Below are 67,581 nucleotides of genomic sequence, written 5' to 3'. Positions count from 1 at the left end.
GTGGCGAACGGTCACTGGGATGCTCAGCCCTTCTCCCTGCTTGTCTTCTGTCCCCAGCAGCTGTACGGGCTCTGGTCAATCATCTGGAGCTTCTTTCTCAGCCCAGCCAGAAATGGTGCCTGATTCGCCTGAGGGTTCCAGCTGGCGCAGTACAAGGGAGGCATTTTCTCCTTTCCCAGAGCTGCTGCTGTTGGGTCAGACTAACAGCTCTTTCCTTCTCGGAATGCATTTTGTCAAGCCTTTCCAGGTCTTTGCTGCTACCCACAGAACCCCTGATGTGATGCCCCTCCTGCTCCCAGCTGGAAGTAGAGCACAATGAGAGAAAGCAGCACCTCAGAGTCCGTAGGACTTGGGTTAGAAACCTGACGCCACCTCTCATGAGTGTTGTGACCTAGGGCAAGTCACTTCAGCCCTCTGATTCTGTTTCTTCGCTTGTAAAACAGCAACACCAACCTCATGGGACAGTTCTGAGCATTAAATGAGAGAAGTATGTAAAAGCTTGGAGTACCTGGTACATAGTAGGTCTTCAAGAAATGCTAGTGCCATTTGCTGTTATGGTTATTATTATTATTATTATTATTATTATTATTATTATTATGACTGAACTTGAGAGGGTGAGGTTTCCCACCTCCTACAGAGATACAACCATGAGCCAGACGGGTATGGTCCCAGCCTTCGTGGGGCTTCCCATCAAAGAAACGTACAATGTTAAAAAGCACATTTGGGAGGCCAGCAAGGCCGTGCTCAGGAAATGCTACGGACGCTGAAGTGTTGAGGCTGACTTACTCAGACAAGGGAAAGGGGGAGAAGCAGTGGGGCCAGAAGAAGCAGAAAGAATTGCTCTGATGGGCAGTACCCAATGAGACACCTTCCTCTGTATCTTCTCACCCAACCGCAGAACCTAAAAAGTATTCTAAACTACTCCTAAATGCTGTGATCCCCAGACTTGATCTGCAGACCTTCATCAGTCTCATACTACACAGCATCCCTGGGGGACCGCACCGATGCCTGTGGCTGCTCTTTTCCATGCTTTAGACCCATCCCCTGGCTCCTGGACATCTCATCCGGATGCCAAATCCAACATGTCCTCGAATCCAGTATGCCCGGAGCTATACTCCTCTCCCCTTTCCCCCCAGCCCACCTTTTAGCTACTTTAACATTTCTTTTCATGCTCTCTCACTCTCTCGCTCTCTCGTGGTTCGTGTCCTCAGATCCACCTTAGCCACTGCCTTGGTATAAGGTACTCCTCCCTCTCCTGCTTGTGTGGTTGCAGTTAACTACAAACTGGTCCCCAAACCTTTGACTACTATGTTATTCTAATGAAATTACCATTTGTGATCAAGTGAGATGCCCCCACCAGCCACCTGTCCCTAGTAGAGGGATTCATAGTAGTGGCTCTCAATCAAGCAGGCTGGGTTTGAGTCCTGTCACTCACTAGCAGTGTGACCTGGAGCAAGTCTGATCACGTCTCTGAGACTCACTTCCTCACCTGGAAGACAGAGGTAGTCACAGCACATCTGCAGTACACGGCTGCTGTTTTTGTTTGCTCCCAACATCCTCCCTCCTTCTCACTCTTCCTTTGGATGACCACCCTTCCTCAACTCTGCAGAACAGAGTTGCCAATGTAGAACTTGATCCGTGGTTAAAGGGGTGAGCATTGGTCCAAGCGGACCAGTCGGAACCTTCTCTTGGGAACTGGACTCTTGGGGAGAGTGACAGGGACTGGCAGTACCTGCTGCTGAGTCAGCAGCACAGTACCGTTTTGACAGGGTCCACACACAGCTGTGACAAGCTCTGGTCCAAAGCCTGGCCTGGCTAGTCACCTTTTTCTTCAATTCTGTGAACTATCCAGTGTCTTTCCAACTTGTTCTCTCTCTCTCTCTCTCCCTCCTTCTCTGTCTTCCAACCTCCTTTGTCCTTCTCTCCTTCTCTGCTTAAGTTAGGACCTGCTTCCGACCTTAAATCCTAAGATCTAAGGCAGCCTGGGTGGCTCAGCGGTTTAGCGCCGCCTTGGGCCCAGGGCGTGATCCTGGAGACCCCGGACTGAGTCCCGCATCGGGCTCCCTGCATGGAGCCTGCTTCTCCCTCTGCCTGTGTCTCTGCCTCTCTCTGTGTGTCTCTCATGCATAAATAAAATAAATAAAATCTTTTTTTAAAAATCCTAAGATCTATACCATACTGCTGCAGCCAGGATGAAATGGGCCATGCCCATCAAGCCCACCTCTGAGAATGTTAGCTTTAGGATGATGGATGACCACTCATCCCATCCCAGTTGTCCTGGAACCTAAGCCGGCTTGGAGGTGAGGCTCAGTGGGAGCTATTCAGTGGACCTTGAGCATCCAGTAGGCAGTGAGCCATCTGAGGGCAGAGACTGTATCTGGTTTGCTACCGCTGACCACCTCCAGGCCTGCACAGTGTCTGACGTTTAGCAGTAGGTCTTCAATAAACATCTGCTTACTGTTGATGTTCAGAGTCTACCGATATAAGCACCTGTCATTCTTGCAGAGGGGATGGTCCCTATAAAACCTGGCTGGCCTGTAATGATTAAAGGTGCCAGAAGCAGCCCTCCTACAAGAGCAGTCCTGGTCTCCAGCTCAGAATCAGTCTTTTTAGGAATTGCTCAGGCTTCAATGCTATGGCCCTGCATATCTGTTACTTCTGTCTCTTCCAGATCAGCTCAATCCTCCTACTTTGGGAAACTGCTTCTCTCCCAGTCCAATTATGTGATTCTACTGAACCCTCTGGTCAATGTACACTATGCCATAGTCCCAGGGGTGAGCAAGGGACCAAGGGGAGCCACGGAGCTGCCTTAGTTTCCCAGAGCTGAAATGCGAATTGGGGCTTGCTGTTTGCCATCCTCCCCAAACTTGGAGACAGTCTGTACAATAGAAAATGAGACAGAGGAGAAGGCCAGAAGGGAAAAGAAGATTTACCAACGTCCCTGAGTTCCTCCATCCAATCTGCTTCTGGGACCAACCCCTTCCAAGTGAAGGGTTGGCTCATTTCTTCATTTAACAAACTTTCACTGAGCTGCTAGTACATTAAATAACTAAGATATTGTCACTGTCCTTGAGAGAGTAATTGTGCCATGACAGGCATGTATGTGTGCATGTACACACACAGACATACACACATCCGCTCATAGTGGATCATGGAGGAGGCACAAAAGCAAGAGGGTACGCTATCACCTGGGCCAACGCAGGGTGGGGGCAGCTCCACACAGACTTCACGGAGGTGGTAATCCCCAGAGGAGTCTTGAATGCCCTGCTGGGAATAATCCTCAATGGGTCTACTCTTGAAAGTAAGAGGCTAAGCTTCCAAGGCTCATCGGTTGGAAATCCTGTGTGGACTTATATCTAAGGGGATGCCTTTGTTGTAGGAGCACACTGCTGAGCTGCAGGCGTTCACTCGGGAGGTGGCAAAGTGCTGGAAGGGAAGCACTGAATGCTGACGCCCTGAGCTGTCCCCCACCACAGATCTCCCATTGTGTCCTGTCATTTCCTCCGGAAGTTTCAGTGTTGGAATGCTGCCCTGACCTACCTCTTCAGGTTGATCAAATGGCTCAATTATCTATCTAGGATCCCAGATTGTCTTAAACTGAATGGATGTGGGATGGGATGGGGGTGGGGAGCATGCGTCTAGAAAAGAAAGTGCCAGAGGGAGTCCAGCCATCCACAAGCTGTTAGCTGGAGCCCGCTGCCCACAAAAGATCCCTTTGTTATTCCAGGAGGTGTTGTCACAAGAGCTTGGCCACAACTCATGAAGCACATCCAGGAACTGTTTTTGTTAAAGGGCTGGCAGGGAGCACTGTCTGGTGGCCTGGAACAGATTCTGATCTTGAGGAGACTGGGAGGGAATACCCGCCAGGCTCCCCGGCACCACCTGTCCCTGGAGCTGGCTGTCCTGTGAGCAGGGACCAAGAAGCATGGCGAGGACTCCACAGTGAGAGCCCCAGAGCTTCTCAGGGAAGGGATTCTGGGCTGTGATCAGCTCCACCTGAAAGTTTCTGAGGGCTCCTAGTTCCATCTTAAGCTTTATTGCAACAACCATCGCAGTTCTTCCTCGGTGATTTCCAACACATGGGCTCTCTGGTGCTTAGTCAAATGCACATTGACCTCAGCAGAGCATAAGAAATCTGAATAGTCTGGATAGGAAATTGATTTGAGTTGCCACTCTTCTAGTTAGAGTGACTGTATAGTTTATCTTTCAAACCTGAACACTCCAAGAGTCAAAGGATGTGCTATTAATAATTTTACTGGGACAGCTGTCATGAACAGGCAAGCCTAGAAGTTTGGGTGCCCTATTTATTCCCCCAAACAAAAGGTCAAGATAAAAGGCTGATGCCTTGAAGCAGATCGTTGGTGGAGATGGCCAGCAAGCCTGTCCAAATTCCCAGCGTGTCTCATGTCTCTCACTCCATGTGTCATAGCAGGATGTTCTGAATTCGTAATGGCACAGACTGCCTTAGTGACCTCCATCCAGACCTTGCTGAGGACTTCATAGCCAAGAACATAGTCTAGATGCGTTCCTATGTAACTATTCTTCCATTGTTCTTTACCACAAAAGGCTTTTAGGCACAGAATAGAAGGTAGGCTTGTGCATGTGCGATCTAGCAATACCAAGTGTGGGTGTGGGCACAGAGCAACAGAAACTTTGGCACATCACTAGTGCAGAAGCTACACACTGGATTTGAAGAGCACAATGTCCTCAGCCCAGTTACTCCACTCCTGGGGGTAAACCCTTGTGAGACTCTCCTGTGTGTGCAGAAAGAGAGCTGAACAAAAATCTTGATAGTGGTGTTGTCTATAATAGTAAAAAATTGAGGGCAACCTCAAGATCCATCACCAAAGTCACAGATTTTTAAAAAGGATGATAAAAACAAATAATACAGTTTATTTTTATATTTTTTTTTAAGATTTTATTTATTTATTTATTCATGAGAGACACAGAGAGAGAGGCAGAGACACAGGCAGAAGGAGAAGCAGGCTCCATGCAAGGAGCCCGACGCGGGACTCAATCCCAGGTCTCCAGAATCACACCCTGGGCTAAAGGCAGCGCTAAACCGCTGAGCCACCTGGGCTGCCCAATAATCCAGTTTAAAAACGGGTAGGAGATCTGAACAGACAGACATTTTTGGAAAGAAGACATACAGATGGCTGTTGGGTACATGAAAAGGTGCTCCACATCTCTAATCATCAAGAAAATGCAAATCAAAACCATGATGAGCTATTACCTTACACCTGGTAGAATGGCTAGGATCAAAAATATAAGAGGTAACAAGTATTGGCAAGGATGTGGAGTAAGGAGAATCATTGCATTTCCTTAAAAAGATTTTATTTACTTATTTGACAGAGAGAGTGAGCTTGAGCTGGGCGAGGATGGAGTAGGGAGAGAGGGAGAAGCAGGCTCCCCGCTGAGCAGGGAGCCCAACTCAGGACTCCATCTCAGGACCTTGGGATCATGACCTGAGCCAAAGGCAGATGCTTAACCAACTGAGCTACCCAGGTGCCCATCATTGTGTATTTTTGATGGGAATGTAAATTGGTGCAGCCACTATGGAAAACAGTATGGAGGTTCCTCAAAAACACTGAAAATGGGGGGCACCTGGGTGGCTCAGCGGTTGAGAATCTGCCTTTGGCTCAAGTCGTGATCCCAGGGTCCTAGGATCAAATACCACATCAGGCTCCCTATGGGGAGCCTGCTTCTCCCTCTGCCTATGTCTCTGCCTCTCTGTCTGTGTCTCTCATGAATAAATAAATAAAAATCTTATTTTTAAAAAACGCCGAAAATGGAACTATCATGTTATCCAACAAGTCGTATCATTCTGGATAATTACCCAAAGGAAAGGAAATCATGATTTCAAAAAGATATACCTGCACCACCTTCGTCACGCATCATTATTTACAATAACCAAGACAGGGAAGCAGCCTAAGTATCCATTGATGAATAAATGGATTTTAAAAATGTGGACATATATACAATGGAATATTATTCAGCCACAGAAAAGATGGAAATCCTGCCATTTGCAACAACATGGATGGTCCTTGAGGGCATTATGCTAAGTGAGATAAGTCAGACTAGAAAAGATGAATACTGCATGATCTCACTTCTACGTGGAATCTAAAAAACAAAACACAGAGAAAACAAACTAATAGATTCAGAGAACAGATTGGTAATTGCCAGAGGCTGGCGGTAGGGGGTTGGGATGGGTGAAATGGGTTAAGGTGGTCAAAAGGTACAAGTTTCAAAAGGTTATAAGATGGGATCCCTGGGTGGCACAGCGGTTTGGCGCCTGCCTTTGGCCCAGGGCGCGATCCTGGAGACCCGGGATCGAATCCCACGTCGGGCTCTCGGTGCATGGAGCCTGCTTCTCCCTCTGCCAGTGTCTCTGCCTCTCTCTCTCTCTCTCTCTCTCTCTCTCTCTCTCTCTCTGTGACTATCATAAATAAATTAAAAAAAAAAGATTTAAAAAAATAAAATAAATAAATAAAACCTTTAAAAAAAAAAAAAAGGTTATAAGATAAATAAGTCCTAAGGATGTCATTCATGTATAGCATCATGGCCATAGCTACTAAGACCAAATCATAGACTTGAAAATTTCTAAAAGAGTAGATCTTAAAAGATCTTATCACAGGGAAAGGAAATTGTAACTATGTGTGGTGAAGGACATTAGACTCCTTATAGTGATCATTTCACAGTATATATAAATATCAAATCATTGTGTTGAAACTAAACAACTGAAACTAATATGATACACCAATTATATCTCAATTTTAAAAAAATTTAAAAAGTGATTATAATGCATAAATTAGAGATATATGCATCAACGTGAATAAGCATTTTTGAGAAAACAATTTTGAGAAAAAAAACGCAAGTTGCAGGAGGATTTCTTTCCTGTGACACTGTCTATAAAAGGTCTAAACACTCAGTAGGGGACTAGGTGCTGTTTATGAATTCTCATATAGATGATAAACAAATATAAAGACATGTGAAAATGATAAACACCAACTCCAGGAGAGTGGCTGTAGCGGAGAGGTAAGGGAATCAGAAGGGGAATAGAGAGGCTTCCAGCATGTCATTTTTTTAAAGATTTTATCTATTTTATTTTAGAGAGAGAAGGAGTGCATGCGGGCGGGGCGGTGCTCAAGCAGGGGGAGGGGCAGAGGGAGAAGGAGAGGGAGGGAATCTCAAGCAGACTCAGGTGCTGAGCATGGAACCCTCCCCACCTGGAATCTCCTGAGACCTTGACCACACGGTTTCCTAGGTGATGCTGATACCCAGCCAGGTTAGAGGGCTCACTCACTCCAGGACATGTGGGCTCCGCCCTTCCCACTTACTCCACCAGTCCAAGCATCCTTGAGGTGCCATAACTGATAGCCAGCCCAGACCCCCAAGTCCATGAACTTCTTGACAGCTCAGTACATGCCCTTGATCCTTATGTCCCCAACACCCAGAACGGTCTCTGGCATGCTTTTGGAAGAGTACCCAGAACACTGCAAGCGAGGACTGAGAGCGAGAGGAGAGTTCCAGGGAGGCAGGCAGACTTGGCTTGCCCAACATTTGGCGTCAACCAACAGGAAGGGCTGCCCATCAAGTATTGAGAGCCTCCCTGGAAGAAGTGTCCCTGAAGAAGCAGAGGCATCTCTCTTCCAAAAGAGCTATTGCCTCTGTCTAGATTCTATTTATCTTACCACCACCAATAAATTGGGAATTTCCTCTTCACATTTCTTATTCCTGGAGATACAGAATCCCAGTGTAGGAAGGTAACAGGAGATCACCTACTCCAGCTTCCAGCCAGCCTGTACAGAAATGTCCCCAGCAGCGGCTCTGCACTCTCTATGGTGGGACCATCCCCCCAACTGGGCAGACAGCCCACACAGCTTTGACTATTGAAAATTCCTTCTTTCCTTGGGTCAAAGTTCATGCTCTGTTACCTCTACCAATTGGTCTTGTTCTGCCTTTTGGAGTGGCATCATTCTTTTGTTCCACACATAGGGTCCCATAGGCCACAGGAAGGAGTTTGGATTTTATTTCAAGTGAAATGGGGCACAAATAAAGTATCATTAAACAAGGCATGGCAACGTGGTCTGACTTACAATTTTAAAAGAACACTCTGGGTGCACCTGAGTGGCTCAGTTGGTTGAGCTTCTAACTCTTGATTTCAACTTGGGTCATGATCTCATTGTTGTGGGATGGAGCCCCACATCAGGCTCTGTGCTCAGCTGCAGTCTGCTTGTCCCTCTCCCTCTGCTCCTCCCCCAATCTCACCCTCCACCCCTCCCCCACATCTCCTTCACTTGCATGTGTTCTCTTGCTCTCTCTCATAAAAAATAAATAAATAAATAAATAAATAAATAAATAAAATCTTTTTAAAGATCTAATTTATTTTTCAGACACAGTGCATGCGTGTGAGCAGGGGGGAGGAAGGGCAGAGGGAAAGGGAAGGAGAATCTCAACAGACTCCCTGCTGAGCAGGAAGCCCAAAGAGAGGCTCAATCCCACGACTCCAAGATCATGACCTGAGTCAAAAACAAGAGTCCAGGGGATCCCTGGGTGACTCAGTGGTTTGGCCTGCCTTTGGCCTGGGGCATGATCCTGGGGTCCTAAGATCAAGTCCTGCATCGGGTTCCCTGCATGGAGCCTGCTTCTCCCTCTGCCTGAGTCTCTGCCTCTCTCTCTGTGTGTGTCTCTCATGAATAAATAAATAAAATCTTAAAAAAATAAAACAAACAAACAAGAGTCCAATGCTTAACTCACTGAGCCACCCAGGCACCCCTGAATAAATACGATCTTAAAAAAAATAAAATAATGAACATTCATGGAGTCCGGAGTCTAGATGAGTAAGAACAGAACCCAGAGGGTAGATTAATTGGGATAATTCAGACTGGAGATAATGTGGCTTGGGCAATGGCCTGACAGTAAGGATGGATTCGGGATGTGTTTTGCATCCAGAGCCAACAAGATTTGCTGGTGTATCAGATGTGGGTGTGCAAGCATTAGCTTAGTATAAGAGAATTGTGACCTTTATGTGTCATCTTGTTTTAGGGACCCTTTAAAAAAAATTAACAGAATCAGGGCAATTGTTGAGTCATTTCTGCCTGAGAATGGAAGAGAGGGTTGGGGAGGAATGGAAAGATTGGAGAGAAAGGGAAAAGTTGGGCTTTCCTCTACTTACCCTGCTTTCCTGGGCCACATGGGCTCAGATCTGGTCTACTAATATCAACCCTTCTCCCTGGCCACCCCAATCTCGCCCCTACACAGCTGGGTTCTTACCTGAGCCTCCCTCTCTGCAAGGCAGAGAGACCAACAGCAAAGGGGGCCAAGCCTCCTTTTTTGATTCGAGGGACAGACTTCTGAGCTTTACTGCTCTAGGCCTCTTAACTTCAAACCTTCAGAAGTTCAGAGATAATCCACTAGAGGGCACTGCAGCGCTGCCCAGAAAAGACTATCCCAGAAACTGTTTTTTGGCAATTAGCAGAGAAGTACTGCTGTCTGGAGCACAGGTTTAGCCAAAGCCCTGGGTTAAACACTAAGATATGAAGATCAGGGCACAGGTGTTGTCCACAGTCGAATTGAGGGAGCAAGGATGGGCTCAGAGCTGTGGAGGTGGGTGAGTGGTGGTACCAAGGTAGGGGCAGTCTTTTTCCTGCTTCTGGGGACTTAACTATATGACATACATACATACAACACATTGACAACACACAAACAACACACATACACATACGCACACACCGCACAAACCCCATGCACACACCCTGCTGTCCCGCAAGGGCTCCAGAGGAAGTAGGCTAGAATAGAACTCCAAGAATTATGGGGAGCAGACGAGTGGTGAGTTTACAACTCGAGAGCATAACCCCACAGCCCCCAGACAATCCACACATCATTAGAGTCACTGTAAAAAAAGCCTATTAAAATACACACATGTTAACCACATGTGACCCAAGGGTTACATGAAGTCACTGACACCCACTAACACATTAGCACAAATTTACTGAGCGCTGGGGGTGTGTGTGGGGGTAATCTTTTGTCACAGGGTCACAGCGGAGAAGAATGATAACCAGCCTTTAAGGATTCCTGACTATGTGCTGACACCATTCCAGAGGCTTGTGTGCTTTCTTTTCTTAATGCTCGCAGCACCACAGCTCACAGTGCTGTGAGCACCAATATAGCCCCAGTTTACAGAGGGGGGGCCAAGCCTCAGAGAAGCAAGGTGGCCCACCCAGGATCACATAGCTATGTAAGCAGAGGAGCTGTGATTAAATACTGCCCCAAAGGAACTCACAATTAGTTGGGAGATAGGTACAGAAGAAGATCCAAAACAACACAGGAGGGGCTAGCAAAGAGCAACCTCCTTTTCTTTCTGCCTGTCTCTCTAAGAACTTACCATGTTTAATTTGAGGAGCTTCGCCTGAGACAGAAGTGGCTCTGCGTTACCTGAGACATTAGCAGCTCTGTCACCTGAGCCATATGACAGGCTAACGTGGTGCCAAAGGGTTCAGTGGCAGGGAAAGAGGCCTTGTGGGGTTAGTGGCAAGCTCCCATGGGACACTCACAATGAGACCCCTTTGTTCTCCAGCAAGGTCCTGCCATCTGCAGCAGAGAACTATTCATCAACCAGCAAAACAAAACAAACTTCCATGGGACACCAAGAGACCATACAGCTGGAGCTGCCCATCCTGAGCTGGGTCTGGTTAGGATGGAAGGCTGGGCAGGCACGGCATCAGTCCCTTGTACAATGGAGATGGTACCTCCAGGACTGAGCATGAGCAGGAACAGAAAGTACAGGTCAGCTGTGTCTCTCCAACCCCCCACCCCCGACTGTTGTCCCAATGTGCCTCCTTCAGTTCACACCTACAGCAATAGGGATTCCTGTCCAACCAGCTGAAGGAGGGAAAAAAAGCCAGAGCTGAGGTTACGGATGGGCCAGCTTCCTATGCAACTGTAAATGATGGTAAGGAGTGGCCTTGAAAAACATGGGTGAAAACCCTCCAGTAAAAATACAGAGTTATGGATAATGCGGCTAATCATTTCCTTTGTGTGGATAGAGAAGTGTCCTGAAGTTAAATGTGTACAATGTGTGGGCAGTGGCTGATGGCATGGCTGGTCAAGGGCCTGAAAGGAAAAAAGATTAGAAGATTAGGATGGGGAGGATCAGGGTAGGGGATGTGGGTAGCCCTAAAGGAGTAGGCCAAAGTGTGGAGATCTCTGTGTCACATGTTAATACCCACCGGAGAGCATCTACTATAGAAAAGGCACAGAACAACTAAGTACACGAAATGACCTAGCCAGCGGACATTGGTCAGCCTCTGTCATTAGACACCCCAGTGCTGGCACGGTGAGCAGTGGCCACAATGCAAAGATGGGGGTTACACATGGACCCAGTGGCCTGATTCTCCCTACCCAAGCCTCATGCAGGTACACCTAGGTACTTCTTCCCCTGAACTCCAACCTTCCAGGATGTCAGGGAAATTAGAGAGGCTCGTGAGAGTCACCACCAGGGGGCACTGGTTGAACAGTTACATCCTTGGGTGGCAAATGACCCACGAAATGTGGAGAGACTCCCTTGTGGGGAGGACAGGTGTTTTTCTTTTCCTAGTTACAGAGAGTGGAGCCAGAGAAACTCCAGCAATTAGAAAGATAGGAAGAGAGAATCAGCCTCTACCCAGGACGGGGCAAGGGAACAAGGCTCCTCAAATACCTAACTCCTTGGAATTTGAGGAGCTTGACTAGTGCTGAATCTGGGTAAAGGGAGAGGTCTGTCTTTCTTTCCTTCCTTCCTTTCCTTCCCTCCCTTTCCTTTCTCCCTCTCTCCCTCCTTTCTTCTTTCTTTCTTCCCCCTTTTTTTTGTGGTTTAAGAATACATTGTATTGGGGCACCTGGGTGGCTCAGTGAAGCAGCCTGCCTTTGGCTCAGGTCATGATCCCAGGGTCCTGGGATCAAGCCCCGCGTGGGGCTTCTAGTTCAGCAGGAAGCCTGCTTCTCCCTCTCCCTCTGCCACTCCCCCTGCTTGTGCATGCTCTCTCTCATTCCCTCTCTCAAATAAATAAATAAAATCTTTTCTTTTTAAAGAATACATTGCATTATATTAGGATTTTAAGGTTTTCAAAGTACCCCCAGGTAGAATTTTTAGTTTAGCCTAGCCTCAAAACAATCTCGAAAAGTAGGTATTGTCATCCTCATCTCACTGAGAGGCTCAGAGATCTTCGTTGACTTGTTCAAGGTGACACAGCTGGCCAGAGGCTGGACCTGAACCCAGGACCTTTCCAGCTTGAATGACTTGGCTTCAGACTCAATCTCAGCACACCTGGACCTGTGGCCTTATGCCAGAACCTCAGGTGTTCTTTGTGACTTAGTTTCTATCCAACGGAGGGAGAATGAGGAGGGCTTAGTCACCACTGTTCCATCTCTCAACAGGTACCTACACTCGTACAGCCAGTGGTGTGCTGGAACCAGAGCCCTCCAGGCCTCCCCCCACACACACCCCAGATCCCTTTGATAATGTTCACAACACATCACCGCGTGCAGGCAGGGCAGACATGGAGATCTTGACCTTTACATCCGGGGGGCCTCAGCACTGCCCAACAGCCCGACTATAATCCTCCAGACCCAGTGACCTTCAGCTCAGGCTGCACCATAGCATCTCCCGGGCAGCTTTTTTTTTTTTTTTCTTTTTTTAAGATTTGTATTTATTTCTTCATGAGAGACGCAGAGAGAGGCAGAGACATAGGCAGGGGGAGAAGCAGGCTCCATGCAGAGAGCCCAATGTGGGACTTGACCCAGGCATTCCAGAATCACACCCTGGGTTGAAGGCAAATGCCCAACCGCTGAGCCACCCAGGCGTCCCAAAGCCACTTGGTTTAAAGGGCCCTGGGATCCCTGGGTGGCGCAGTGGTTTGGTGCCTGCCTTTGGCCCAGGGCACGATCCTGGAGACCCGGAATCAAATCCCACGTCAGGCTCCCAGTGTATGGAGCCTGCTTCTCCCTCTGCCTATGTCTCTGCCTCTCTCTCTCTCTCTCTGTGTGTGTGACTATCATAAATAAATAAAGAATTTAAAAAATAAATAAATAAAAAAATAAAGGGCCCTGGGCTCAGGGCAAGACTCTGCCTCTTGAACCAGCGGGGGGGGGGGGGGGGGGGTCTAAGTTACTTCTCTGATCTTCTCTTTCTTCATCTATAAAATGAAGATAATACCCACTTACCAAGATTGTTTTGAAGTTTTGATTAAAACCATCTGTATAGAGGGGCGCCTGGGTGGTGCATCCAACTCTTGGTTTCTACTCAGGTCATGATCTCAGGGTGGTGAGATCGAGCGCCAAGTCCAGCTGCACGCTCAACACAGAGTCTGCTTAAGATTCTCTCTCCCTCGCCCCCTGCCCTTCCTCACAGAGTGCACTCTCTCTCTCTTTCTAAAATAAATAATCCTCTTTTTAAAAAAATCTATATACAGATGCTTTGATAACCTTGAAACACTAATACAAAGTTTTAAATTCTGTTTTAAAATTCACTTATTTTTTGAAACAAGAAATAGATTAGATGGACAAAATTTAAAAAAAAAAATAAAGGACCCTCCCTCCCTTGTCCCTGGCAACAATTTCCACCCCTGGGAGGTGACTGCTCTTACCAGTTTCTGTGTGGTAGCTAATGCAGTCCTAACAGGAGCTCTGCTGAGCCAGCCAATCGCTATATGGACCATGAGGACTCCCAGAATGTGCCAGATTCAGGCTCATCTCATGTTATGGAGCACTTTACTACACCCCAGGCTCTTTTCCACATAGCTCTCTTTTTATCACCAAAAAACAAAAAAAAAAAAAAGAAAGAAAGAAAAAACAGTGATAACAAAAACAAACCAGTGATACATCGAGAGCCCCAATTCAGCTCCTCAATGTCATTCACCAGAACCACCACGCTCCTGCCCCTGAAACGCCCGCATTACCCCTCAACACATACAAAGCCCCCCTCCAACCTGAGCCCCGAGCTCACCCAGTCACTGCGGCTCTTGAGTCAGCCAGCTCTTCACTGTGCTTGGCCTGTCTTTGCATCATTTATAAGCTTGGCGTGTGTGAACATGGCATGCTGGAGCAAGCCCTTCCTTTCGGAGGAGACTGGGAGCCCCCCTCCCCCCAAGGAAGGAGGTGGTGGGCTACCTCCCATGGGCCTCCCAGAGCCCTAGCCAGGGCAGCCCCACCAGAGACCCGCCCAGCGGCCCTGGCTGGACTGCGGGGGCTTCAGCCCAAATGGCTGGAATGACGCCTCTTTCCACACAGCCCCCACCCCCCTACAAATCACTCTGATCCTGTTTCCCCTGGAATCTTCTCCCCTGCCCCAGAGGAGGCTGCCACAATCCAGGTGGGAACACCAGAGACCACAGGACCAGGAATATAGAAGGTTCTCCTGGAGCCAAGCTCTCACCCCTGTCTCACTGTCCTGAGTTTCACACAGTGCCCAAAGGAGTCCCAGAAAGAACCCACCACTCCCCATCCCTAGAACCTGGCGCCCTGATCGCCCTCTGGGTGCAAGGTCTTGGCCTCCGGTGGTGGTGCCTGGGGCTGCAGGACAGTCATATGGGGAAGAGATAGGCCTCCATACACCTCTGTTCTGCTCGAGGAAAGGGAAACTTGAGATGAGGGTTGGTGTCTGGGAAGGAATTACTCATTTAAACAGATGGAGCTTGTTGGAAGTCATCCTCTCCTTCTGGAGAAGCTCAGGAAAGTTCTCCAGGATTGACTTGAATGACAGGAAAGGGCAGAGATAGGCAGGGAAGGCCGGGCCAAGGAGAGGCTGGGAGGAGGCTGTAGGAGAAGGCAAAGGCAGAGAAGGAAGGCGGGAGGGCTCCCCAGACACCTGGTGGGATGGCTTTAAAATAGAGGATGAGCAAGTGACAGAGATGGGAACCCGACAATAGACTGCCTGGTGGGTCGCCTCTTCTTGAAAGGTCATTAATCAATCAGTCAACATTCCTGTGGTCCATCCCTCCCACTCGGCTTTCAAGAATGTTTAGATTTTCACCCTACTAGTTAACTTTCTATCCTCTTCTTTTTTTTTTTAACCCGACGAAAAAGAGAATTTTAGGATTTTTGAATTATGTATCTGAGCAGAATCCCCATTCCACCCTGACCCTGGCAAACAAAGAGTCTAAAAATACAAAAAACAAAAACAAAAACAAAAGACATTAAAAAATGGTGTTAATGAGGCAAAATGAGCTACTTTATTGGGCGTGATTTTCTGCTTCTTAAAGTAATGCATTCTTCTCTAACATCTCCATGCCTCAGTTTCCTCGTTGGGGACGTAAACAATATATACCCTAGAGGTCTGCTGAAAGGATTAAATGAGACAAAGGAGGTACAGTGCTGAGCGTGGTGTCTGGTGCACGTGCACACCAGGTGAATAAATGGTAACTGTTCTTTCATAATCATCAGATCACTTCTGGAGCTAAGGTCCCACTTGTCGTGGTTTGGTCCCCTTCTGCATTTTGACTTTAACAGCTGCTAGTTGTTCACAAGCTAAACATTCACTCACAGGAAGCATGTCTCATAAGACTCTCTTTGAGAGCAAACTCCCCTAGTCAGTAAAAAAAAATGTGATTCAATTTATAAAATTTCTATTTCTGTCCTGCCGTTTTTAGAACCATCCTTCTCCATTAGCTAAGGAATTGGACCAGATAAGCCAGGAGATCTTTTCCAATGAAAAATTCATGACTCTGTTGCAGAAAGTGAGGAACCCTGTCTACTCAAGTATCTTTAGGGCCAAATAGCAACAAAAGCAGATTAATATTTTTTGCAGAGAATAATTTGCAGACTGAGAGAGCTGAATACAAACAGCATCCGATGATGAATGTCTTGTCAATAATGAGGTCATTTGTATGCAGTGCATAATTCAGAGAGGAAGCAGGCTCTTGTAGGCTTAATTTAGCAAACTTTTAAAAATAAAAAAGAATTAATCCTAAGGAATCAATCCATAATGCGGAGGGATGAGAACTTTGAGGTGTTCAGCAGTGCATTATTTAGAGACCCAGTGGATATATAATCTAAATCTCTCACAATATGGAAACGGTTAGGGGAAGTGGGCTCATCCAAACATTCGAAATCTTACACAATCTTCAAATGGATGCGGGACAAAGCTGTGGTTATGGCCACCTGCTCTGGTCTTAGGCTGCCTGCGTTCAAATGTAAGCTCCACCACATATGAGCTCTATGACTTGGACAATTTACTTCATTTCTGTCTCCTGTTTCTTCGCTTGTAAAATGAGATTAAACTCATATGTATCTCAAAAAGTGGTTGAAGATTAAATGTAAAGCTCTTAGAACAGTTGCTGGTGAATGGTAAATATTTAACAAGTGTTAGCTAATATGCGATGTTAATAAACACAGTGCGGCAGAGACTGCTAACTTAATATCAAATCCTTTTCCTCTTCTTCGGGGGCTCCTGGCCAGACTAGTCACTAGCCTCCTTTTCAAGTTAAGTGTATGTAGCCATGTGGCTACATTCAAGCCAACAGAATGAGGGCCCGTGTGATGCGTGCCCCTGCCAGGCCTGGCCCTGGAAAGCTCCCATGCACCATCTCTAAGCTTTAACTCTGCTGCTGGCTTGATGTAGACAAACGCAATAGCTTTGGAAACTGCGTTATGGGGACGGTAGAGGCCAAGATTCTTAAATCACCACTTGGAGAACTGCCTGCAGATCATGAGCATTCATTTTGGACTTCCCATGAATGAGAAACCTTTTTATATTAAGACATGGGATTTGGAGAATCATCAATTACAGCAACAAACCTTAACTACTTCATAAAGGAGAGTTTCTTACATGAAGTGAAAAAATATAAGAGATAAATGCTATACCAGACACTGAGATGTCCCCCAATATTTGTTCTTGGTTTCCTTTTTTTTTAAACTGAGGAACACTTAAATACAGTGAAATGCAAAGATCTCAAATGTGAAACAAAAAAGGTTTTGATGAATTTTTACTCCCGTGTAACCAGTACACTAATCAAAATGTAGACTATGTCCATCACCCCCAGAAAATTTGCTTGTCCCTGACCCTACAAGCAACCACCATTCTGATTTCCATCACCATGAATTAATTTTGCCCCTTCTTGAACGACATATGAATGGAATCAAATTATGTACTCATTTCTGTCTGGTTTCTTTCACTCAACGAGCATGTTTTTTAAATTTATGCATGCTGCTGGATATATCAGTAGTTCATTCTTTTTGTTAAATTGTTAAAGAATATTCCATTGTATGAATATGCCACATTTTGTTTACTCATTTTCCTGTTAATGGACATTTGAATAATTTCTAGGTTTTTACTGTTGCGAAAAGAGCTGCTATAAGCATTCACACGCAAGCATTCTCATAGATTTTTAATTTTCATTTCTCTTGGGTAAATTTCTAGAAGAGGGATTTCTGGGTGTATTTTTCTATTGCTGCTTTAACAAATTATCACAAACTTTGTGGCTTCAAACAACATGGTTCATTATTGTATGGTTCTAGTGGTCAGAAGTTGGACACAAATCTCACTGGGCTAACCTGAGCCATCCCTTTCCAGGGATTCCAGGACTGCCTCAGTCAGATCTGGCAACCAACACAGAATGCCTAGATGGGGTAGCTTGAAGGACAGAAATTTATTTTCTTAGTTTTGGAGACCAGAAGTCTGAGATCAGAGTGCCAGCACAGTCAGGTTCTGATGAAGATTTTTTTCCTGACCTGCAGACGGCTCCCTTCTCACTGTGTGCTCACTGTTTATTGGTGAGAGAGAGACAGTCCGACAGAGACAGAGACAATCTTCTGGTGCCTCTTCTTTTAAGAGGTTCTTTTAAGAGCACCAATCCCATCATGAGTGCGTCACCCTTATGACCTCATGTAATCTCCATCTCCAAATACTATCACATTAGAGGTTAGGGCTTCCACATATGAACTATAGGAGGACACAGTTCAATCCACAGCAAGGGTGAATCTGGTTCTGAACTTTTTTCAGCTTCCAGAAGCTGTCTGCATTCCTCTGCTCCTGCCCTCCCACCCACCATCTCCAAAGCCTACAAAATCCAGTTGTTCCAAATCCCTGCCAACATTTAGAATTTTCAGCCTTTTTCATTTTACTCATCCTCATGGGTGTGAAGTGATATTTTATTGTGGTTTCAACTCACAATTTCTCTGATGACTAAACATGTTGCATATCTTCTCCTGTGCTTATTGGCCAGAGAATCTTGTTTTGTAGTTTCTCTTCAAGGCTTTGATCTATTTTTAATTGGGTTATTTGTCTTATTATTGTTGACTTATGAAAGTTCTTTATATATTCTGGATACAAGTTGTTTCTCATATACACAGATTACAAATATTTTCTCCTAGTCTGGTGTAACTTCCTTTTCTTTTTCTTTCCTTTCCTTTTCTTTGCTTTTCTGCCAGAAGAGTCTAGACCAATTTATTATTATTTTTTAAAGATTGTATTTATTTTTCATGAGAGATGCAGAGAGAGAGAGAGAGACAGAGACACAGGCAGAGGGAGAAGCAGGCTCCATGCAGGAAGTCTGATGTGGGACTCGATCCGGGGACTCCAGGATCAAGCCCTGGGCCGAAGGCAGGCACTAAACTGCTGAGCCAGCAAGGGATTCCAATTATTCAAATATTTAAGCCAACCACAGATTTATATGGGCTGCTCTATCTGCATCAGGAGCAGATTGTTTCCACTCATCAGGCACAGCAGCTGCACTGTCTGATGCCCCACTGCAGACGTAGCCCTTGGGGCAGGAGGAGCAGCAGCTCTTGTAGGAGGTACATTTGCAGGAGCTGTTGTCAGTGCAGTGGGGTCCATGCAGCCCAGAAGAGTCACTCAGGCTGCCTGGAGGCATGGTGGTCTTGACTTCATTTTTTTTTTCTTTTTGAAGATTTATTTATTTATTTGAGAGTGAGAGTGCTTGTGTCTGCATGTGCACACAAGCAACCAGGGGGAGAGGGGCACAGGGAGAGGGAGAGAGTGTTAAGCAGACTCCTTGCTGAGCACTGAGTAATAAGGGGGGTTGGGGAGAGGCAGAGCTGGATCATGATCTGAGCCGAAACCAAGAGTTAGACACTTTAACGGAGCCACCCAGGAACTCTGATTTCATGTTCCTAATAGTACCTTTTGAAGAATAGATTTTAAAACTCTGATAAGTCCAATATATTATTTCTCCTTTTGGTTTGTACTTTTTGTGTCCTAAGAAATCTTTGCTTATCTCAACATCACTGTGGCAGATTATAATTTCCAAATATAGCTGCAATAATAATTCCTAACCATGTGCTCATTTACAATATCATCTTGACACTATTTCCATTTTCCTTAAATGTTTGATAGAATTCTCTGATGAGATCATCGGGGTCTGGCATTTCCTTTGTGGAAAGTTATTAAAAAACTATTATTAGAATTCAATGTATTTGATGGGTATAGGAATATTCAAATTGTCTTTTTATCTTTGAGTCAGTTTAGGTAAGCTTGCAAAGAATTTGTACACTTCTCGAAAGTTGTTAAATTTATTGGCATAAGATTGTTCACAATAGTCTTTTTAAATTTTTTTTCAGGGTCTGAGAATTCTAATGACTTCCATGTTTTGTCTGGTAGTGATCATTTATGTGTTCTCTCTTTTTCTTGATCAATTTTATAAAAAGTTTATCATTTTTATTAATCTTTTCACAGAACCAACTTTTGACTTTAATTTTTTTTTGTGGTTTGACTATTGTCTATTTTATTGATCTTTGCCCTTTATTATTTCCTTCCTTCTACTTAACTTTGAGTTTAATGTACTTACATATTTCTTGTTTCTTAAGCTGTAACATTAAATCATTGATTTGAAACCCTCATAGCTTCTCTGATATAAGCATTTAAACCTATACACTTGCCTCTAAGTGCTGCTTTGGTGCATCTCACAAATTTTGCTGCTTTATACATCCATTATCATGCAACTTTAAATATTTTCTAATTTCTCTTGTGATTTCTTTTTTGGTTTATAACTTATCTAGAATTACTTCATTTGAGGGGTGCCTGGGTGGCTTAGTCGGTTAAGGGTCTGCCTTTGGCTTAGGTCATGATCCCCGCATCAGGCTCTCTGCTCACCAAGGAGTCTGCTTCTCCTTCTCCCTCTGCTCCTCACCCCCACTCATGCTCTATCTCGAATAAATAAATAAAATCTTTTTAAAAAATTACCTTGTTTGAAAATTAGTGAACAAACAAACCCAAGGCAAAATCAAATTGAGAGATCGAACTGATGGCTGTAAGAGTGAGGGGGAAGGGATGGGCAAAATGAGTGACAGGGAGTGGGAGATACAGGCTTCAATTATGGCATGAATGAGTCATAGGAATGAAAGGCACAGCACAGGGAATATAGTCAACGATACTGGCATGGTGTTGTATGGTGACAGATGGAGCTACATTTGTGGTGAGCATAGCATAGCACAGCATACAGAGATGGTGAATCACTATACACCTGAAACAAATGTAATATTGTGTGTCAACTACAATTTGAAAAAAAAGTTAAAGAATAGGTAGCTATAGTTAAGCAATGTGAATGTCAAAAATGAAAATACATTAAATAAAGAGAATTATTTTGTTTAATTTCCAAATATTTGGGGATTTTCTAGCTATCTTATCATTATTGATTTCTCGGTTAATTTTCTTATAGTCAGATAACATACTCTATAAGATGTCAGTCTTCTGATATGTATTGGGAGCAATATTATGCTCCAGCACGTGGTCTATTCTATTGAACATTCTGTGTGCACTTAAAAGAATGTGTAGTTGTTCGCTATAGAATCTTATAAATGGGTTTCTAGCTAATTTACCCTTTCTTGTACCTTACTTTTACTGGCAATGAATTCTCTCAGCTATCATTTATTTTTAAATGACTATACCTTCATATTTGAGGCGTATATTCACAGAATGTAAAATTATGGATTGCCAGCTTTTTCTTTCAGCTATTTAAAGATGATATTCCATTGTGTTCCACCCTCCCTTGTTCTTCATGAGAAGTCAGTCATCATTCACACATTGCAGTGCTATATATAATGTGTGTTTAATCTGGCTATTTTAAAGATTTTCTTTCTATATTTGGTTTTTAACAGTTTGACTATGATGGGCATGTGTATGGTTTTCTTTTTATTCATCCTACTTGAGGTTCACTGAACTATAGGTGATGTTTCACTAAATTTTAGGAGAATTTGGCCATTATTTCTTCAAATACTTTTTTTCCTACCCCATTTTTCTCTTTTCTTTCCAAGATCTCTGCTTTAAATATGTTAATTACGAAGAGCAGATTTTGTTGGACAGCTAGTAATCACAGCCATAACATTCCAGCCAGCAGAAAAAGAAAACAAAGAGAAATAGAGGCACACTCCTTTGCTTCTGCTCATATTCCATTGGCTAGTTCCCTGGACAGCCGTGTATCCAAATAAAATTCTCTACCTAGGGAAGGAAGGAATTTTGATTATATCCCCAATGGAGTAACTGATACCACATTCCCACCACCACCACCATAAACAACTGTGAAACTAGACAAAATAAATGAGGCAAATGGCCGTTGGACAACATATTGGACAACAGGCAGTACCAGACTGTGATCCTTTAGAGAAAGGAAACATGAGGTGAATCCTACATTGGCCCTGGCTTTCTTCCTGGGGGTACTTTGTGGGTCACAGTGCGGGGAGACAGCACTCCCAGTGTAGAGCACGGTGTATAGCACTCTTGCTGAGCTGAAGAAGCAGGAAGTCAGGGATGCTAAGTTGGCTAGGATTTTCAGGGCAGGGTAACAAAGATGTGGGAGCTACATGGGAAATAAGGGCGCTGGAAGGTCTGCACTGGGCTTCCACAGTAGTCCTTGGCTAAAAGTTTGGCCCAGCATGTGCAAGTAGGGACACTGTAAGGCCTAGAAGAAAGTCACTGCTATGGGGATGAGAGCCAAATGGGAACACCAAAGGTTGCATAGTATTGGGAGATGGGGCAGTAAGGACCATGTTTTAGAGTAGGAGCGCTCCTCAGGGCTAAGGACAAAATCAAAACAGATCAAGCCTGAGGGTCAGTAAAATTCGCTAGTAGTTTAACTGCCTTTCGGAACCAATAGGACAGAGTCCCAAGTGAGTAAATTAAAGAACAAAATGTTGCTATGTAAAAATCATGCCTAAAGAAGAACTTTGACTATAGATACCTGCTCAGGGCCCTGCCAGGAAACACATGGACTAGAAGCCTACTAACTCTTGGAGAGAATTTTATTTCAGACAAAACAAAACAAAAACCCCATAAGTGGGGTACCTGGGTGGCTCAGTGGTTGAGCATCTGCCTTTGGATCAGGTTGTGATCCTGGGGTCCTGGGATCGAGTCCTGCATTGGGCTCCCCGCAGGAAGCCTGCTTATCCCTCTGCCTATGTCTCTGCCTCTCTCTGTGTGTCTCTCATGAATAAATAAATCTTTAAAAAAAAAAAAAGTAAGTGTGACCTAAAATATCCTGTGATTGTATTGATTCCTAAACAGAGGGTCCTCCCAACAGGCACCAGAAGAAAAAAAGGCTGTGAGATCTACAAGTCTCCCTAAAGGGTACACTCTCTGATGTCCACTCAGGATGAGGCCAGGGAGGAAAATAAATATGGAAAAATCCTGCCAAAAACTAGCCTATCCTCTCTGGGGTCAATGGACAAGTGGCAATCCAACGCACTAACTCCACTATGAGAGAAGGGAGTGTTTGTGACTCCTGTATGGTAGGATTTGATCATTGCTATGAACTAGTGACAAATAAGTGTTTTCCATTCTTCCATTTTCTGAATGGAAGATCCCATTATTCATCCAATTTCTTTTCCATTGGTGCATATTGGGTATGTGTGTCACTGGAAGTAGAGGAGGTAATTTTCCTCTTGCTTATAAGTCACTAGACATAATTAGTTGCATCTGGACCTGGAGGAGAGGACCCTGCAGCACTCAGGGACCCTGAACTCTGAGCTGGAGAAGGGCAAGTGTGTTCTGTGGGTAAGATATGGGTATTTGGCTCTCCAGCTGAAAACCTACCTTGCAGCCAGGTGTAGCAATGTGACCTAGTTCTGGAAAACAGTATGGGAGCATATGTGATGTGCGTGACTCCCAGGTCATGCCCTTAGAGGGAATGGGGTAGGGTGTGCCTTTGATATATTGTTGTCCTTCTTCCCATTAGTTGGAATGCATACATGTTGGCAGGAGCTAGAATAAACGCCTTAGGCCCTGAGACAGAAGTCACATGTTGAGAACAGCAGAGCAACAAGACAGAGGAGCCACAGTCCTGACCTTCTCAAGTTGTCACAGAAGACCTGCAGTGCTCACCTGGACTTCCATCTGAAAGAGAATCCAGCTTCTATTTTTTAAGCCACCATATTTTAATATCTTTTTGTTATGGTTACCCTACCTACTATTTTAACCCTTATATTCCTCCCCTTCCTATTAGTTCTCGGAGATGGCATATGGGTACACGGGAGATGGGGCTTCTAATGTGGTTAAAGGTGAAGGAGGGGGGCTACGTTCCTGAGCACAGGTCCTTGGACAGCTCCATAGCTCCTCCAATTTCTGTAACCATACTTCTTGTTGACCTGGTCACTGGTCAACAAGCATCTTGCTGACATTCATTGCTTACATTTATAACTAAGAAAGTCAAGATTTTTCTTAGCTCCCTTGGAGTCCAGAGGTCCTTGCAATGGATTCTTCTCCACTTGGGCCCCACAGGTGCCCTGAATCACCTCGAGGCTTGGCTTCAACTCCCTTTGGCTCCCAGCCTGGGTGACTTCCCAATCCTCACATATAGGGCCAGATTTTCCTTCCCAAGGGTATCCAGGAAACTCTGGACATCTTTCATGCCAATGAATGCCAGGAAAGACTCTGGGTAGCCAAATGCTGGTCTTCTCTCTGCCTACCTAGGCAAAGTTTACTCGGGGACAGGTACCTTGTGAGGTTTCTCTTTTCATAATCCTGAACTGGAACAGGGTCAGAAGCCTCTCTTCTGCTGTCAATGTTTCTTTCTATCCACCTGTCTGTAACTTTGGGAGGGTTGGGACACAAGTCTCTCACCAACTGCTTCTCCTATTACCATCTTTCTCTTCCTTCCCCAATCCTTGGGGTGTAAGGGGTGCAGCTATTTATCCCCCTTCCTCTTGGTAGTAATTCTCTCTGTGTAGATGTTTACAATCAAGGCCACCCAGGTGGGTCCTTGATTTATTAAAAGGCGGTACTCAGGATAAAACTATTTCTTTTCTTTCCTTCGCAAAGGCTGGCACATGGGAGACTCTGGTCTTTCAAAGGGGGTGAAAAAAGTCAGGGTTGAGACTCACATTTTCTAGGGGCCTGTCTGTCCCAAGCAGTTCCTAGCCCTCTTTCTCTGGGCGATAAGCTTCATGGCTCAGCCCCAGAGGAGAGAAGCTGTAATAGTGTGATTTACGGGAAGATAAAGATACATGGCTTTCATATTGCTACTGCTGCATATTTTATCTCAGTTTGTCACTTGTATTTTCACTTTGTTTATGGTGTCTTTCAAGGGCAAACCTTTTTAATATTTATGGTGTCAGATCTGTCAGCTTTCCCTTAATGGTTTCTGGGTTTGGTGTCCTGCAGAGGAAATTTTTCTCTGCTCTAAGACTAAGCAGAACTTCTAGTAGTTGCAAAATATGCCATTGTGCAAACATGCAAACGTGCCCTGATTTATTTACAGATGAATATTTAGTGCATTTCTGCTGTTTAAGCTATCATAAATAATACAATGAACATCTTTGGAATATACATTTTCCCTTCTGCAGTTTAAACCATTTCTTTGGGATAGATTCTTAAGGAGTTCATGGGTCTTTCTATTTTAAAAGCCTTAATAACAATTAAATATTTACCTCTTATAAAGTTACACAGGCCAACTAAAATGCCAAAATTACTTTCTTTTGCTAGAACTGCAGCAGCTTAGTGTGATTTATATTTCATATTTATTAGAAGCTATGGTAGTTACAAATGTCTTTGATCAATAAAAAATGAGAAAATCAACTATTAGTTGACAAATGCAATTTGTTTGATAGACTAAATCTTTTCAAAAATAAGGGAGAACGTATAAAATTGTTTCTTATTTTATTTTAAGATTTTATTTATTTAACAGAGACGGCACAAGCAGAGGGAGGGGCAGAGGGAGAGGAAGAAGCAGACTCCCCACTGAGTATGGGGCCCAATGCAGGGCTCTAACCCAGGACCTAGAGATCATGAGCTGAGCCAAAGTCAGACACTTAACCAACTGAGCCATTCAGGCACCTCGTTTCTTATTTTATAGAGAAGTCATGAGGAGACAAAAAGATCATCTCAAAGATACCTAGTTCATTTCCAGTGATCAACTTCTAGATTTCATGTTATCAGGCCTTCTTTTGAACAATAAACTCATTGTGGCCACCTAACCCCCCATCACAAGGCCCTTGTGCTCTGGCCAGCTTCCCTGCAGGCCAGGCCTGAGCTGTGCTATAAAGGTGTCACTACCCCAAGCTCACACATGAGAACACAGAGTTCCAGACATGTGCTTACACGTGAACGGGAGGGCCAGGTTTCTGCACCTGGGTCTGCCATCTTGTGAGATACAGGACATTTCATTAGCTAAGATATTAGGCTCTAGAGTCAGACATTCTGGATTAAAAAGCCCAGGGCTCGGGATCCCTGGGTGGCGCAGCGGTTTAGCGCCTGCCTTTGGCCCAGGGCGCGATCCTGGAGACCTGGGATCGAATCCCACATCGGGCTCCTGGTGCATGGAGCCTGCTTCTCCCTCCTCCTGTGTCTCCGCCTCTCTCTCTCTCTGTGTGACTATCATAAATAAATAAAAAATTTAAAAAAAAAAAAAAAAGCCCAGGGCTCTGCCCCTCACTAGATATTGATCCTGGGCAAGTTTATTTAACTCTCTGAGGTTTAATTTCTTCCATTATAAAAAGGAGATAATGAGAGCACTTACCTCAGAGGATCAAATGAGGTGATCAATAAGAAAGTGCAAATAATAAGATGACGTATAAATGGAAAGGGCTACCCAGGTCTCTAGGCTCAGCGCTCCCACATAATACAAGCCATATATAGCCATATATATATATATAAGTAATAGCCAATAAGAAAACTTCCCTTTAACACTGCCATTTAAACGTACTCCTAGAGTTTGCCAGAACCAAATTTCCCTCAGTGGGACCTGTCCCGGAAGCTCACTTAAGTGAGCACACATTTACTGAGGGGATAAGTTGAGCCCCCTGCCAAGCCCCGGGGGCTGTGGGGTCCCTCCCCAGCAGCCTGTAAATAGATGCTCTGAGCTCAAGAGGAGGAGCAACTAATCCAGTTTCCCACAGAGGCTGAGCTGTGAACTTCCGTGTGAGTCTTCTTTTTAAAATAAATAACTTCCGTGGTCTTGAGAGACTCTTTTTGCTTACAACAGGAGCATGCATTTATGGAAGAAATTTTAGAAAATAGACATAAGCAAAAAGTAAGAAGTTAATATCGTTTGGAATCCCATCTCCCAGAAAAAGATACAGGTGGTATGTTTTTGCACCTTTCGTGTATGTGTAGCTGTACACATTTGTGTGTTTGTGTAAGACAAACACTTTAAAAAGAAAACAGGGTTCATCCCACATAGACTGTTCTCTCATTTTATCATATAACCTAGATATTTCTTCACATTGATACATAATTCCTTTTTTCTCTTTTTAAAAATTATTTAATTTATTTTTTAAAGTAGGTTGTGATGTACACCCAATGTGGGGCTTGAACTCACCACCCTGAGATCAAGGGTCCCATGCTCTACCGACTGAGCCAACCAGGGGCCCCTAAGCTGTAATCCCTTACACTCTTGCGGCTCGTCCTGTGGTCCTGAAGCAGCAGCACAAGAATTACCTGGCAGCTTCTGAGTCATATAGAATCTCAGGTGCCATGTCAGATCTGCTGACTTAGAATCTGCATTTTAACTCACTCTCCCAGAGGACTTACAAGCAGGCACAGTTTGAGAAGCGTGGACTTACAGCACCATTTTTACAGTTTCCTGTAACATAGCTAAACCATAATCTATTTCATCTCTCACTGGCGGGGATTTTTCCCTGTGAAAAGAAGCTGGTCCCTGGAGGACCTTGGGCTTCTTCAGATCCTCCCTCCAGCAGGGTGCTCTTCCGTCACTGAGGGGTCCTTTCCCCCACTTTCCAGGTGACCTCTTGGTCCCTTCAGAGTCCATCTCCAGGAAACTCCTGACTGAGGAGGCACTATCCTTGCCTGTTCTCCACAGCTGAGTGCACACTGCCCACCTCCCTCATCACCCTCCCCCACCTGGCCTGGAGCTGAACACTTCTCTCCCCTTATGGAGGCTCCAAGCAGAGCCCTTTGCCCTCCCAGGTCCTGCAGGGCCTAGTACCCCCCTTTGCACACACCCCCAGGCCAATTCCTCCTCCTTCCTGAAATTCCTTTCATCCTGCTAGTCCACATTCCCTTCTCATTCCTGTAACCCCTAGCTGGATCTGAAAGCGCCCCCCCCCCCCCCACATTGCTCTCTGGATCTCCTCTTTGAGCCCTACGTCATCTCCCTATCCTTCCCCTGTCTCTCCCTTCCTACTGAGGCCCGTTAGGTCCCTACCTGAGCCCCATTAGGTCCCCACCTCTCTGGTCGGGAAACCTGCCCTCAACCCCTCCCTTCCTCCCCCCTCTGGTCTCCCTTCTCCCACTGCACCCCCCCCCCATCTCTTGAAACAGCCTCCCACTTCTCACCCAGTTCTTCACTCCTCCCTTTCCAACTTCCTCAATTCCCACCTCCCCCCCAAATTCCAGCCCTGCCCCTGGGAAAGGACAAGCTCCTGGAGTCCCACCCTGCCTGTGTGTGGCCCGCGGTGGGGTGGGGGCCGCCCACCCCTCTCCCCAGGCCTGGGAAGGGTGAATGGAGCCCTGTGTGCCCCGCTCTGTGGGCGGGACGTCAATGGCCTGTGTGTCACTGGGTGAAAAGAGGCCCAAGGACCGCTGCGAGAGGGCCCTGTGAATTAGCCCCCGCCCACCCGCCCAGGCGTGAACCCAAGGCAGGAGACCAGAGTGCAGGGGGGGTGGCGCCCCGGATCAGAGCCACGGTCCCCACGGGGGGGAAGGGCTGAGTGGCCAGGCCGGACCCGGACCCTCGGAGCTGCACCTGCCGGGGCGCCCCCCCCCACCCCGGGGAAGGACTGCGGGTCCCAGAGCGCCCTCCGCAGTAAAGCTTTTCTCCCTTTATAAACGAATGATAAGCAGCTGGGGAACGTGTTTCTCAAAGTAATACAAATAAGCTTCTATTCTCACCGGCCAAAATAGTTTTTTTTTTCTTTCTTTCTTGGTTTTTGTGGTTTGTTTGTTTGTTTGCGAGAATATTTAATGCTGACAACGCTGCGGAAGAAACGGTGGCACCAGTGCTCCGCTGGGCGGTGTGAGGGCGAACTGGTCCAGCTCCGGAGCACTGAGAGCCTTGGGGCGCTCACACCTGTAACCTGCTACTGTAATGCTACCTGTGAAGACGTATCTGAAGGAATAATCCCGAATATTCCCCCAAGTACAGTTATCCTTTGTACTGAAAAATGAGAAATCACCCAAGTGACAGAGTATATACGGGACAGTCACAAGTATATAAATCAAGCGTAGAAGAGTGGAGGAAAATCAGTTAAATGGAAGTAGGTGATTTTTCTCTTTTTTTTTTTTAAATACTGTTTTATGAACGATCTCAGAGTTACATTGAGATATGAGAATAGTTTAGCTATCACTAAGCATTAGAAATGCAACATTTTTCCTTTATTTAAAATTTAAATTCAATCAATGAACATGTAATGTGTTATGGGTTTCAGAGGTAGATGTCAGTGATTCATCAGTCTTAGATAATACCCAGAGCTCATTACATCTGAAGTTACCCCATCCCTCCCACCCGCCTCCCCTCCAGTGAACTCAGTTTTGTTTCCTATGATTGAGAGTCTCTTATGGCTTGTCTCCCTCTCTGATTTCATTTTATTTTTTATTCTTTTAAAGATTGTTTGTTTGTTTGTTTGTTTGTTTGATAGAGCCAGAGAGCACAGACAGGGGGAATGGCAGAGGGAGAAAGAAAGGAGAAGCAGGCTCCCCACTGAGAAGGCAGCCTGTTATGGGTGGGACTCCATCCCAGGACCCTGCAATCATGACGTGAGCCCAGAGCAAACTTAACCAACTGAGCCATCCAGGCGCTCTTTGTCTTGTTTAAATTTTTCCTTTCTTTCCCTGTGATCCTCTGTTTTGTTTCTCAAATTCTACATATGAATGAGATTGTATAATAATTGTCTTTCTCTGGTTGACATATTTCGCTTGGCATGATATGCTCTAGTTCCATCCACATCATTGCAAATGGCAAGATTTCATTTTTGATAGCTGAGTAATATTCCATTCTATATATATATATATACATACGCACGCACAACATCTTTATCCTTTCATCTGGGCTGGTTCCATAGTTTGGTGATGGTGGACATTGTGCAGCGTCTTTCTGGTGAAGCCCCTCAGGGACCCTCACTTACTCCCCAGCATCACTCTCATCCCCACCCCACTGGTAACTGCTCTATACACATTTATTATATATGAACAAATTATTGAACATCATATAATTCTGTTTTAAATATTTCAAACTTTACATACATGATAAAGTACTACGTGAATACTTGTGTAATTTGCTTTTCTCCATCAACGTGGTGCTTTGGGGATTTATCCATACTGACTCAGGTTGATACATCTAGCTCAGATTCATTCAGTAGATGAGCTAATATTTATAAAGAACTTAGAATAGAGCCTGGCATGTGGTGCTACCTAAATTTTGGGGTCTCCTTTATATATAAAACTTCATTTTCATGGAAGTATAGTATACTATTGTGTTAATATTATATTAAATTTATTTATCCATTCTCCTACTGATGAAAATTTAGACTGCATTTTGTCCTGATTGCTAACAGTCCTGCTATGGACAGTCTAGTCTATATCTCCTGTGCCTATGAGAGTTTCTATAGGGTACACGCCTAGGATTGGGACTGCAGGGTTGCAAAGGATGCCTCGCTTCAACATTACTAATTACTTCCCACTTGATCTCCAAAGTGATCATAACAGCAATGGATGAATTATTGTGTCCCTAATCTTCTTTTTTTATTTTCCTAATCTTCATCAACACTTGGGATTGTCAGATTTTTTCCCCAATTTAATGGGTTTGGTATTATTTCTTTATGGTTTTAATTTGCATTTCCCTGATTACTAGGAGGTTGGAGTTAGGTAGCTGTTCATATGCTTACTGATCATTTGTATATTTTATTCTGTAAACTCCTGTCCACAGCCTCTTCCTATTTTGCTATTGGTTGTTGTAATTTTCTTATTGATTTTTAAGAATTCTTTATATATTTTGGATATGATTCTTTTTTCAGATGGATGTATTGCAAATATTATCACTCACCCCATGGCCTATCTTATACTTTTTATGGTGTCTTTTAAGGCACAGAAAATGTAAATGCTAATGCAGCCTAATTTATTTCTTAATCGTTTGTGCTTTGGGTGACTTGGTTAAAAAAGGCTTTTCTTGTTTCAAGGTCCTAAGTCTCCCTATATTTTCCTCTAAAAGTTTAAAAATTTTGTTGTTTTATATTTGGTCCGACATCCGTTTCTTTGTGAAAGGAGTTGTAGAGAGATCTTTCTTATATGGATAACGATTGTGCTCTCACCATTTATTCCAGTCATCTGAAATGCTAGCTTTGTCATAAACCAAATTTCCCAAAATGCGTTAGTCTTTTTGGGGGCTCTCTATTTTATTCCTTTGGTCTATTTGTCTATTTTTGAGCAATACCACCCTCTTTTAATTACTGTAACTTGATAATAAGTCTTGATTTCTGGATGAGCATGTATTCTCACATTTTTTCAAGAATACCTTGACTATTTGGTGTCCTGTACATTTTCTTTCTCCTTTTCTTTTTAAGATTTATTTATTTATTTATTTATTTATTTATTTATTTATTTATGATAGACATAGAGAGAGAGAGAGAGGCAGAGACACAGGAGGAGGGAGAAGCAGGCTCCATGCCGGGAGCCTGACGCAGGACTTGATTCCGGGACTCCAGGATCGCACCCTGGGCCAAAGGCAGGTGCCAAACCACTGAGCCACCCAGGGATCCCCTCCTTTGCATTTTCATATATGTTTTAGAGTTAGCTTCTTTTAGAAAATCTTTGTTGGGGTTTTGATTTAAATAATGACTTCACAGCTTAATTTTGGGATATTGACATCTTTATGATATTGGATCTTTTAAAAATATATATATAAGCATTGCAAATATCTCCATTTATTTAGGTCTACAAAATCTTACCATGAAGTTTTACATGTTTTCCATATACATCTAACACCCTTTATTAGGTTTATTACTGGATACTTTAAGATTCATTTTCATAATTGAAAAAAACACCTTTACTTATCATTTTAACTGTGTATTTTTTAGTATTGAAGAATTTAAACGACTTGCAGATTGGGTTCATGGGAAAAGTCTACTCTAGTTTTCTCAGCTTTGATAAAAAGTGTTAGAACCTTTGGAGGAAGGAAAAAGGCAAAATATTTTTTTTAAAGCAATTGAAAATTGAAAAAAAAAAACAAAACTGTGGGTTGGTGGAAGGAGGGAGAGAGGTGTAGAAGAAATTTATAAAATGCCAAAAAGTATAAAGTGTAAAACAATGCAATGAAATTCAATGGCCCAGGTTTTCAGGCTCCCACTAGCTTTTTCCAAAACATCTGCTGCTTAGAAGTCCTTGAATATGTTAGTGTCCTACAATTATTTATATGGTTGATGCTTTCTCAAAATCAATCCCATCCATTTTTGACACAAATGGAAGCATAAAATATACAACAGTTCAGCTTTTTTCATTGAACAATTTATATGTAATCTTTCTAGCTCATTATGCAAATAGCTAAACAGTAGTTCATTTTCAGTTTCCTATTGGTAACCATTAAGTTGTTTCCAGGCTTCCTCAATAACAATATGGCAATCAATAGCCTTAAAGTATATATGACTGTACACATACAGAAATATAAGATGGACAGACAGAAATGCATATGTAATTTTGATAGACTTCGCCAAATTGCTTTCTAAAAAAGACTGCAACAATTTACAATTCCAACAGATGCAAGAGAATGCCTGTTTGCATTGCCTTCATTCACGCTCACACTTTATATGATCAAATTTCTTAATGAATAAACATCTCATTTTTATTTTCAATTGGCATTTCCTTATTTATGGGCAAATGGAGTGTCTTTCCTTGTCCAACCATTTGTATATCTTTTTCTGCCCTATGTCCATTTTTCTATTTTTGCCTTTATTGATTTGTAAGCATTTATGATATAATAGGGAAATTAGCCATTTATCTGACATATAAGTTGCAGTTATTTTATTATTTCTCAAACTTTTCATGTATTTTTTATTTTGTATTTGTTTTTATTTCCCCACTCAGAATTTCTTTTAATGCCCATTTTTTTTCCTTTGGTTTCTGAGTTTTGCCCCTTACCTAGAAAGACTTTCCCCATTCCAAGATTTTTATTTTTTAATTCTTTCATCTTCTATTCTAGTACTTCACATGCTTTTTCATAGTGAAATATACATATATATTGTTTAATTAGCTTGTCAATTCCATACAAATCTTTGTTGGGATTTTGATTAAAACAATAACTTCATAGATTAATTTGCAAAGTTGACAGCTTTGATATTGTATTTTCCTATAATAAATATGGTATATATCTCCACACAGAAAACTGGGATTTTATAATCCATATACAGATAGCAAACTGAAATATATATATATATTTTTTTGTATAATAGTATGTATGCAATACTGTCAATGCCCTAACACCTTTGAAGTCTTCCCCCTCCCCCACTGTGCTCTATGTAGATTATAAACTTCTCTTTCCCCAGTAGAGGGAAGAATTTCTAATTCCTGTAATAACTGATTTCTGAAGTAAACTGTGTATGTATCACTAAACAATATAGGTTAGTTTTGCCTTTTGTAAGCACTATTCAAATGGAATGATATGATACTATGTGTGATTTTTTTATCCTTTGCTTCTTTCACTCTGTTACGCTTGTGAGATTATTTCCTATTGTTGCATGTTACAATGAAATAAGCAAATGAGAGCTGATTTTGTATACTGACCTTGCTTCTAGCATCCTTCTTAAATCTACTTATTAAATAAATATATTGTGTATAGATTATTTTAGATTTCCACATACGTAATCACATTATCTAATTGTGTAGGGCACTAAAGGACAATAAAGAATTTAACATTTTTCTTTGTATACTTTTTTACATTAATTTTATTATTATACATACATAATAGTATTCATTTTTAAAGTCTTTCACATTTTCTACTCTTTTTTAATGAAGTATTTCATACCTACAAAAATACACAAACATGTATATAAAATGTATAAAGAATAATATCTGTGTATCCAACAGCCAATTTAAGAAACAGAATATTACTGCATTTTTATTTTTTTTAAGGTTTTATTTATTTGACAGAAAGAGAGAGAGAGAGCGAGAGAGTGCTCAAGCCGGGCGAGAGGCAGAGGAAAAAGCAGGCTCCCTGCTCATTAGGAAGCCTGATGTGAGACTCAATCCCAGGACTCCAGGATCATGACCTGAGCTGAAGGCAGACACTTCCCAACTGAACCACTCGGGCACCCCATTACTGCATGTTTAGAAGTCCCCGATGTGCCCTCTTCTTCTCAAGGAATTATTATTCTGAATGTTGTGTTTATCATTCTCTTGCTTATTATAATTTTACAACATATGTATGTAGCCCTAAATGAAATGTTGTTGTGTACATTTTTCAGTTTTATATAAATGATATAATGTAAAGAAAAATACAAATATGCAGAATACAAATTAATGACAGTTTTATTTCCTGTTTAATTGCATAAGTTTTTTCTTTGTTTTGCATTATTATACTGGCTAGGAGAGCCAATAATATGTTAAACAGAAGTGGTGAAACTGGGTATCTTTGCCTCATTCCCTATCTCAAGGTAGAGAATGAGGTAGACTTCTAATATTTTATCATTAATTATGATGTTTGCTATAAGTATTTTTGTAGGCACTTTACCATATTAATGAAGTTCCCTTCTATTACTAGTTAGCTAAAATATGTTTTTATTTTTAAATCACAAGCCTAGAAGCTAAGGACAGAAGAATAACACTACAGATATTGAAAGAGGGGATCTGATCCCTGGGTGGCTCAGCGGTTTAGCGCCTGCCTTTGGCCCAGGGCACGATCCTGGAGTCCCGGGATTGAGTCCCTTGTCAGGCTCCCTGCATGGAGCCTGCTTCTCCCTCTGCCTGTGTCTCTGCCTCTCTCTTTCTGTGTGTCTCTCAGGAATAAATAAATAAGATCTTAAAGAAAAAAGATATTGAAAGAAATGAGAGTCACCTAAGAATTTTATACCCATGCAAGAAAGCACTCACCTGTCCTATAAAAGAAATATCCATCATGTACTGGCCACACTGTTTTGTGGCCATAAATAAAACTTGACAGATTCAAAAAAATGAAAATTTCATAGAATATATTTTCTAATCAATATTTTAGAATACAATGAAGAATGAATAAAGACCTTCCCAAACTATTAACTACTTAGAATAAAAGTAATCTCTAAATCAATATGTAAATCAAAATTGAAATTTAAAAAGTATCTAGAAAGTAATGAAACCTATGTTTTGGTATATTATACCCATATCCAAGGAAAAATCATAATCTTAAGTGCCTTCATTATTAAAGAAGATGGAAATCAAAGAAATTAATAACTCATTTTAGGAAGTCAAAAATGAACCACAAATAATCCAGCCAAAGTAATTAATAAAAATAAAAGCCAAACTCAACACCAAAAAAAAACAAATAATCTGATTAGCAAAAGGACAGAAAACCCAAACAGACATTTTTTCAAAGGAGACATATAGATGGCCAACAGACACATGGAAAGATGCTCAACATCACTCATCATCAGGGAAATGCAAATCAAAACCACAATGAGATATCACCTGTCACTTGTCAGAATAGATAGGATCAAAAAGACAAGAAATAACAAGTGTTGGCAAGGTTGGGGAAAATAGGGAACCTTCATGTACTGTTGGTAGGAATGTAAATTGGTGCAGCCACTGTGAAAAACAGTATGAAGATTCCTCAAAAAATTAAAAATAGAGGGATGCCTGGGTGGCTCAGTGGTTTAGCGCCTGCCATTGGCTCAGGGCGTGATCCTGGAGTCCCGGGATCGAGTCCCGCATCAGGCTCCCTGCATGGAGCCTGCTTCTCCCTCTGCCTGTGTCTCTGCCTCTCTCTGTGTGTGTCTCTCATAAATGAACAAATAAAATCTTTAAAAAAATTAACCAAAGTCTTAAAAAAATAAAATAAAAATAGAAATACCACATGATCTAGTAATTCCACTACTGAAAATGAAAACACTAATTCAAAAAGATATGTGTACTTCTATGTTTATCACAACATTATTTACAATAACCAAGGCATGGAAGCAACCTAAGTGTCCACTGACAGATGAACAAATAAAGAAGATGTGGTCTATATATACAGTGGAATATTATTCAGCCATAAAAGAATATGCAACAACATGGTGGAGCTAAAGAGTATCATGTTAAGTGAAATAAGTCAGACCAAGAAAGATGAGTACCATATGATTTCATTTATATGTGGAATCTAAAAAAAAAAAAAAAAGAATAAACAAACAAAAAGCAGAAACAAACCATAAGTACAGAGAACAAACTGATGGTTGCCAGGGTAGAGGAAGGTAGAAGGATGGACAAAATGGGTGAAGGGGAGTGGGAGATACTGGCTTCCAATTATGAAATGAGTAAGTCATGGGGTTGAAAGGTACAACATAGGGAATACAGTCAACGGTATTGTAATAGGGCTGTATGGGGACAGTTCGTAGCTACACTTGTGATGTATAGACTAGCATAATATACAGACTTCTTGTACACCTAAGCTAGTGTAACTAGTGTAACATAACTAGTGTACATAGTGTGTCAACTATACTTCAATTTTTTAGAAAAAAAATTTTTTTTTATTTATTTATGATAGTCACACAGAGAGAGAGAGAGAGAGAGAGGCAGAGACAGGCAGAAGGAGAAGCAGGCTCCATGCACCGGGAGCCCGACGTGGGATTCGATCCCGGGTCTCCAGGATCGCGCCCTGGGCCAAAGGCAGGTGCCAAACCGCTGCGCCACCCAGGGATCCCTAGAAAAAATTTTTTTAAGATTTATTTATTTGAGAGAGAGAGCAAAAGAAGGAGAGAAGCAGATTCTCTGCCCAGTGCAGAGCTCCATCTCAGAACCCTGAGATCATGACCTGAGCTGAAACCAAGAGCTGGATGCTTAACCAACTGAGGCACCCAGGCACCCCTAGAAAAAACAATTTTTAAGGAAAAGCCAAAATTAGTGAAATCGGCAATGATATATTGGAAAGAATAAATCTTAAACCTAATTTTTGTGTTGTGATAAAATATACGTAATACATTTGTCATTTCAACCATTCAAAAGTGTACAATTGGGCAGCCCCGGTGGCTCAGCGGTTTAGCTCCACCTTTGGCCTGGGGTGTGATCCTGGAGACCTGGGATCGGGTCCCACGTCGGGCTCCCTGCATGGAGCCTGCTTCTCCCTCTGCCTGTGTCTCTGCCTCTCTCTCTCTCTCTCTCTCTCTCTCTCTCTCTATGTGTCTCTCATGGATAAATTTTTTTTAAAAAGTGTACAATTCAGTGACATTAAATACATTCACAATGTTGTGTAACTGTCACCACTAACTATATACAAAACTTTTTCATTGTCCCCAGCAAAAATTCTGTACCCATGAAACAATCCCTTTCTCCCTCCCCCAGCCCCTGGTAACCTCTATTCCACTCTTTGTGAATTTGCTGAATCTAGGTACTTCATGTAAGTGGAATTATACAATATTTGTCTTTTTGTGTCTGGCTTATTTCACTAAGCATAATGTTTTTAAGGTATATCCATATTGTAGCATATATCAAAATTTCATTTCCTTCTACAGTCAAATAATATTGCATTGCATGTATATTCCACATGTTGCTTATCTGTTGCTGGACACTTAGATTGTTTCTCCTTTTGGCTATTATGAATAATTCTGCTATGAACAAGTGTACAAGTAACTGTTTGAGTCCCTGCTTTCATCTTTTTTTTTTTTTTTTTAGATTTTATTTATTTATTCATGAGAGACCCAGAGAGAGGCAGAGACATAGGCAAAGGGAGAAGCAAGCTCCATGCAGGAATCCTGGGACTCCAGGATCATGCTCTGAGCCAAAGGCAGGCACCAAACTGCTGAGCCACCCAGGCACCCTCTGCTTTCATCTTTTGAATGTATACACAGGCATGCAATTGCTGGATCATATGGCAATTCCATGCCAAATTTAATTTTTTATAAGATCAACAGATATTTCATGCCCACCATTAAAGACAAAAGAGAAAAATCAAATACAAACAATATTAAAAATGAGAAAGATCATAGAACACCAGATATAAAAAAAGGAAAAGAATTGTAAAACAATACTACATATAACTCTATGACAACCAACTTGAAAATCTAGAGAAAATTGTTGAATTCCTAGGAAAATACAAAATTGACACCAAAAGAAACAGAAAATTTATTTATTTATTTTTAAAGATTTTATTTATTTATTCATGAGAGACACAGAGGGAGAGAGAGAGAGAGGCAGAGACACAGGTTGGGGGAGAAGCAGGCTCCATGCAGGGAGCCTGACAGAGACTCGATCCTGGGTCTCCAGGATCACGCCCTGGGCTGCAGGCGGCGCTAAACCCCTGAGCCACCAGGGCTGCCCCAGAAACAGAAAATTTAAATAGATCAGTTACCACAGAAATGACTGGAAGAGTAAAGGTAATATAGGAATAGACGGGCACTTCTTAAATATAATAAAGAATATTTACCAAAAAAATTAATAGCAGATAACTTACTAAAACACGTAAAGCCCTCAAGCTATTTCCATTAGAATTAAGCACAAGGGTTAAATGCTCACTATAACATTATTATGCAACATTATTCGAAAGGCCCCAGTGAGGGATGTCTGGGTGGCTCAGTCAGTGTTTTAGTTCCATGATTTCCTTTCCCCTTGGTCTTTTGTTCCTGATGCTTGAAGGACTGTTTGAGTCTTGTTGGTTTCTTTCTTTTTAAAGCTCTCATGATTTGGAAGTTTAACATTCTGTTTCCAGTCTTCTGGTCTATAGTACCTGTTCAGGGCCTCAGGAGTCATTTTTTTTTCTTTAAGATTTTATTTATTTATTTGAGAGAGAGAGTGAGCAGAGAACATAAACAAGGAGTGGGGGGAGAGAGAGAGAGAGGGCGAAGCAGACTCCCCACTGAGGGGGAAGCTCAATTTCAGGCTGGATCCCAACATCCCCGGGATCATGATCTCAGCTAAAGGCAGACACTTAACCGACTGAGCCATCCAGGCGCCCCTCAAGAGTCATTTTAAGTATTAACCTCACCCCTCTGTTTACCCACCGCAACCCCCCATCCTTTTTCCTGTTTTTAACATCCTCAGATCTTCCTGATCACTTCAAATCCTTTTAGAAGTAGTGAGTTTCCACATGACTAAGTGAACTTGCCCAGTACATAGATACTCATTTCTCCCTTTTCCCTCAAGAACAGTGAAGACCTGAGAGGAGTTGAGGCCAGCGTGGGGGACAGGGGACAGCAGGAGGAGGCCTCCGGCCTTCCTGGGTCCGAGCTGACTCAGACCCGGCTCACTCGAGGGCTGTGCCATCCCCACCGTCCCAGCCAGCCCCGGTCCGCACACCCCCCGGGGGGACACTGCTCCCAGCTCCCTGCAGGCCGGGGTCGCTCTAGGTCGCTCTAGGTCGCTCTAGGTCCTTTGCACCTTGGTCCCCGCAGAGCCGCGGGACCTCAGGAGGCCCCGAGCTCGGCCACTAGGGGGCACCGGCGCGCTTCCTCGAGGAGACCGTCCCGGGAGCGTCAGGGCGGGCACCGGCCGCTGCACAGTCGCACGTCGGCTGGGACGGGCTCCGGGCCAGGTGCGGGACATGCAGGCTCCTTACCCCGCCCCCACGGCCCGGCCGGCGCGGGATGCAGGTGCAGCATCTGCACCGCCCCCCCCATCCACGCCCCCACCTGCGAGGTCCTGGAGCGGGCGGCCCCGCGGGCGGGAGGGACCCAGAGCGGAAGCTGCGCGGTTAGAGACCCGAGCCTCAGCCCTGGGCGCGCGGGACCGCGGGGGCTCCCGGTTCGGTTCGAGACCACAAACTCCCGACCCTCACCCCAGCCAGGAGCCGTTATCTCAACCCTGCCGCCGTGCCTGAATCTCTACCGTTGGAATCCCTCCATTTATTAAGGAAGACCCGTCAAGGGCACATGTGTGAACCACATGGGTTACCCAGGGACAACTCGTTAACCCTTTGGGACGCAGAGACACGTTAGCACAGATTAATTTGCGCCGAGGTGAGGTACGATTGAGGTGGCGAGACCTTCGGGCCGTAGGTCCCTGGGGATGTGGCTATTATTACCTGGAGGACTAAAATAATAGTCATTGTTTATTGACTTGGTCCTTGCCAGGCAGCTGGGAGCTTTGTCGCATCATCTCTTTTGATAAAACAGCATTTTGAGATCACTTGGTTACGGTGAGATCTGCTGCTTTTCTCCACCGTGATGTTACTATGTTTCCCCTTTGTACGCAATAAATATTGGGGGAGGGGATACTGTGAGACTATGACATACTGTTTCTCAAGTTTGCCCCCTGCTCCTCAGTGTCCTTGGTCCACTCTGGAACACGACTCCATGCTGTCATTGATGGTTTGGGCGCTTGGCTCACAGCCTTCCTGTCACCCCAATCCTGCCATCTGCCTAAGTCAACGGTATTAGCCTCCCCTTGCCCCTCAACTCTGGTTCCCTGGTTACTGCCTCTTGCCCTGGTTTGACACTCCCCTGACTCAGCTTCCTCCTCTGCTTTCACATGACTCCGATCCTTTCCCTCCCTCTCCCCTAGAGGACTCTACCTTGGCAGTTACTTCGCTGCTGACTTCCCACATCCTTCTATCTCTGCAAATAATATCACTTATCACTTTACTGGGAACAACCAAGCCTCGAGCCTGCACTGCTTCAACTCCCTAATCCTTTCTCTATGTTCTCCAAATATCTCCACCTCCACAGTCATCCTCCTTCTAACCAATTTCGGGCCAAGAAAAGGGCTTTCTGAGGCCAGCTGGAGCTCTGAGAGCAGCCTGGTAGAGTAGGAAGGACAAGGACTTTGGGGTAAGTCAAGGTCTGGTGTGGATCTTGGTACCCCCCGTTTACTAACCATACTTTACAACCAAGTTGTTTTGGGTTTTTCCCCTTTGAATTTCCTGAGCATCAGTGAACTTACCAATGATGTCTGAATAGAAATACTAATTGTTAGGGGTTTTAAGAATTAATATCAGTGTGTGACAACTGCCTGAAATGGATACTGTCATGTAATGTTCAATAAATGGTCGGTATTATGGGTATAATCATTCATGGTATGGGCCCCTGCTCCTCTAAAAACGTCATGCATTATCTCTCCTCTCCCATATTTTCAGCCTGTCACTCTCAACTGGTTTCTTCCCTCAGCTTATAAACCAGGTCAAATCTCTCCCACCTTCAAAAACAAACCACAAGAACAGTGCCATAAAGAAATCCACCAAGTCCCTCAAGTACTCACACCTTGTCATGGAAGAAGAACGTCCCAAGCAGGAATTCTTGGCTTCACTAATTCCTTCGAGATTTCTATTTCGTGTGGGAATCTCTCCTGTGGCTTTTTGATTCAGAGAATTGGCTCATTTCATCAATTCTGGAAAATTCTTAACTCTTAGCTCCTCAAATATTGCCAAAGAAACACATATTAGGTTTTCTGTATCTTCCCCTATTTATCATTTCTGTATTTTCCATCTTTATGTCTCACTAGGCCTCATTCTGGACGATTTCTTCTGACTTATCTTCTTTTCCACTGTTATTAACCCTTCTATTGAGTTCTTAATTGGATTATTGCAGTTTTTAGTTCTATAATATCTAATTGTTTTAAGGTTCTATTATTCATTTATTTGAGAGAGAGGGAGAAAGAGAGTGCAAGCAGGGGGAGGAGGAGAAGAGGGACAAGCCTCTTCTCCTCAGTGAAAGCAGAGCTGCACGTGGGCCTCCATCCCATGAACTTGAGATCATGACCTGAGCTGAAATCAAGTCAGTCGCTTAACTGACTGAGCCACCCAGATGCCCCTCTAATTTTTTTTTATCTGCATTGTTGCTTTCAAAATTTCCATATCCTTACATAAAACTTTTAATTCTGCTTTTATCTCCTTGACACAGTGTGTGTGCATTGCTTTATTGGTTGTACCTAAGAACTCTAATATCTGATATCTTGGTAGGTCTATTTCTATGGTTATGGCTACTGTTGATCCTGAGACATGTTGTTTTGTCTCACATACCTCTATGCCTCTGTTCTCCTGGACATATTATATGAAATGACTATTTTGAAAATTAAAAGAGACCAAGGATCTTCTTCCAGAGGGATCCACCTTTCTTTTGCCAGCACCCAAGAGCACTCAGTCCAGGAACAGGGCTTGAGGAATATTCTAGCGGGTAGACTCTCTATGTAAGCAGAGGATGGGCTTATACTGGGTTTCCACCTTGGTAGACAGTGACTGCCAACTATGTCCCTCCAGCTCTACGATCTAGATTCTGAGGATTGGCAGACAACCCCAGCATGTCTTTAGGACAATGTGGAATGCAATATTGCCCTTCCCACTCACCCCAGAAGCTTGACCTATTAGCTGCCTTCTCCCAGACAAGGAACAGAGGCTCACCCATTTAGGCTCTTACCCCTCCCAATTCTACTCTCTTAATTCCTCCTTTTTTTTTTCTTAAATATTTTAGTTATTTATTCATGAGAGACACAGAGAGAAAGAGGCAGAGACACAGGCAGAGGGAGAAGTAGGCTCCATACAGGGAGCCCGATGCAGGACACGATCTCAGGACTCCAGGATCACGCCCTGAGCCAAAGGCAGCCACTCAACTGCTGAGCCACCCAGGTGTCCCATTTTTTTGTTGTTGTTTGTTTTTGTTAGGACTTCGATGTTATTAAGAAGATGGTTTGAGGGGCAGCCCTGGTGGCTCAGCGGTTTAGCACCGCCTTCAGCCCAGGGCCTGATCCTGGAGACCTGGGATTGAGTCCCACGTCAGGCTCCCTGCATGGAGCTTGCTTCTCCCTCTGCCTGTATCTCCGTCTCTCTGTGTGTGTGTCTCTCGTGAATAAATAAATAAAATCTTAAAAAAAAAAAAAAACATGATTTGAGGTCTCCTGTAATTTCTGTTATTTAGAGGGAGAGTGGTTTGTACCTTAGTCCAGGAACGCACATGCCAGGAAATTGCTAATGCCCTTCATACTGCTTTTCTGTCTGAACTTCGATCCTTCTTTTTATTCATCTGTAGTTGAACTTTTTATGGGAAGGCATTATAGTCTGGAGAGCAATTTACAGCAAGTGACTGGAGATTGCCTAGCCATGCCCCTGGGTTCACTAGAGGGCTTTAGTGGGGCACCTTCCTGTCTCTTCAGGAGGGCACCTTCCTGTCTCTTCGACCATCCATCAGGATATGAGCATCGCTGGAGTGGGTGCTGGGCTTCTGGCGTGCTAATCTGATATGGATTTGACCCCGAGGTCTATATAAGTGGGTGGACAGTGTGAGCAGACTTCTTTGAAGGGAGCCACCTGGGAAAGAGGCCTGTTCTTAGGTAGGTAACACTTACTCAGACATGATGCCTTCATGAAGCCTGCTCTGACTCCCCTAACATGGACAGGGTCTCTCCCTGCCTTGTCTCACACGGTCCATTCTCAGTGCCTGCTACGGAGTCCACATCACCCTCTACCTAGTGTAATCAAGATTTTATGTACACATCATGCTTTCTCTTTTGTGATGGTGGGGTTGTTTTTTGTTTGTTTGCTTTTTTTTTTTTTTTTGTCTGTTTCATTTTGTTGGCACTGGTTGACGAGGCTTGAATTATTTCTATTGCTCAGTGCATGTCATATGCACAAAGTCCTTTGGCTATTTTATGGATTAATGTGTCCTCTTTTATCTCTCTTCTCTGCTCTCATTCCCCTTTCTCTACAGGTCATTATTTTACTGTATCTTTTTTAAGATTGATTGATTGATTGATTGATTGATTGATTGATTGATGAAAGAGCGCAAGCTGGGGAGGGGCAGAGGGAGAGGGAGAAGGGAGTCCTCACTGAGCAGGGAGCCTGACGGGGGTGGGGGGGCTCCTAGCTGTCAAGGCCATTGTCTGTGGGCTCTCAGCCCCAGAAACCCAGAACAGCTGGCAGCAAAAGTGGATCTCCTCCATGATGACAACACCACAGGCCAAGTGAGGGCAGGAAGGCTGTGATCCAGGTGCTGCGGCTTTTCAGGGGGCTACTGAGGGCAAGAGCTGTACAATGAGTGCCCAGCGAGCAGCATGGACAGTATGTCTGCAGCTGACCAGCGACATGCTGCCAGGGTAACCAGAACTGATTCTTGGGCAGCAAGATTCCATAATCATCCTTAATGTAGGAGCTGAAGGGAAATTCTGCAAGATTCTAAGGCCCTCTGTGAAAAAGTAAAGACTAAGACCCATTAGAATATAGATGCTCAGGTAAATCAGACTGGACTGATAGCCCCAGGCTGGTGAAACCTGGTGTATTGGTACCACAGTCATAATAACAAACACAACCGTCATGCTGTGTACCTTCCTCACACATTAGCTTATACCTGGGCAGAACAGAGGCATGAATGACAGCACGGGGACCAAAGAAGTATTATCAAGGCACCCTCTTCTGTCCTCTGTGAGCACCTACCTGAAAGGTGAGCCCACCTAGTCAGCCATCGTTGGGCTGTCCTCACCCTCCTGGCAACGTAGAAAGTGCATGGCATTTCCTGTGAGAAGTCCTAGGCACTTCCCATCAGGGTGGCATCCTGCCCTATGGGGACCACGTCCTACCAAGAGACATGAGGACAGAGGTGGTGGCAGCAGGTGCCTGTGGAAGAGGGGGAGGAAGCTGTTGCTTCTCACTGACGTCCTTACTAAGTTCTTCTGTCCTCCAACGACAAGCAGATGGTGACAGGGGAGACAGGGGTGACAGGGGAGGGCCTGAGGGGCTGCTCTCCCTCTCCACGTGCTGGGATAAGCAGATCACTGTGTCTAGTATTCTTCCTGCTGAGCTCGTGGTGGCTGTAATGAAACACACATGGCTAGTGCAGCAGCACGATGAAGCTGGGCCAGGCAGCAAGACCATGGCCTGCCCGGTCACTGTAGCCATGTGTGATGATGTGCCTTCCAGCCACGGAAGACCCGGGGTTTCCTCACTACCTTCTGCTGGCACTGCCTCCAGCCTCTGGCACTATGGTTGCTCCTCCCAGCAAAGGGCAGGTTCCAGGTACCACCATGCCCCAGGGGGCCCAGTGAAGAGCTCGAGACCCTCGAGGCAGAGGTCACGCTGCAAGATGGTGCATCCAGGCTCAGAGCTGTCCTTTCAAGATGCCCACCGGTGGGCAGACCGAGGGGTCCTTAGGGCCACCACAGTTTGACTTCCTATCTATGCCATGAGCCACGTTCTTATTTACCTGGGCTTTTAGCATCTGGATGGCTTCAGAATCTTTTAGTCTGTATGTCTCATTGTGTAAAGGTGGTTTTGGGGCCTCTGTGGAAGGTCAGAACCAGAGACAGTCTCTCTCCTGACAGGTTTGAGGGTAGAAGGGTAGAGGGAATATGGGAAGACCCCTGGAGAGTGGGCATCTGGATGAGTCTTTCCAGTTCTCACTGGCATGATTCCTTCAAAGAGGTTTAGGAAGAAGAGTATGTGAGGGGCCCATCACTGACAATGTGTGTGTCTGCATGTTTTTTGGTCCTCTTTGGAGACACTGTTAACAGATCAGAATCCAAAACTGCCCTCTGGGATGCAGGCTGATTAGGTGAGAGAATTCCCTATACTAATCTGAAGAAAGTCTGGATGGAGAGAGAGTCAAGCAACATGCTTGAGCTTGAAGTTGTTGATGGGCTTCTTCTTTCCTCTTTAATTTTAATGTGAAAATTTTTTTTGAAGCATAACAGAAATACAGGAAAGTATCCAAATCCCAAGTATACAGCTACATAGCTTTCCCCTAAGTCACCTGTGTAACCTGCACCTAATCCTCATGCTAACCACTATCCTGGCTTTCAACACCTTAGGTTAGTTTTGCCAGTTTGGGGACTTTATATGAATAGAACCATATATTGCTTAAGGACTTTTTTTTAATTTAATTAATTGATTATTTATTCATGAGAGATAGAGAGAGAGAGAGAGAGGCAGAGACACAGACAGAGGGAGAAGCAGGCTTCATGCAGGGGGCCTGATGTGGGACTCGATCCCAGGTCTCCAGGATCACGCCCTGGGCTGAAGGCAGCGCTAAACCGCTGAGCCACCCGGGCTGCCCTGAAGAACCTTTAAGAACAAAAATATCTGGGGTGCCTGGGTGGCTCAGTGGTTGAGTATCTGCCTTCAGCTCAGGTCATGATCCTGGGGTCCTGGCATCGAGTCCCGCATCGGGCTCCCTGCATGGAGCCTGCTTCTCCCTCTGCCTATGTCTCTGCCTCTCTCTGTGTGTCTCTCATGAATAAATAAAATCTTTAATAAAAAAAGAACAAAAATATTTAATACTCAACATCAAGAGTTTTACTTTGGGATGATGTAATATCTAATCATCATCCTCACATATATAATAAAGCCTGCTGTGCACGTAAATGCCTTTTGTAAACATTTCTGTTTTGTTTTGTTTTCCAAATGGTAGAGGCAGGAATCAATGAAAAAGGGCTGAGTCTCCCTTCTGGGTCAGTGAGAAACAGAGCAAAGAGTGATGCTGCAGATGTGCCTGCAGGTGTGAACACAGCCAGTGCAGAATGCACTCTCAGAGTTAGAGAGGAGCAAAGCCCCAGCCCTGGAAAGTTCAAGAATTTTAGACAGAGCATTGGACTTCCCACACCCCAGAGTATGGGACAGGGCTCAAGTAAATTCATATGTATTTCAAAAGACAGAGTAGCTTCTGCTAATATTTGGGTTACAAAGTAGATAAGCATTTCCCTAGAGAATACACGAAGAACTCCAGATCCCCATGGACTTATGGTCATCCCTATTTGATGTGAACTGGTGGTTATTCCTGTGTGACATATACCTGCACAAGTTGGATGACAGGGCTGAGTCAAACGTAGCATGCCTAAGTCCGAAAGACGGGAGAGGAAGGCTCCAGCCACAGATACCAGAAGGGACCAGAGAATAAAACCCCTGCTGATAGAGGTTGCCATTCAGCCACCTACACAGAAATGTTGCTACTAAGTACAGAAGGCACCGGGAGGGTTTCCAGGACCAGCGCTGGGCAGGAGACTAAATCTCAAAGGAAAAGTAAAAAGTGAAACTTCTTTGCCCCTATAGTAGCCCCAACAGTTGAACCACAAACAGCGTCCAGCTGAGCCTCCCAGAGAGGCAGGGAGCCCACACAGGTGGGAGGAAGAGGGCAGGACCCACCCGCCAACAGTGACCCCAGATACCAGAGGTGGTTCTCAACCTGACTGCAAGTTCCAATCACCAGAAACCAGTTGGTTTTTCACCTTTTTTATTGTAGATAACATAAAATTTATCATCTTAACCATTTCTAGATGTACAACTCAGTGACGTTAAGTACACTCACACTGTTGTGCGGCCATCACCACCATCCCTCTCCAGAACTCTTCATCTTCCCCAACAGAGGCTCTGTACCAGTTAAACAGAAACTCCCCCAGTCCCCTCTCCCCCCAAACTCCTGGCAACCACCTTTCTATTCTGTGTCTGTGAATTCAATCACTCTAGATATCCCATATAAGTGCTATCTATTCATACACTATTTGCCCTTTTGTGCCTGCAGGGGAGATTTTAAAAACCTAAATCCCAGACCAATTAAACCAGAACTTCCAGGGGAGGATCTAAACATTTAAACATCTCCCTGATGGGCACCTGGGTGGCTCAGTGATTGAGTGTCTGCGTTTGGCTCAGGTCATGATCCCGGGGTCCTGGGGTCAAGTCCTGCATCGGGCTCCCCGCAGGGAGCCTGCTTCTCCCTCTGCCTGTGTCTCTGCCTCTCTCTGTGTGTCTCTCATGAATACATAAATCTCAAAAAAAAAAAATTTCCCTGATGATTCTAATGGGCAGCCTTGGAAACCCCTGGGTTAGAAGGTCTGAATCAAATTTACTTTCAGGAACCCCTTCAAATAGCAGACACATCTCAACACCTGCTGTCTGATGCCTCAAATTCCTTTAGTCATGGGCAAAGCTAAAGATTTTCCTCCTTCCACTGGAGATGAGGGGTTTACAATGACTAAAACACATCTGCTAAAGATTAATCAGTCAACAAGTGTGAGTGAGTATTATCAGACACCGTCTCCCTTTGAAAGCCAGAAAGACTCAGAGAGTAGCAGATGGTAAGTAACTGTCCAGTTGGGAGATGGGGAGAGACAGGCACACCCCGCCAGGGACTCTTGGTCACTTTGTGTGTGTGTTGGGCAGGGGGGTGATAAAAGCTAGCCTTGTTCACCTGTAATTGCCCTTAGGACCAACACATCTGTTTACTTGCCCAGTTTACTGGAATAGGGCCACTATGACATATGGTTCCGATTGACTGTATTTTTGCATGATTCTTGAGTCCTCCCCCCTCTGCCCCCTGCTACCCTTTTAATTTAACCACACTGATTTCATTACAAAGGAACTTCACTTACATGGGTTCTCATTGAGGCATGACCAGTGCCTTGTTCCTGGAAGACCTCTTTCTGTTGCTTGTTTCTTCAGAACTAGAAATACATAGAAAATGATAAGGTAGATTAAAGAGATGGAGAGAGACAAGACTAAAGGAGAGAGATGCAAACATATATAAGATGACAGAATGACAGGGAAGATCCACACCAAAATCGTGATGTTGGTTTCCCATCATGAAGGGAGGGAGGGATGGGAATGAGACTGGAAAGATCTGAAGGTTTAGTTTTCTAAACCCTGGAAGCAAACATGACAAAAAGTTAACACTTTTTCATTCAGCATTGGCATTTGTTATATTACTTTTTGAACCTATCTTTGTGCTTTTCAGTCCTTAAAAAAATGTCCATATGCATATATTTCTATATAAATAATTGTATGCATAAATATATGTGTATAAAGAAATGTTTTAATGACTGAGAAGAGCTCTTACAAAATGTTTCAGGTTGACAATTTTGTCATAAAATTAAATTACTAAAGCCTCAGGGAACATTTGAAAAATAAAAAAAAAAAATACACAATTTAATAGTCCCCATAAAATTACCACGTAGAAATTACTGCATTTTGATGCCTGTATATTCAAGCTTTTCCTCCATGCATTAAATAATTGCATCATTTCAAATTTTCAGACAAACCATGAGAGACTCTTAACTCTGGGAAACAAACAAAGGGTTGCAGAAGGGGAGGCGGGCTGGTGGATGGGGTAACTAGGTGACAGGCACTGAGGAGGACACTTGATGGGATGAGCACAGGGTGTTCTACTATATATGTTGGCAAAGTGAACTTCAATAAAAACAAAACAAAAAAAAAAACAAATCAAATTTTCAGATAGTTTCTGATTACAAAAATACTTTTCATTGGGCACCCCCGGTGGCGCAGCGGTTTAGCGCCGCCTGCAGCCCGGGGTCTGATCCTGGAGACCCAGGATCGAGTCCCGCTTCAGGCTCCCTGCATGGAGCCCACTTCTCCCTCTGCCTGTGTCTCTGCCTCTCAGTCTCTCTCTCTCTCTCTCTGAATAAATAAATAAATAATGAATACTTAAAAAAATACTTTTCATTGTAATATGCAGAAAAAGATAAGCAGAGACAAATTACTTATGGCTTTATGACCTGAAGAGCCCCCAACAAGGTTCTCAATGGCAAAAACCAAAATGTGATACTAGTTAGGAAGAGAAAGACATAACTGGAAAGATTGTAAATAGGATACATTGTCTATAGGGAGTGGTATTTTACTACAGTCTTTGATTTCATTTATCTCCTCCTCTAGGTCTTTATGTGATAAAGTTATCCAAACATTCAGTCAGATATTGCATGGCTGGACTGTAATACCAATTTGATCTTGGTTTGAATGTTTTTTTCTTTTATGGCTCAATCTGAAGGATTCACTCACTATTGCAAGTGCCTTAATATTTTCTGAGGGCTTATTATTTAACATCCTCTACCATTTTTTCTTGTTTACTTGCATATTTATTTGTTTCTTATCTCTCTTCTTCATTGTGGTATCCTTAGGGCCAGAAGTTTCTGACATGAGTAGTATTATTGTTGAATGAGAAAATGAATCAGAGCCTTTAGTGGTCCTGCCTACATAGGATTGTGAAAGTGTCTTCCTTTAACTATCATTAGATACAAAGTCTAAGAAGACAACCTGGTGAGGCACCTGCTTTTCATCTACACCTCTTCCTCCCTACCTCCTCATATGGCTGCAATCCTATGTCCCTGTGTTATTCAGAACCACTTCCACAGTCAATACCATGTTCTTCTTTTTGCCTGTTTATCTTGTGCCTTGAGGAGCCTGAAATGTATATGTGATTTCCTCAGCTTCTGGTTCAATGAAATCATCAGTGTGTCCTTTGGTGGGCATATTCTTCCCTTTGATACTAAAAATGTTGAATTCTCAGGGTCCAGTATTGTAAGGATAGGAAAAAATATTTTGGTTAGCCATTTACTATTGCAGTAGCCTTAACACTTTTTAATTTATCATTTATCATTTTTAAAAAGATGTTATTTATTTATTTGAGAGTGAGTGAGTGGTGGGGGAGGGAAAGAGATAAATAGACTCCACTCTGAGCACAGAGCCCAATACAGGGCTGGGGCTCAATCTCACAACCCCGAGATCATGACCTGAGCCGAAACCAAGGGTCAGCAGCTTAACCTATGGAGCCACACAGGCCCCTCTCATTTATCATTCTTTACTACTTTTCCCATTTGGCACTGAGGAGTGTAAGAACTACATTATCCCTGTGAAGGGAAGTCTGTGTGGTTAAGGCTACAGATAGGCTCCACCTTTCATAGATTTGTTGGCAACTCACAACTTTCCACATATGGGATAAATAAAGTTTTATAGTTTATTTTTCTCTTGAAATTAATTTTTAATAGTAATTTTAATATATGATACATTATCAATTGTAATGTTAAATTTCTTTCTTTTTTTAAAAAAAAGATTTTATTTATTTATTCATGAAAGAGAGAGAGAGAGAGGCAGAGACACAGGCAGAGGGAGAAGCAGGCTACATGCCGGGAGCCCGACGTGGGACCCGATCCCGAGGACCCTGGGATCACACCCTGGGCTGAAGTCAGCGCTAAACCACTGAACCACTCGGGCTGCCCATGTTTAATTTCTATTACTAAAAACATTTAAAAAATTTTAAATATAATTAAAATCTTCATTTTTTTTAACAGGTCCTGCTTTGGTATTACTCATAGGACTACTTGAACAACTTCAGCATCATAGGAATTCAGCCAGGAATGTTAGAAACAACATAGTAAAATTACTAATAATCACTCACTCAATAAACCATTGAGTGTTTATTATGTATCAGACACTCTACATACCTTATTCCACTGAATACAACAAACCTATGAAGTAATTATTATTCCCATTCTACAGGTCAGGAAACCGAGGCTCAAGAAGACAAAGTAACTTGCCCATAGTCATATGACTTACAAGTGCTGGAGCCGGAATTCAGTCATTTAGTCACGTACAAACTCTGGACTTTGTCGGCAGATGAGTAGACCTGGGTCCCCATCCTGGCTCTGCTGTGCTAGCTGCTATATGTGATACCTGCACATGTGGTTTCACCCCTCTGAGGTTTAATATCACCTATAAAACCTGTTAAACAATAACTCTCTCATAGAGTTGTTGAGGGATTCAAATGATGAAAAAAAAGAAGTGATGTGGCTGGCACCAAGAGACAGCCAATATAAGAAAGTCAGCCACAGTCCTTAATTACCTCCTTCCCTCCCTTCTCCTTCTGGAGGGGTGGGGCGGAGGGCAGCGAGGAGAAAGGGTAAACTAGTGCCTGCCTGAGGTGCGCAGGTTGGAATCCCAAGCTTAGCTGACCTAAGTAAGGAACACACCAAGGTGCAGTGCCACAGGCCGAAAGAGATCCCACCCAGGGAGTGGCTCAGATGCTTCCAGCACAGACGTATGTCCCTTCATGTGTAGGAGGTAGGGGTGGAGTTGGATCAGGGAACTCTCACCGCAGCTTAGGAGCAGCCACTGTGCTGGTGAGGAGGGCCCGGGGAGGCTGCTGCTCGTCTACCTGCCAGCTCTTGCTCTGCGGCCCCAGCGCACACCCGCGACCATGGGCACCTTCCAGGGCCACCTGCTGGCAGGGACATTCTTCCTCATCTTCTCTCTCTACTACTCAGTGATGGTGTCCTTGGCGCTGCTACGGGGACAGAGGTACCTCCGACCCCCTCTGCCCCCGAGGGAGAAGCGAGGACACAGGTGGTGGCAGCTGGTGCCTGTGCAAGGGATAATGAAGGTGCTCATCTCCCTGGGTGGCATCATTCCCGAATTCTTCTACCCCCCAGGAGTGAACCGGCTGATGATAGTAGACTGGGAGGACCCCCGGCGCCCGTTCGTGTTCTACGAGAACTGGGACCACGTCACCATGTACGGCTTCTTCCTGCTTAGCGGCGTGGTGGACATCGCGAGCCGGGCGTGCCAGGCACGGCAGACCGCCAAGCTGGAGCAGGCGGCGGAGGCCCTGGCCTTCTGCGTGCTGGCGCTGCTGATGGCGGCGCACCTGGAGAACAGGGGCGCCCTGGAGATCCGCGTGCACGCGCTCTTCGTGGCGCCCGCCTTCCTGGTTGGCCTGGTGCTCGCCATAGAGGTCTGGGTGCCCGACCAGCCCGCGCTGTGGGTGCTCAAGACCTGGATGGGCCTGGTGCTCAGCAGCTGGATGGTGCAGCTGTCTGTGCTGATGTACGCGCCTCCCTCTGGGCAGCCCTGGAGAGCGGAAAACCCCGAGGACCTGGCCTTCCTCCCCATCTTCTTCTGCTGGCACCTGGCCTTGGGGGCGGCCCTACTGGCCGCCGTCTATGGTCTCTGCAGCCTCTGGCACCATCGCTCCTCCTCTCGGAGAGAGGTCCCAGGCGCCAAGTACCGGCCGTGTCCCAGGGGCTACAGCAACGAAGACCTGGAGAAGCTGGGCGCCGAGGGCGTGCTGCGGGATGAGGGCGTCTAGGCGAGCAGCGCCTGTCTCCGTGCTCTGCCTTTGGTAAGGAGAGTTTCCAGGGTGCCCACGGTGCACGCAGCACGGAGATGTCTCAGGATCCACGACGGGGCTTTCTGTCACAGGCGTCACCTTCCTTGTTCCTCAATAAACCTTTCAGCTCCTGGGGTTCCTTGGATCTGTTACTCTGTTCTCTCCAGGTCTCCCTCTCTCCTGCCTCACTGTCCAGTAAGGTTCCCGACCAGGGACTTGTGTGGACTCCTGTGATATGAGAACAGTAGGGCTTTACTCTGATGGCTTTTGGGATCCAAGAGAAGGCAATGCAACAAGGAGAGGGAGATGGGGGATCACTGGGGACCCCGGGAGGGTTCTATCAGTTTGAGGCAGAGCTGGCTTCGTCTGTGCAGCTCAAGGGTTTTAAGGTGTGAAGAGGGGGTTCCTTTTGGCACAAGGGTGAGGACTTCTGTTTTCTTCACTCCTCTCTCTGGTTTATTTACCTTAGGCGCTGAGCAGGATGCAGAACTTGTTTCCTCCTCGCTGTAGTTATTTTACATCTAAATGGAACGAGGCTACTTCTGCCTTCTGCGGGAGCAGAGGGGGTCAGTCAATGTAGCAGGTGCTCAAGTCTGAGAGGAGGCAAAGAGGAAGAGAGTCCCGGAGGTGGGTGGAAGAAGCAAGGATGGTGGAGATTAACTTTCAGTTGCTTGGGTTTTACTGTAATATAAAACTCCATTGTCACAACTCTTTCACTAAACTCTATGATACCAGTCTATGTGTGTCTTGTGTGAGTGATTCTGGGGCCAGATCAAAGAAAAGGCCCAGATTTCCGTTGGTGGGAGCAGAGGAAGGTGGAGAACTGCTATGAAATGCGGGGTGCCAATAAACTCAGTGCTTCTGAAGATGTAAAAACTTGGAGCGGAGAGAAAGCTGAGAATGCCAACCCCTGGAACATGCAGAGATTTTCAGCCAGTCATCGAGCTTCTCAACAGAATGAGAGAAGGGGCTAGTAAATGCATATACTCAGTGAAATACGTGAAAGCCAATTACATAAAAATACCTATCCTTGGGTGCAACTAGAAAGCCATTGCTTCTGCTAGCATGAGTCTGCATATGTGAGATGGATAAATCAGGCAATTGGAGATGTGAAGAGGCAGGAGGAAGGGTGGGGGTGCTGGCCACGGATGTAGAGAAAGGACCACAGAGAAAAGCTCTCTATCTGTCTGTCTGTCTGTCTCTCTCAGCAGCTGCAGTGACACTGCCTCTCATGCAGTTAGAAATGCTGTCCTCAGAGACCAAAAAGCTATCAGAAGTATAGAGAGGTGTTTGCATTTGCAAGATAGAAGACAGGTTGCACTCTGTCATCTGAAATGTCACCGGGCACCCCCCAGTGTGTAGCAGCATGGGAAATCGGCCCTGGAAACCAGGACGAGAGCTTGAGGCAGAGAAGGGAGCGAGGAAAGAGATGAAAGTGGGTCTAGGGCTAGAGTCAGGCAGCTCACACTGTTAGGGCTTGGAGGGGAGGAACACTCTGGATCTAGAGGAAGAGAAATGTGTTTTCCTGCAGCAGCTGGAACCAGGCCAGCCCCAGCTTCCTTCCCAGCAAAGCAAGAACCAGCCTACGGAGAAGCCAGCACCTTTCCTCTGTCCCCACCCTAAAAAGCACAGAAGCAGAGCCAGATTTGCCCTGAAGCAGCTAAAGCTCCAGCTCTAGGTCCTCATTCCACATCTCCAAATGCAAAGCCCTGGGAGGGGCCACAGCAAGGTGCTCATAGGATCACATATCATGGAAACCTTGCAAAAGCAAGATATTTCTGCATTCTTTTTTCCAAAGAGGGACCTCCTACCGGTATAAACTTTAGGCTCCCCCAAAACTGGCTTTGCCTCCACCCTGAAGGGTTAACACAGTTTTATTTTTAAGATGCCTTATGATAAATACATCCCCTGGCCTGTTGGAGTGGAACATTCCTTATTTGAGGATAATGGTAAGACTCTCTCCTTCAACTTGGAAATAAGAAGCTTAAAACTATTTTTTTTAAGATTTTATTTATTTATTCATGAGAGACACACACACAGAGAGGCAGAGACATAGGCAGAGGGAGAAGCAGGCTCCATGCAGGGACCCCCATGCAGGACTCCATCCCAGGACCCCAGGTTCATGCCCTAAGCCAAAGGCAGGCGCTCAACCACTGAGTCACCCAGGTGCCCCAGAAGTTTAAAAAATTTTTTTTCTTTAAGATTTTATTTAATAAATAAAAATTAAAAAAAAATTTAAAAAAGGGATCCCTGGGTGGCGCAGCGGTTTGGCGCCTGCCTTTGGCCCAGAGCGCGATCCTGGAGACCCGGGATCAAATCCCACATCGGGCTCCCGGTGCATGGAGCCTGCTTCTCCCTCTGCCTGTGTCTTTGCCTCTCTCTCTTTCTCTCTGTGTGACTATCATAAATAAATAAAAATTTAAAAAAAATTAAGATTTTATTTATTTATTCATGAGAAACAGAGAGAGAGAGAGAGAGAGAGGCAGAGACACAGGCAGAGGGAGAAGCAGGCTCCACGCATGGAGCCCGACGTGGGACTCGATCCTGGGTCTCCAGGATCACACCCTGGGCTGAAGGCAGCACTAAACCACTGAGCCACCCAGGCTGCCCAGAAGTTTAAAATTCTAATGACATCACCAACTAGCTGAAAACCACCGGCTAAAGTATAATCCATCAGTCAACAAATCCCTCAGTGACCTGTTATCAGATGCTGGGCCTGACTTAATAAAGAGGAATCTGATGTGTGGAGGATTGGTGGCTAGGGGGAAAGGTGGGGAGTGATTTACAGAGGTGTTTCTTGTTTATCTTGGTCTGTGCTATGCAGGGGAGTTTTTGTTCTGCACATCTGGCCTTTGTCCAGGGTATTAGGGTTTTCCAGAGAAACAGAAGCAATAGGATGCAGATAGATAGAAATTTTAAGGAATTGGCTTAGGAGATAGTGAGGGCTAGCAAGTCCAAAATAGGCAGGCCCAGAGACCAGGGAAGAGTTTTAATGTTGCCATCTTGAGTCTGAAGGCAGAATTCCTTCCTGCCTGGAGCACCTCCGGCTTGTCTTCTAAGGCCTTCAATTGATTAAATGAGGCCCATCCATGTTATGGAGAGTGCTTACCCAAAATCTACGGATTTAAATGTTAATCACATCTAAAAAGTGCTGGCACAAGGCAACATCTAAACCAGTGTTTGACTGAACAACTGAATGCCAAAGCCTAGCCAAATTACACATAAAATTAACCATCTTACTCAGCATAGGGGAACATGGCCACTTAAACATAATTTATGCCAGCTGTGTTTGTCATGACTTTGGAGAACTTCCAAAATAATAACTTTATTATTTTAAAAGAACATCAGGGCACCTGCGTGGCTCAGGCAGTTAAGCACCTGACTCTTGATTTCAGCTCAGGTCATGATCTCAGGGTTGTGAGGTCGAGCCCCATGTCAGGCTCCATGCCCAGCTTAAGATTCTCTCTGGGGCACCTGGGTGGCTCAGTGGTTGAGCATCTGCCTTTGGCTCTGGTTGTGATCCCAGGGTCCTGGGATTGAGTCCTGCATGGGGCTCCCCTCCCTGCAGGGAGCCTGCTTCTCCCTCTACCTCTCTTTCTGTGTCTCTCATGAATAAATAAATAAAATCTTTAAAAAAAAAAAAAAAAAAAGATTTTCTCTCTCCCTCTGCCCCTCCCCACGACTTCTGCTCTCTCCCTAAAATAAAAACACAAAAATAGATGGGTGGGGGGATGGGGTAACTGGGTGATGGGCATTAAGGAGGGCACTTGATGTAATGAACACTGGGTACTATATACAACTGATGAATCACTAAACTCTGCCTCTGAAACTAATAATGCATTACTATATGTTAATTGAAAATAAATAAATAAATAAATAAATAAATAAATAAACAAACTTCATCATTATAAGTTCTGATTGCAGTGTGACTATGACTATCTAGTGTTATATGGCCTCCTTCTCTTCCTTGTTCTCTCTAGAGAAAGGCAGTGATGGGTATACAAGTAAGTGATGCTTATTTTTAAAGATTAAAATAATGTTTAGAGAAGATTTTTTTAATTATTCATGTTATACATTTTAGACATCTTACAATATAGCAAAAAGTACTTTAAAGTATTTTGAAATCTATCATACTGCCCCCACCCAGAATTAATTACTGCCTGGGAGAGCTGAAAGAGGAGGAAGTTATTTCAATCAGAGTGGATGATAGGGTTTATATATCAGAGATGAACTCTTTCTTGGTAATGACGAAGGATGTGCCTGATGACTAAGGTGTGGATGACTAAAGAGACTTGGAGGTGAAGGTCACTGAAGATGAAGAAATCCAGAGCTGGGAGTCTAATGTGGGAAAGAACAGAGCAAGGATCATGAGAGGCCTGGGAAGATGGCAGCCTTGGACTGGTGAACCCCAGAGCCCAGTTCTCAGTGAATCTGGGGATGTGTGCATGGGGAGATACCTAAGGCATCAAAGAGAGCAGAAGACAGAAAATGTGGCTAGCATCAGCTTCAAAGGAGGAAGTGACCGGGGTTATGCAGAAATGGTAACACCTACCCCGCAAAGGTATTGTGAGAAATAAATGAGGTGTTGCATATACAACACTCAGTTCAGAGCATAGTGTACAGTAGATGTTCAATTGCTATTAGTTCGAGAGATTGTATGTACAAATGGGCAATGGTCAGACTCTATATGAAAATAAAAATCTGACCTACAGCCTGCAGCAACCAGTCCAGGAAATCAACCCATTTCTACAGTAACTACGCAAGAAGCCAGCCTGTTACCTATAAGTCAGACTGCAGAAAGTCAGTTAGCTATCAGTAGTAACTGGTCCAAGAAGCCAAACAATAACCCCTGGAACAACTGACCCGAAATGGGCAGGACTTGGTTAATAACCAACAGCTTCTCTAATTTTTTCCCTCTTTCCAACTTAGACCAAACAGAGACAGCTAAATATGCACCCCTAACCAATCACGTAGGATACCCCACTTCTAGCTAGCCTGCCTGTAGCAACAGGCCAACAGCCTCCAATCAGGGCATATCTGAAGCCTCCCCTTCTTGCCACCATGAAGTTTTCCCACTCGCTGACTGGCAAAAAGTAAATGATGATGGCTGACTCCCTTGCTACAGCAAACCAGAGTTTTGAATACATAACCTCTGCTTGGTCTTCCTTTATTTCCACACATTCATTCAATTCTTTCATTTACTCATGCAAGCAGATATTCAATATTTATTGAGCATCTACTATACACCAGCCTCCATGCTAGACCAGGAGAATAACGAAATGACCCAGATGCCAGGGTCTCTGACTCCAAGCTGATTATGGCTCTGTGGGAGAGGAAAGGCAGAGAAACAGCAAGCTAAGTGCAGTCTGAAACAGGCTGTAACGAAGGGCAGGTAAGCCAGGCTTGGGCACCAGTGAATGCTTCCAAGGAAAGTGATGTCTCTCCACAGGAACCCAAAGGATGAGTGTGGCCAGGGGAGGAGAGGTTGGAGAGATCCCCAGGTGAGGGGGAAAGGGCCAAGGGAAAACTCCTTGGGTCATAGCAGAAACACCAAAGGAAGTAGATGGAAGCAGGATGGTTGGACCTCCGTGTTTGAGCCTGGAGCAGCAGCCATGAAGGTGGAAATGTAGACAAGAGTCAGATTCCTTTTAGACTCCATGAAGGAATTTGGTGTTTATCCTAAAGCCAGTGATAATGATCAAATTTCCATTTTGAAAACGTCACCCATACTTGATGTGGAGTGTGGCATTGGGGAGTGGGGGTGGCAGTGGTGTGTCTGTGCACGCAAACCTAGAAAAAGGGACACTGGCTAGGAGACTGCCAGGCTGTGGGGCTGAGATAAGAGAAGAGCTCATTTAGATGGTTCGTGGCCTGGAAGTCATGACTTCAGGTGAGGAAGGTGAGAGAGGGTGAAAGCCAAAGCTTGGACCACTGGGGAGGACAGTAAATGTGATCACTGAGAAAATGAAAATCAGGACCAGGGGCTGTGGGAGAAGAGAGGAATTCTGATTGAAGATACACAGTTTGAGGTGTTGTTCTAGAAGTAGGTGTGTGCAGGAGTCTGGAGCTCAAGAGAAAGGGTTGAGTCAAGAGCTTTGGAAGTCATAAATGGTCATTAAAGCCATTTCTGATCATTCAGGGATGGATGAGCTCATCCAGGGAGAGGGCTTGGAACACAACTCTGGGAGGCAGTGTGTGTAACTAGGAAAAAGAAGAGAGGCACTTGTAAAAGCCGACCAAGAAAGAGCAGCCCAGGGAGGTAGGAGGAAAGCCATGGCCTTGTTGTAACACAGAAACCAAATACTGAGATTGTTCCAAAAAAGGGAGTAGCCAACAAAACCCTGTTTCTTATTCCCAGTTCCTCCTTCCTTTCCTTCCCCTCCCAGAGAAGGATGGCCTGCAGGACATTGGGAGGGAACTCACTCTTCTAAGACTAGTGGAACTGGTCCTGCATTGCCCCACAGTGTGGCCCACGCTGCATCAACAAAATGCAGGTGTCGTATGGGTCATAAAGAAAACTGACTGAGGAAAGAATAAGATGAAATGAATATGCTTAAGACAGAAGAGACTTGCCCGTAAGTTATTAGGCCCAGCCAAGGATTATACCTGTTATCCTTTATTAACCAGGACTGGAAGTTAATTCTGGGACCTGGTGAGCTCTGTCCTTTTCTGATGATTGCATATGACATAGTTAACTCTTCATTCCCTGGTTATGGAGTGCCTACCATGCAGCAGGTGGAAACAGAAATCCCATTTCCTCTCGCCTCACTAGTCTGTGGGTACAAAACGGACCACAGAAGGGATAATGATCCATAGTCCAATGGCCTCTAATCCCTTAAAGCCTTGCACAGATATCCCTGAGTCCCTACAGATCTCCCTCTATCCCTTCTTCTCTGACCCTCTCAATTTCTCTCCCTGTTTCCCTCTTATTATCTCCTTGACCCTCTCCTTTTCTCCCCATCACCTGCCCTCCTTCTCTGTCTTCCTCACCTTCTCCACTACCTAAACAGACTTCCTGCTTCAGGCTTCCCCAGAGATTATCCCTCCCCCTGTCTCACTGCCTATGGTGTCCTTGGTAACAAGGACACTTTCTCCTCTACAAACTTCTTTGAAGACACAGTGTAGAGCCCACACTTCATCTGGAGAACATCTCCCTGCCCTGTGCACCCACTCCCATGGCCCTTGCGAAAACAGCTCCTTAACTTCCCCTGGCAGCCTTCTCTCTCCCAGGACCCAGCTCCCAAGAAATAGTCTCCAAGACGGAATGCCTTCTCCAGGTGACAGCATCCTCATGGTCTTGCACCTCAGCTAGTCCTGGAGCCCTAGGACAGAATCTAGGATTTTCTTTTGTTTGGTAGTTCTGATTGTGTTACTATGTACTAGAGAAAGGATACAAGTGATACGCTAGATTTTTTTTAATGACAGCAAAATTTTAAAAGTTTGCCAAGAGCACAAAACTGGCTGGTAAACCGTAAGGAATGCGAGGAGCCCAAGTCGGCCAGGTTGTCCTCCCACCCTCCACTGCCACCCTCTCATTAAAGGGCTTCTTGCCAGAGCCTGGCCCCACAGCCCTGCGTGCATCCCTCCCTGCACTGCTGGGGGGCTCACCCGACCCCCCAGCTCCGCCCCAGGCCAGGGGCTCCGAGGAGTCTGGAGCTGGGGAGCGGATTTCCTAATTTGCCCCCAGGGAGGAGCGCGCCGCCCACGCCCTGTGGCCCGGGCCGCACCTTCACTTCCAGCCTCCCGCCTGGGAGGGGGCCAGGAGGAGGTGACGCACCTGCCCCTCCTGGGTCACCAGTGTCCTCCAGGCCTGGAAGGGCACCAGATCGGGGACGACCCATAGGCTGTGCTGGGAAGGTGTCCCGCGGGTCCGCGTGGGTACCAGGGTGAGGCCCTGGCGCGCCCCAGTGTCCTTCTCCCACCATCGCCGGGGCCAGGGCCAACTGGCCCTTGGAACTCACAAGGTCACACACCTGAAGCCAGGGAGATGGATGACTCATCGATTGATTGATTGATTCACCCAGTCAGCGCAAAAGTGTCTCTCTAGCGCCTGGTAAGCACTTGAATCCATGAACAAAACCAAGATTTCTGTCCTGCAGACCTGGGATGGGGGGTGGTTGTTTAGAAAATAAGCAATGACCTTGTAAGAGCCTGTACTGATATTTAGTCCTAAGTAATTTAAACCAACTCCTACACTCTATTAAAAGCAAAATTCCCTTGACAAGTCGCTGGTTTAACTTAATAGCCAGTTCCTGGCAGGATGGCTGAGGTGCCAGATGTGGTGACCGACAGTCAGAAGAAAAAGCACACAACTGAAAGGCAAATGATAGGGATGCATGAAGATCCTTAGTGGAAACAACAAGGCTTAATGCCCCAACAATACTGCCCAGTGTATCCAATTAACAGGGAAGCATGAGACCATGACAATAGTTTGCTGTGTATTTAGTGTGAGAACTTTTTTTTTTTTTTTGTAATTTGACACCGGGCACACATTTAAGCAGCATTTTACACAGCCCTACATTTACACACAGGCAAAACTACACGCCATGGTTTACCTGTAGGCAGGGTCAAGTTCAGAAATTTCTATCCGTGGTCCTACCAAATTCAATGCCCTCTTTGTATAAAATACTTTGTAAAGCCCCTTTACTATCTTGAAATGAAATCCATAGATAATATAATCTACTTACAGATATAATTGCAATTATACTTATATATAAATATGTAGATGTATATCACTAAAATATCTGTTGGTGTCTCCCAACCAAAGACCCTCAGGAACACAGTTGTAGTTGAACGTTGCAAGGAGGGAGAATTTGCACCTCTTTTCACGTGGTAGAAAGGATTTGTAGGATTTAGGTTGGTGTTAGGTGACTTCATGGAGGACTCACAGATGCCGTGCTTTGCTTTGGCTTGGATGCTGTCAAGAAGCAGGACCTGTTCTATAATTGGGCATTTTAATACATGTTACCCAGAAGGAGGGCAGACTAGAGCAAAGCTAAAGCTATCGTCATAAAGAGAAGCCGTCACTTGTTTTAGCCAAGACCAGGAGATGTTTAGTCACTTCTGTGGTTTGGACCATGTTCATATTTTGTCTGTGTTCAGACACCATTACAGAACGCTCTTGTTTTTATCTAGATCCGTGAAGGTCAGAGTGGCCTTGTCAAACACTGGTGTCCTGTGAAATTGCTTATGTGCAACAGGAGAATACAATGAGTATTCTTAGTGCCATGCTGACTCCCAGGGATCAGGGACTGCTTTTCTCTTTCTCATATCCTAACTGAAATAAAAAGGAGATATAAAAGCAATCAATAATAAAATAATATACACTTCCATACAGAAACACTGTAGCACAACTATACTAGATACATAATAGATTCAGATAGTTGTACTTTCTTCATTTGAGTCAGTTTGGAGTTAAAGTAAGAATATTAGAAGTGTTTCCTTACTGTAAATACAGAAGAATGAGAGAGGTCCAGAATTAAAATCAGAATTAAAGTTAGAATTAAGACAAATAAGAGGCACCTGGATGACGCCATAGGTTAAATATCAAACTCTTGATTTTGGCTCAGGTCATGATCTCAGGGTCATGAGATTCAGTCCCCCCATCAGGCTCTGCTCTGAGCATGGAGCCTGCTTGGGATTCTCTCTCCTTCTCCCACTGCCCCTCTCCCTGCTTATGCTTTCTCTCTCTCTCTCTCTCTCTCTCTCTCAATAAATAAAATCTTTAAAAAAAAAGATAAATAATAGCATGCCACATTCATGCATATGTGATAATAGAAAGAAGGATTAAACTCGATGGAAATAGGAATAACATTAAGTAAATTACAGGCTGACAAAAATGAAAATAGAAGGAAGAACAATATTCTCATAGTAATATTGACTTTATATGAACAGCAATGAAAAAAATTCTTTCTATGTGGAACAAGCTAGTGATGGACTATCTCAGAGATCATCTCTCCAGTCATGAAATTTCAATATTCATTCCAGGCATGCCTCCTACTACTTAAAAAGACCTTGATGAGCATGTACAATAAACCCTAAGATAATGCATATTTTAATCTAATGGGATTTGCTCCAGGCCCCTGACCAGCACTGGTTCCCAAACCTCAGACTGAGGAGGTAGACTAAAAAGACAATGACACTTACCCTGCAGGCTGGGTGCTATGATTAGAGATAATGTTTGAGATGTGCATGGTTCACAGTGTTCTAAGAGTTAGCATTGTCATCATTCCAGTCTGTGCCCGCACGCACACGTACACACACTAAAAAAACAGAGGACGTGTCCTTGCTTGGGTCTCTGGGACTGCAGGGAATGTGCTTGATTGAATGTGCATGGTCATGTTTGCAGGAGAGTCCTAGGCAAGGCTGTTGTGGGGCAGTGTGGGCCAGTACTGGGGGGTCGTGGGGGCTGGAAAGGACAAGTTGCACATGACTGAATTGGGACTTGCTCGGGTGGATATATGGAGACGGAGAGCTGTGTACAACATGCTTTCATATATTTACCTCTATGTCTTTTTTCAGATAGTACAGATCTTCTGGAACATAGTTTCTTGGTTAACATTACAAAAATGCAACCCTACGTTTCACAGGGTTGAGTTTTGTACCCCATTTATTTCATTGTGGCCTGGGGTTATTTTGTGTCATCGGGTGGTGGAGAATAGAGGCTGGATTGGAATACAAAACATCTTAGAGAAGTCAGGCCTTCAAAGGTGGACCACTTGGGACGGAATCAGAGTAACAGTAAAGATCCTGGAGAACAGCAAGGAATCCAAAGTCAATGAAATAATACACGATTTTCACAAAATATTTTTCTTTGCATTGTGCTAAACATCTGGTGTTAATTTTTTTTAAAGGCCTACAAACCCCATGCCAACAAATTGTAGCTGAGGCTCAATCTGTGGCACATACAATGACATTGGGAAAGGGAATTGTTTTTTATGGAATTATTTTTAAGGGTTTCGATCACTGTCAACGCCTTTGTAGCCATTGTCAGTAACTTCGAGAATAAATTTCCACTCTGGCTGTTTTCATTCCTTAACCTTATCCATGTGAACAGGGAGCTTCCTTATCCCACCAGGGCTCTCATTCGCTAGTAACAAAAATGAGCTTGCCTGATCTCATTACACAGATGATAGTCAACAGCTTTCACCATCTCATTGATGTTTCTTAGAACAGTATCATCAGAATTAGTGGAAGAAAAAATCATTTCAACTGGACTTTTTTTCTGTTATTATTCTAGTAACCTATCATTTGCTGGTAACTTGAGTTTCTTCTACAATGGGTTGCCTATTCTATTTTGCAAGCATTTGTATTATTTTGAAAGAAAACAGCAACAACTTTACCTTCTAGTCAAAGATGTTGTTTTTAGCATTCAAGTGAAAATTCTAGTTTTCAAACTTTTTCTTTAAATCTCAGATGAATGATACACTGCCAACATAATAAATGTGTTTCTTTGTAGAACCTTCGCTTTATCTTGAAAGGTCACTGTTTACTTAAAAAGAACTGCAGAGCTGGCACATTGGCAACTGTTCGCATATGGGCAGATATAAAACCAGATTTTCAGTATTCAACTGAATATTGTTGACTGTTTCCTTTATATTTGACATTTTGAGACACGGGCTAAATCAGCGTATTACCATGTAAATGTAGAATCACCATGAAGAAGACAGTTAACATGCAGTAGATTTGGTGGCTCCAGTGATAAAGGAGGATTGCTGTCAATGACTTTGAAAAACCGTGAACTCAGTAAAGTTTTAAATACAATAGCACAACCTTTCCTTGATGTATACAATTGTTGCTTCCTAGGAAATTTGGTGCTTATTAAACCTTGCTTTAAAAAAGCAAAAACAGAGGCACCTGGGTGGCTCAGTGGTTGAGCATCTATCTGCCTTCGGCTCAGGTTGTGATCCTGGGGTCCTGGGATTGAGTCCTACATCAGGCTCCCCACAGGGAGCCTGCTTCTCCCTCTGCCTGTGTCTTTGCCTCTCTCTCTGTCTCTCATGAATAGATAAATAAATTATTTTTTAAAAATTTAAAAAGCAAAAACAAAAGATAAAAACAAATGCTTTATGCTCATGTGTAAAATGGAATTCATTCTGGGCTCAAATAATTGTATGCTAGTTTTTCATCTACATAATTCTATTAGATTCTAGAATTGGATCATTATAAACAGATTTTTCACTTACATTTGAAAGTCCTAAGGGACACAGGAGAAATCTTGGTCATGCTAATCAGGCCCCACTAAATGCCAGCAGTAACCCCTATTTCATAATGACCAAAACCAAATAAACATTTTCAAAATACCCCTGGGAGCAGTATTGTCCTGCCGAGAACCACTAATTTTTATTAAGATAAAATCACACATCTGTGGTTTACAACCTATGTTACACATGATTTATATAAATACATAATCACATAAACATGATCAGGGCTGTTTTAAGAGCTTTAAGAGGCTCTGGCCCCTAGTTTGGAGGCCCTTGCTTACTTATATCAAGCATATTAAAATGCACACTCATCCTACAGCTAATGCTAATAGCCAGACCTGCTACGTGCCAGGTATCATTCTGAGTATCTTCCAAAAACCCTCTAAAGTAGGCATTATTATTATTTCTGTTTTATAGATGACGAACAGAGAGGTTCAGCTACTTGCCCAGAACTACACAGCTAGTCAATGGTGGAGCCAAAAATACAAAGCTAGGCACTCCAATGCCAACATATTATGGTCTATAGTTTATATTTAAGAATAATTATCACTTATGAGTTAGTTTAGTTGCAGAGGATCTAATGTTTGTCAATTTCAGATGTGGAGTTTGTTTGTATTTTGAGCCAATCCATTAACTGGAAGTCTCAAACATTATTATAAGGCCCTTGAAAGGCCCCAGATGCCCAGTGTCAAGCCTGCACTGTCTAAAGCCTACAACAGCACCCCTCTTGGACACTCACTTTCTCTCCTGTGTGTGTGTGTGCGTGTGCAAGTGCATGCATGCAAGCGCACACTGTAAACAATGACGATGACCAACTGCAGAGGTTGTTCTGGATGGGAAACTCCAGAGGACAATTTTCTGAAGGCCAGTCCTTATCCGCTCTTCTTTCTCTGGGCACTAAAATCACCCATCACTTCTCCTGATCACGCCGTCTTCTCAGAGATCCCGTCCCCTTACAACCCCAGAGTCCATGACTATGCCAAGTTTCCCCTCATCTCGGCTGCCTGGATCCTAGAAGACCCAAAGCTTGAGGTGGGGCGGGCAGATGTCACCAGCTAGTTCCCCTCTCTTGAGACCGACAGACTCCATAGGCCCTTTCCCCAGAGGTCTCAGAGAATGAAGCTGAAATAGCCACATTTACTGGGCATGTGGTAGAGAAAGCTCAGGAAGGAAGGGAGTAGAGACACCGGCAGAGAGAAGCAAATAGGAGAGAACTTGCGAGGCCAGAGAGAGGGAGCAGGCATGTGAACAAAAATGAAAGAAAGTCCCCAAACCTTCCTGAGGTGTTCCACCCTTCCTATCTTTAGGCTCCGTGAGATCTGGCCCACGGTGGACCCCAGTCCACTTTCCTCTAGGTAAGCCCTGACCATTGAATGGCTGTACCTGCTCCCTGAGATCCTCCTTGTCATGCTGACTTTGCCCATTCCAGACTGAAGACTCGGCAGTGACACCAACGGCCCAAAGCCCGCCTGCCCCACCCACTGGATGGTACCTCTCAGCGAGCTATTTACCTGAGCTTGCTGGGCCCACACAGTGGAGCATCACACAGCCAGAGATGGTCACCTGATGATCTGGAAATTATTCACAAATCGACATCACAGAGAGTAGGTATGTTAGATATGCTGTAGCGTGCATGTCTTCACGTGAAACAGCCTAGTAAGTATCATGGCTGACTTTTCTTCTTTTCTTTCTTCCTTCCTTCCTTCCTTTTTTGAGTGGGAGAAGGGGAAGAGCAGAGGGAGAGGAAGAGAGAATCTTAAGCAGACTCCACACCCAGTGCAGAGCCCAATGTGGGGTTCAATCTCACAACGCTGAGATCATGACCTGAGGTGAAATCGAGTCAGACACAACCTCCTAAGGCCAGGCGCCTCTGATTTTTCCTTCTGTTTCTTTTTTTGCTTAAACATTGTTCTGGTTTTACTATTCGCCACAACATGGATGAATCTCGCAGAGATGATGATAACAGGAAGTATGCACCAAAGAGCAGATACTGTATAACTCTATATATATGAAATTTGAGAACAGGGAGCCAATCTAGAAGGACAGAAGACGGAATAGTGGCAATTTCTGTGTTGACCAGAAGGGGAGAGAAGGAGAACTCTGGGGGGCCAGAGATGTCCTGTCTTGATCTGGGGGGTGGTCTCATAGGTCTATACATGTGTAAAAATCTGTCAAACAGGACCCTTAAGATTTGTGCACTTAATTGCATGTAAATTATACCTCAATTAAAAGTACAAAGACATTCATCATGGGTTCCTCCCTTCCCCAAGAGTATTCCCTGGTTGGGTATACTCCTCACCCTGCTAATCTATCTTCCTGGATTCCTGACTTCCATTTCCTCTGTCCAGTGCCTGGAAATTTTCCTTTCTGGAAGTGAGCTTTGGAGCTGAGAGCTACCAAATGGAATCAAGATACTCTTGAGGGATCCCAGGTTCTGTGCTCCACGTGCCTGTCTTCAAGTTGTTCCCTGTCAGCTCCAAGTCTCTTGTTCTGTGATAACGGAGCTGGACCCTAAAACCTTTCCCCTTTGCCAGCTGCTAAGCTTTCTCAGTAATAAGCACTGGAAGGAGGCTGGATTGGAAAGGGGTCAGCCTTCCAGGGGCCAGTGTTCTCTCGTGGGCAGCCTCCCACAGCAGGAGACTTTTGCAGCAGCCAGCAGCCAGCAGCGCCAGCACCTCTGCATGACCAGCTCCACACCCTGGCCCCACACCCCAGGGAATTGCTTCTCAGTGAGTTCCGCTGGCACAGCACCTCAGCAGACCTGACCTCCTCCAGTGAGTCCTGGCCACGCCTTTCCGTGATGCGATCTGGATCTCAGCCCTCTTGAGATCTGCTCTCTTGCGGATCTGCTCTGCCCTAGCTCTGGAGGGAGCGGCTGCTCTCTCTATCTGCTAGCCCTGTGTTCATTTGAGTTTTCTCCACCAATTACTAGCCAATCTTCCTTTATCCCAATGCCCTGTTATAGCCAGTAATTCTTTACAGCGAACTTGCCCTGTTCAAGTCGAGGTGCAGTTACCATCTTTGGATTGGGCTCTGACCAATTCATTTTCCT

General features: G+C 44.4%; 1 protein-coding gene across 24 annotated transcripts; it reads left to right on the top strand.

The window, feature by feature from the left end:
• Nucleotides 1-39,274: 39,274 nt before the first annotated feature.
• LOC102152005 (transmembrane epididymal protein 1A-like) lies at nt 39,275-53,065 on the top strand. Of its 24 annotated transcripts, none has more exons than XM_038583580.1 (6): nt 39,275-39,480; nt 39,595-39,659; nt 39,787-39,893; nt 40,189-40,290; nt 50,721-50,841; nt 51,650-53,065. In XM_038583580.1, exons 5-6 carry the CDS (start codon nt 50,838-50,840, stop codon nt 52,303-52,305), a joined length of 660 nt encoding a protein of 219 aa, XP_038439508.1. In that variant the 5' UTR covers nt 39,275-39,480; nt 39,595-39,659; nt 39,787-39,893; nt 40,189-40,290; nt 50,721-50,837; the 3' UTR covers nt 52,306-53,065. The 24 variants fall into 24 exon arrangements, with proteins under 24 accessions (XP_038439508.1, XP_038439506.1, XP_038439510.1 ...); XM_038583578.1 differs by having other exon boundaries at nt 39,275-39,485; XM_038583582.1 differs by lacking the exon at nt 39,787-39,893 and having other exon boundaries at nt 39,599-39,659.
• The last annotated feature ends 14,516 nt before the right edge of the window (nt 53,066-67,581 follow it).

The sequence above is a fragment of the Canis lupus genome, chromosome 34 (genome assembly GCF_011100685.1).
Source record: "Canis lupus familiaris isolate Mischka breed German Shepherd chromosome 34, alternate assembly UU_Cfam_GSD_1.0, whole genome shotgun sequence".
In the NCBI taxonomy this organism is placed as follows: Eukaryota; Metazoa; Chordata; class Mammalia; order Carnivora; family Canidae; genus Canis; species Canis lupus.
Note: the sequence above shows the minus strand (reverse complement) of the source record. Positions and strands in the feature narration are given on the sequence as shown.

Excerpts from the sequence above, each read along its gene's own strand:
- LOC102152005 (XM_038583576.1), top strand. The coding sequence starts at position 51,418 with ATGGGCACCTTCCAGGGCCACCTGCTGGCAGGGACATTCTTCCTCATC.